The sequence below is a fragment of the Malus domestica genome, chromosome 07 (genome assembly GCF_042453785.1).
Source record: "Malus domestica chromosome 07, GDT2T_hap1".
Classification (NCBI taxonomy): domain Eukaryota; kingdom Viridiplantae; phylum Streptophyta; class Magnoliopsida; order Rosales; family Rosaceae; genus Malus; species Malus domestica.
In genome coordinates, this window is record NC_091667.1 from 32,835,068 (window position 1) to 32,890,956 (window position 55,889).

General features: G+C 37.7%; 4 protein-coding genes across 35 annotated transcripts; all 4 read left to right on the forward strand.

The window, feature by feature from the left end:
* The first annotated feature begins 310 nt into the window (after positions 1 to 310).
* Positions 311 to 3,369, forward strand: LOC103439671 (disease resistance protein RPM1-like). The gene has a single exon (XM_017333274.3). It carries the CDS (start codon positions 311 to 313, stop codon positions 1,973 to 1,975), a length of 1,665 nt encoding a protein of 554 aa, XP_017188763.2. The 3' UTR covers positions 1,976 to 3,369.
* LOC114825911 (disease resistance protein RPM1-like) lies at positions 2,078 to 3,369 on the forward strand. Its single transcript, XM_029104959.2, has one exon. The coding sequence runs from the start codon at positions 2,078 to 2,080 to the stop codon at positions 3,146 to 3,148; it is 1,071 nt and encodes a 356-aa protein (XP_028960792.1). The 3' UTR covers positions 3,149 to 3,369.
* Positions 3,370 to 14,381: 11,012 nt separating this feature from the next.
* LOC103420771 (protein TPX2-like) lies at positions 14,382 to 18,409 on the forward strand. 32 transcript variants are annotated; one of them, XM_070824925.1, is made up of 13 exons: positions 14,382 to 14,468; positions 14,572 to 14,892; positions 15,169 to 15,333; positions 15,499 to 15,661; positions 15,775 to 15,868; positions 16,077 to 16,133; positions 16,219 to 16,321; positions 16,411 to 16,447; positions 16,560 to 16,622; positions 16,846 to 16,899; positions 16,989 to 17,047; positions 17,164 to 17,563; positions 17,703 to 18,409. In XM_070824925.1, exons 2-11 carry the CDS (start codon positions 14,736 to 14,738, stop codon positions 16,990 to 16,992), a joined length of 897 nt encoding a protein of 298 aa, XP_070681026.1. In that variant the 5' UTR covers positions 14,382 to 14,468; positions 14,572 to 14,735; the 3' UTR covers positions 16,993 to 17,047; positions 17,164 to 17,563; positions 17,703 to 18,409. The 32 variants fall into 32 exon arrangements, with proteins under 32 accessions (XP_070681026.1, XP_070681041.1, XP_028961956.1 ...); XM_070824928.1 differs by lacking the exon at positions 14,382 to 14,468 and having other exon boundaries at positions 14,478 to 14,892; positions 17,703 to 17,849; positions 17,982 to 18,409; XM_070824930.1 differs by lacking the exon at positions 14,382 to 14,468 and having other exon boundaries at positions 14,478 to 14,892; positions 17,703 to 17,849; positions 18,101 to 18,409.
* A 20,169-nt stretch (positions 18,410 to 38,578) lies between these two features.
* Positions 38,579 to 41,927, forward strand: LOC103439672 (disease resistance protein RPM1-like). The gene has a single exon (XM_008378248.4). It carries the CDS (start codon positions 38,708 to 38,710, stop codon positions 41,699 to 41,701), a length of 2,994 nt encoding a protein of 997 aa, XP_008376470.3. The 5' UTR covers positions 38,579 to 38,707; the 3' UTR covers positions 41,702 to 41,927.
* The last annotated feature ends 13,962 nt before the right edge of the window (positions 41,928 to 55,889 follow it).

Below are 55,889 nucleotides of genomic sequence, written 5' to 3' on the forward strand. Positions count from 1 at the left end.
GCCGTTTATTCTCACAGCAGCTTTTTTTCAAAGCACAGCAATACCAAACCAGCCCTAAAGGTAGTAAGAAAGGTGTCTGAACATTTCAATCCATCAATTTTCTCGATCTGCTTCTTTGTTTCTGATTTTCTTGATACCAAAGCCATCTGCTTCACAGCATTCAAATTGCTCCTGATTCTTGCTTCTTCTTCTAGTTTTCAGATTTCCTGTCTCTACCTTTGATTCCCAATATATTTTTTCCGAGCAACTGTTTGCTTACCCAAACCAAACAGATAGCATATAGTTTGGGGTTGTTGGATGCTCATATTATATGGCAGAACAAATTGTATGCTTTGTGATCGACAAGTTAATTCAACTACTCATCACCACAGAAGCAAACCTTTCAAGAGACGTACGCAAAGAAGTTGGTTTCATCAAAGACGAGCTAGATAGCATCCGATCATTCCTCAAGGACGCAGATGTTAAGGCTGCAGCAGATGGTGAGAGGACAAATGACAGCGTCAAAACTTGGGTCAACCAAGTAAGAGAAGCAGCTTTTTACATTGAAGATGTCATTGATGAATATTTGCTCCGCATCACACGGCATCATCAAGATCGTGGATTCGTTCGTTTTTACAACAAAATTATTTGGTTGGCTAAGAGAATGAGATCACGTGATGGGATAGTTTTGAAAGTTGACAGTATGAAGGAATTGGTTCGTGAAATCAAGGCAAGAAGTGAAAGATACGAATTCAGTTCCATTGACCAGCAAGGTCAAGATAATGGCGAAAAGACTCTTCCGTGGCATGACCCTCGAGTGGCTTCGCTTTTCATTGAGGAAGCTGAAGTTGTGGGGATTGAATCTGCCAGAGCAAAGCTGACTAATTTGCTGGTCGGAGGAGCACCGAGACGCGAAGTGATATCAGTGGTTGGCATGGGAGGACTTGGGAAGACCACTCTAGCCAAGAAAGTTTATGACAGTCAGACGGTGATGGGCCACTTTGATTGCTACGCTTGGATTCCGGTGTCCCAGACATATAGGGTGGAGGATCTTCTGAGGAAGGTAATCAAAATGTTCTACAATTCAAGTAAGGAGAATTTCCCAGAGGGAATTGACACAATGGATGAGGAGTCCCTAATCAGAAAATCAAGAGAGTATTTGCAGCAAAAGAGGTATGTCGTTGTGTTTGATGATGTGTGGAAAGTAGATTTTTGGGGGGCTATAGAACATGCTTTACCGGATAATAAAGGCGGACGAATAATGATTACTACAAGGATTCAAGATGTTGCCGATTTTTGCAAAAAATCTTGTTTTGTTCATGTTCATCACTTGCAACCTCTGTCTCCAACAAATGCATGGAAATTGTTTTGTAGAAAGGCATTCCAGTTTGAATTGGAGGGAAATTGCCCTCCAGAGTTAGAAGATATGTCACGGGAAATCATTAAAAAGTGCGAGGGACTACCTTTGGCAATTGTTTGCATAGGTGGTCTGCTGTCAACGAAAGTTAAAGGTGTGAATGAATGGCAGAAGTTATACAATAGCTTGAGTTCAGAGTTACAAAGCAATCCCCATCTTACAAGCCTCACAAGAATCCTATCCCTCAGCTATCACCATCTACCATATTACCTCAAATCATGTGTCTTGTACTTCGGCATATTTCCAGAGGACTACTCAATTAATTGCGTAAGATTGATTCGGTTGTGGATTGCTGAAGGGTTTGTAAAATTGAAGAAGGGAAAGACACTAGAAGAGGTTGGAGAGGAATACTTGACTGAGCTAATTCACAGAAGCCTGGTTCAAGTGTCAAAGGTTTACAGGGATGGAAAAGCTAGAGAATGTCGAGTTCATGATCTTTTCTATGAGGTCCTCCTTAAAATGTGTGCGGATTCATGCTTTTGTCATGTGTTATCAAAAGACGAGTCAGCTTTTAAGCCAACAACTCGACGTCTCTCAATGGCCATTAGTCCCTCTGATGCCTTGGGAAGCATTACATAGACTCACATCCGTTCTGTGTTTACTTTCAACCAAAAAGAATGGCCCGAGTCTTTCCTCAATTCATGGAGTGGAAACTGTAAACTTCTGAAAGTATTGGATCTCATGGACGCTCCAATCAATCAACTTCCGAAATATGTGGGGGATTTGTATCTCCTGACGTACTTAAGCCTGAGAAATACAAAGGTGGAGTTGCTTCCAGACTCCATAGGCAATCTGCAAAACTTAGAAACCCTGGATCTAAAACAGTCTTTGGTGTATCAAATACCGGCCAAGATCAATAAGCTTGTTAAGCTGCGGCATCTTTTGGCCTACTACCGCAACTACAACATGGATTTTTGCATGAATAGGGAAAGAGGAGTGAAGATGCATGAAGGTGTTGGATGCTTACAAGATTTGCAAAAATTGTACTATGTGGAGGCGAATCATGGAGGGATCAAGCTAATCAAAGAACTGGGAAAGTTGAGGCAGCTACGAAAGTTAGGACTAAAAAAATTGAAACGTGAAGATGGAAAGGCTCTGTGTGTTTGTATTGAAAAGATGAATCACCTTGAATCGCTAGATTTAAGTGCAATAAGTGAAGATGAAGTCCTTGATCTACAATCCATTTCAACTCCGCCAGAATTTATTCGGTCTGTGTGGTTGAAGGGGCGTTTAGAACAGTTGCCAAGTTGGATTTCAAATCTTCAACAACTCGTCAGATTGGTGATTTATTGGTCAGGGTTGAGAGATTCCCCATTGAAAGCCCTTCAAAATCTACCTAATCTGTTGGAGCTTCGTTTCGGACAAATGGGATATGATGGCAGGCAGCTGCATTTTGAGGAAGGAGGATTTCAGAAACTTAGGATTCTTGTACTCAAGGACATGGAGGGACTAAATTCATTGATCATAGACAAAGGGGTTATGCCTCTTCTCCAAGAGTTTCACATTGGACCTTCCCCACAACTGAAGGAGGTGCCCTCTGGCATCCACCATCTCCAAAATCTGAGACATCTTTTGTTTTATGGCATGCCGAAGGAGTTTGCAAGACAAATGGATCCAAATAATGGCCCACATTATTGGATTGTTAAACATATACGACATGTTCGTTTTGTTTACAACTTTGGCCCGGGAAATGGCAAAGCTGAAAGCCACTCCCTGTATGATTCCGACTTTTCGTTTTGGTGGAATGCCTGATTCCAACTTGATAAAAAAAATGGGAGTGTCTAAAGACTACAGGCTTATGGGCCGTTAAGATTCAATTGTTAGCTCTGCTAGCCTTGGTTCTTGTGTAGATTGACTGGGAGGGGCTCTTTCGTCTCTATGGTTTTTTGTTTTTTTTTTTAAGTGTTGAGTCTTCTCCTTTTGTATATACAGATTAATTCAATGACATATATTCAATATAGTTAATGTTTGTATCCTGATATGGCACATTTGAAATACATAATATGCATTCGTATATATATATCCTCGCATGCAAATGTAGAAAAACAATTCTTTGTGGTTGTAAAATTTTATATACTTAATTATAAATGGAATAAAATTAAAAAAAAAATCAAAATTTACAAAAGAAATACAAACACAAAAACAATTCGGGAGCTCTGCTCTCTCTTCCTACCCTCTACCCCTCTAGCCTCTGTGTTACTTGCCAAGTATGTGGGGGATTTGTATCTCTTAACGTATTTAAGCCTGAAGAATACAAAGGTCAAGTTGCTTCCAGACTCCATAGGCAATCTGCAAAACTTAGAAACCCTGGATCTAAAACAGGCTTTGGTGTATGAAATACCAGCCAAGATCAGTAAGCTTGTTAAGCTACGACATCTTTTGGCCTACTATCGTTACTGCAACATGGAGTTTGGCTTGAATAGGGAAAGAGGAGTGAAGATACACGAAGGTATTGGATACTTACAATCTTTGCAAAAACTGTACCATGTGGAGGCAAATCATGGAGGGATGAAGCTAATCAAAGAACTGGGAAAGTTAAGGCAACTGCGGAAGTTAGGCCTAAAAAACTTGAAACGTGAAGATGGAAGGGCTCTGTGTGCTGCTATTGAAAAGATGAATCACCTTGAATCTCTAGATTTAAGTGCAATAAGTGAAGATGAAGTCCTTGATCTAGAATCCATTTCAACTCCACCAGAATTTATTCGGTCTCTGATCTTGAAAGGGCGTTTAGAGCAGTTGCCAAGTTGGATTTCAAATCTTCAACACGTCGTCAGATTGGGGATTTGTTGGTCAAGGTTGAGAGATTCCCCATTGAAAGCCCTTCAAAATCTACCTAATCTGTTGGAGCTTCATTTAGGAAAAATGGGATATGATGGCGTGCAGCTGCATTTTGAGGAAGGAGGATTTCAGAAACTTAGGGAGCTAAAACTCGGGGAAATGGGAGGACTAAATTCACTGATCATAGACAATGGTGTTATGCCTCTTCTCCAAGAGTTTCACATTGGATCTTGCCCACTGAAGGAGGTGCCATCTGGCATCCACCATCTCCGAAATCTGAGATATCTTGTGTTTTATGACATGCCGAAGGAGTTTGCACAACAAATGGATCCAAATAATGGCCCACATTACTGGATTGTTAAACATATACAACATGACGGTTTTGGTTACAAGTTTGGCCCGAGATATGACCATGAAAGACACTTACTGTATGATTCTGACTTTTCGTTTTGGTCGAATGCCTGATTCTAACTTGATCAAAAAAATGGGAGTGTCGAAAGACTATAGGTTTATGGGCTGTTAAGATTCAATTGTTAGCTCTGCTATCCCAGTTTCTCGTGTAGATTGACTGGAAGGGGCTTTTTTTTTCTCTGTTTTTTTATTTTTTTTTATTTTTGACATGATGTAATGTGGTCTACCTAGCATTTTCCTTGTAATTTTGTTGTTGGTTGCAATAATTTTTTTTTATTAAAAATTAAAATAAAAAGCTATCATCACCCCAAACTCAAAATGCTCAAATGACATGATAAAATTTCATTGAATTTTTTATTAATGAATCAAGTTTTTACAGGAGATAAGTGACAACTATTTACCTTGTATCTTTGCTGTAAAAATAAATAAAAACCCTTCAAATTTTTGTGGATTTTGTCCCTTGATCAACAATTCAATTAACTGAGAAAAGTAATAAGATTGAAGAACTTAATTTAGTAAATTAAATCATATATTTTGGTTCAACTTAACCTAAAGATCCAATTTTTTTTCTATTTACCAATTCTTTACTATTTTATTTTCTTGATATAAATTTGTAAGATTTTGGATTTTAGAAATTTTGTTAACCAAAGGGTAGATTGTGAATTTTAGAAATTTGAAGTGTTAGCCTTCTCCTTTTGCATATACAGATTAATTCAGCCACATATATTTAATATAGTTAAATTTGTCATGATATGATATATTTCCATTGGAATACATAATATGCGTTTGTACATGTATCCTCGCATGCAAATGTAGAAAAAATAGTTCTTTACGGTTGTTAAATTTGATGTACTTGTTTACAAATGGAATTAAAATTAAAAAAAAATCAAAATTGCTTATAGTATCAAAATTCAACCGCCAAAGGTTTAGATGCATCCCCTTAAAACTCCCATTTACTTAGGCACAACGAACGAATATGTAAGGTGAGGACCCACAAAACAAGCGTTTGGGGTAGTGGAACGGAGCCCACCATTTCAAAATTATGGACCGAAGGAACATTTCTCTCAACCTTAGGCGCTAAGAAAAGTCCGCCTCCTCTGTCTTCCTTCCTCGTCTTTCCTTTTGTTGCTGAGTTTGCCCTCTTAAAACTTGCGAGGGGCGTGCCTGTCGATCTGGATGGCTGGCTGGTCAGGCTGAGCCAACGGTGCAACTCGATGATTTGTGGTCTTGGGACTGGAGTTCCTTCGCAGGGCGAAGGCAGTGCCCCCATCCCGCCTGAATTCTTTTTGCATTATGGATGACAAGGCGCTAAAACCAATCCGAAATTATCGCCCAAAACAAATATCCAATCTTCCATTTCTTCTTCTTCACATATCAGAATTTTCAATTAGGGTTTCACATGAACCTTAATCAAAACTTCTACATATATAAATACATATACACATATATATTTATATATAAACTCTCTCCCTCTCTCTCTCTCTCTCTCTCTCCCCCCCCTCTGTTTTGGAATTTTGATTTCCCGGGAAAGTTTCGAACCCAATTTCTTAGAAAGTCCCTAAAGCTTTTCGAGGACGGGAGAATCAGCAATGGAATAAAAACATTCCAGAATATTATGATATAAATTACTTTTAAAATTCGCTGGCGCATTTGCCTGAAAGCTGGTTCAGATGGAGGGGGAGAGAGGGATGGACGAAGAAATGGTGGAGTTCGTTAGGGAGGCTTTCGAGGGGGGAGAAATTGACATGGACTATGAATTCGATGTGCCCAAGTTCTACGATTTCACTCGCCCAGAGACTAGTCGGGAGGCCGAGGAGGCAGAGGAATGGTTCCTGTCAGCAGGAGGTTATCAGTTCTCGCGTAAGCGATTTCAAAAACATTGTATTGAATTTTGTGAATGGTATATACATCATAAGACAATCAGGTACAAGAGATAGCAAATATATATATGCTAGAGGGAATAAAACAAGACTACCTATCCCTCCTTGATTTACGTCTAAAGCTAACAAAAAAAGAACAAATAAGACACATCCCTTGAATTAAGGGAATTGACAACACTATCTATCACCCTAAAATCCTTTGTACGGTGAACATGCAACCTAATCTAACCCTAGTTGCCATTCTTTCTTCCAATACCCCCCTCAAGCTGGATCAAAGGGATTAATTGATCCAAGCTTGAACAAAAGACGCTGAAAATTAGCAGAGGTTAATCCTTTTATGAAAATATCCGCAAGTTTATCATGACTGCGCGTGTAGTGAGTATCGATCACCTTGGACTGAACTTGATTTCTGACGTAGTGACAATCAACTTCAATATGTTTAGTTCGCTCATGGAATACAGGATTCGATGCGATGTGCATCGCGGCCTGATTATCACAATGTAGGGACATGGGTTGTTGATGAGGAAAACCTAAAGCCAACAGAAGGCTTTTGAGCCAAATAAGTTCACAAGCAGTCGACGCCATAGCACGATACTCTGCCTCTGCACTAGAGCGTGCAACAACACTTTGTTTCTTGCTTTTCTAGGTAACTAGGTTGCCTCCCACAAACGTACAAAAACCAGTGGTAGACTTGCGATCGAGAGAATTGCATGCCTAGTCAGCATCGGTATAGCCTGAGATCTAAGTGTGACTATTGTTGCGCATAAGAATTCCTCTGCCAATGGAACCCTTAAGATAACGTAGCACACGATGAACAATCTTCAAATGATCCATGCTTGGAAAGTGCATAAATTGGCTAACAATGCTAACAGCATATGATATATCAGGACGTGTGATAGTCAGATAAATGAGTTTGCCAACCATTCTTTAATAGTAACTTAAATTGGGAATTGGATCACCGTGAGTTTTTAGCTTCAAGTTGCTATCCAAGGGGGTACGAGCAGGCTTGCAATCTGTCATTTTTGCTTCGTGAAGAAGATCCATCACATACTTGCGTTGGTTGAGGAAGAAACTCTTGTGAGAGTGCGCCATCTCGATGCCCAGAAAGTATTTGAAAGTGCCAAGATCCTTGATAGCAAACTTGTTGTTGAGATACTGTTTAAGAGCATTAATCTCTAACATATTATCACCTATCACAATTAGATCATCAACATAAATGAGCACAACTAGTTTACCCACTGAGCTGGAACGAACAAATAGGGAAGAATCCGCAATACTTCAACAAAAACCAACCCTTTCCAGAACATGACTGAGCTTGGCATACCATGCACGTGGATTTTGCTTGAGACCATAAATGGATTTATGGAGTTTGCACACCATTTCTGGATTGTTTGATTGAGGATGGCCTGGGGGTAACTTCATGTAAACCTCATCTTCAAGTTCACCATGCAGGAAAGCATTTTTAACATCCATTTGAAAGAGAGATCATGCATTGTTAATTGCAACCGACAACAATACTCTAACAGTGTTCATTTTTGCCACCGGAGCAAATGTCTCTTTATAATCGACGCCATAGGTTTGTGTAAAACCTCGAGCAACCAAGCGAGCCTTATTCCTTTCGATTGTGCCATCTGAATGAAACTTAGTTTTGTACACCCAACGACTCCCCACTGCCTTCTTTCCTTTTGGAAGTTTCACTATAGTCCATGTGTTATTTTCATAGAGAGCTTGAAGCTCCTCTGCCATAGCATTTCTCCACTCACTGTGAAGATTGGCTTCTTGAAAACTTTGAGGTTCTTAAGCTTCATTAATGGCACTTAGGAATGTAGCAAAAGAAGATAAGACTTTGCTATAATCAATAACATCAGTCACGGGATACCTGGCAGCGTAGGTCACATAATCATACAACTTGGATGGAAGTTTCCTCTCTCGTGCAGGATTGCGACGAACTGTAAGAGATTGAACTACAGGTATTTGAACAACATCATGGTTGGAAGGATCACTGAAGGGTGCAGTGTGAATCTCCGATGAGGAAGAGGTTTCATCTTCAAGATGTTCCACCGAGTGAAGATTAACATCATCCGGCACATGATCACTAGGAGTGCATGTTGCATCTTCTCCGTTTGGATATGGAAAAGGAAATAAGTCCATCAAATGCTCCCCCTGTCTAGAGTAATCCAGTGATTGTGAGAAGTAAGGAACATGTTCTTCAAATTTAACATCCCTTGAAACAACCATTTTTCTAGTTGTTGAATTATAGCACTTGTAACCTTTTTAGGTAGATGAATAACCTAGAAAGACATATTTGGCAGCCCTTGGGTCTAGCTTGTCATGATTTTGAACTTGAATGTGAACAAAACATGTACACCCAAAGACTCTCAAATGGGAAAAGTTGATCTTTCTATTTTTCAAGACCTCATAAGGTGATTTAAAATTCAACACTTTACTAGGCAATCTATTGATGAGATATGCCGCAGTAAGAACTCCTTGAGACCAAAACTTCTTAGGCACATTCATGTGAAACATAAGAGCTCTAGTCTTCTCAAGTAGATCTCTATTCTTCCTCTCGGCCACCCCATTTTGTTGAGGTGTTCCAACACAGCTTGTTTGGTGTAATATACCATGCGTGCTCAAGTAGTGTGACATGTTATGAGACATATATTCTGTGCCGTTATCTGATCGTAAAATATGAATTTTTGAAGCAAATTGGGTGGCCACATGTCTATGAAAATCTTCAAAAACTTCCATCACTTCACTTTTAAATTTCAAAAGATACAACCAAGTAATCCTTGTGAAATCATCCACAAAAGTTACAAAATATTTGTATCCATCAAAAGACTCTAGAATTGGTCCCCAAACATTGGAATGCACGATTTCAAAAGGATTACTAGCCCTAGACAAAGAGGAAGTAAATGGTAATCTAGTAAACTTAGAAAAATGACAAACATCACAAGGACTTGTAACTTTGCACATGTTTGGGAACAAGGTGGATAGAACTTTTTCAGAAGGATGTGCTAGACGTTGGTGCCAAAGTTGTTGTTCTTGAGCTAAGCTTGAAGTGACTTGAAAAACCTTGGGAACTTGAATATGCTTGGAAAGATAGTAGAGACCATTTAAGAAAAATCCTTCACCAATCGTCTTCTTGGTGACTACATCCTAAAAGATCACATTTTTGGGAGAGAAAATGACAAGACAATTTAATGAGTTTGTGATCTTGCCAACAGATAAAAGTTGAAAAGGGAATGAGGGAACATAAAGAGCCTCATACTCGACATCACTTGAGATCAAATGTATTTTTCCTTTTCCCACAACCATAGCATTTTTTCCATTGGCAACTGACACTAGAGATGGAATAGAAAAATTTTCAAATTTATGCAAGTTTGTAGACTTGTTAGTATATGATCAGGGGCTCCAGAATCTATAATCCAATAATCATGCACATTACCAATATTGAGAGCAGTTGAGAATGAGTGTAAGATACCTAGGATGTCCCTTTGTACCACGCCTTCATTTCCAGCCAGGAAGCCAGCAAACTATCCTAGTATTGCAGTTTGATTGTTGTCACACTGATTTAGTGGTCCTTCACTATCTCCAAGACCTTGTTTCTTGTGAAGAAACATAGCAAACTCGTTGATCAATGCAGCTAGATTAATGGTGAACTTCAGTGCTCCCTCAGAAGCAGTTGTGGCAACATGATTTGCCTTGTAAAAAGGGTTGTACGAGCCTTTCGAGACACCTTTATTATCCCAATACATTGAGGGGAAACTTTAAACTTCTGAAAGTATTGGATTTCATGGATGCTCCAATCAATCAACTTCCAAAATATGTGGGGGATTTGTATCTCTTGACGTACTTAAGCCTGAGGAATACAAAGGTGGAGTTGCTTCCAGACTCCATAGGAAATCTGCTAAATTTAGAAACGCTGGATCTAAAACAGTCTTTGGTGTATGATATACCAACCAAGATTAATAAGCTTGTTAAGCTGCGGCATCTTTTGGCCTACTATCGTGACAATAACATGGGTTTTTGCGTGAATATGGAAAAAAGAGTGAAGATTCATGAAGGTATTGGATGCTTACAAGCTTTACAAAAACTAGGCCAAGTGGAGGTGAATCATGGATGAATCAAACTAATCAAAGAACTGGGAATGTTAAGGCAGCTGCAGAAGTTAGGCCTAAACAACTTGAAAGGGGAAGATGGAAGGGCTCTGTGTGCTTCTATTGACAAGATGAATCACCTTAAATGTCTAGATTTAAATGCAATAAGTGAAGATGAAGTCCTTGATCTAGAATCCATTTCAACTCCACCAGAATTTATTCGGTCTCTGTACTTGATGGGGCGTTTAGAGCAGTTGCCAAGTTGGATTTCAAATCTTCAACACCTCGTCAAATTGGGGATTTATCTTTCAAGGTTGAGAGATTCCCCATTGAAAGCCCTTCAAAATCTACCTAATCTGTCGGATCTTCGTTTGGGACAAATGGGATATGATGGCGGGCAACTGCATTTTGAGGGAGGAGGATTTCAGAAACTTAGGAAGCTAAAACTCGGGGAAATGGAGGGACTAAATTCACTGATCATAGACAATGGGGTTATGCCTCTTCTCCAAGAGTTCCACATTGGACCCTGCCCACAACTGAAGGAGGTGCCGTCTGGCATCCACCATCTCCGAAATCTGAGATATCTTTGGATTTATGACATGCCGAAGGAGTTTGCACAACAAATGGATCCAAATAATGGCCCACATTATTGGATTGTTAGACATATACGACATGTTGTTTTTAGTTACAAGTTTGACCCAGGATCTGGCGAATATGAAAGACACTCCCTGTATGATTCCGACTTTTCGTTTTGGTCGAATGCCTGATTCCAACTTGATAAAAAATATGGGGGTGTCTAAATTGTTAGCTCTGCTATCCTTGTGTAGGTGTGGTGTGGTCATTTTAACATTTTCATTGTAATTTTATTGGTGGTTATAATAAATTGTTTTTTTAATTAAAAATTAAAATAAAAAGCTATCATCACCTCAAACTCGAAATGGTCAAATGACATGATAAAATTTTATTGATTTTTTTTTATGAATGAATCAAGTTTTTACAGAAGATAAGTGGCAACTATTTACCTCGTATCTTTGCTGTAAAAATGAATAAAAACCGTTCAAATTTTTGTGGGTCTTGTCCCTTGATCAACATTTCAATTAACTGAGAAAAGTAATAAGATTGAAGAACATGATTTAGTAAATTCAACTTAACCTAAAGATCCATATTTTTTTCTATTTACCAATTCTTTACTATTTTATTTTCTTGATATTAATTTGTAGGATTGTGGATTTTAGAAATTTTGTTAACCAAAGGGTAGATTGTGAATTTTAGAAATGTGAAGTGTAAAGCCTTCTCCTTTTGCATATACAGATTAAGTCAACCACATATATTTATTATAGTTAAATATTCATGATATGATATATTTGGAATGACACACCCCGATCCTAGAATCAAGACGTTTTGGCCGTCACGTGAGCGTGACGTAACCAAGAATGCGATGCGGAAGCATAAAGGATAGACGAAAATACGAATGAATAAAAACCAACTACTAGCACTAATAACCAACTAGCATACTAGAGTGAGTTTAAGTGTGAAACACACATGTTCAGAGCATAAGTACTAGGTACAGTCAAGTAGGAACATTACTAAATTACAACACCCGAAGGTGAGTCCTACATGCAAGTAGTCTGTCAGAACGTCGTGGGAAAATCCTCGTGAGCCACCAACACAGCTAACTAGAACCTGGATGGGCGCAAAACAAGATTGAGTGGGTCAATAAAACAAAGCTTTTCGAAAACATTTCATTTAATAACATTTCTAACCCCTCGCTGTAAAACCTGTATACTTTCCCAGAAAATAACATAATATGCATATAAATCTTCAAATATCTCAATTCACCAATCTTTATCAAAAACCAGAAAGTATGCCATGCTGTAAGTGTCAATAACAGAATAAGGATGCATCAAAATAACAGGTGAAATAAGGAATCAATCGGAGACCCTGCAGCTGTCCTGTACGGTCAATTCTATAGCTCAATATCCAATCCAATCGGAGTCACCACTGTGACCTGTACGGCGCTACTCTGCACATAAATCAGAACTACCTAAAGTAGTCTGTACGATAAGAATGATGTAAGACTACGCTCTAGTGCTTCTCTCATCAACAACTGTATAATAATCTAAGATCATCTATAAGTCGGAACCACCTCTAATGGTCTGTACGACATGTCAGAACCCTCTAATGGTCTGTACGACATGCACCTACTTGGATCCAAGGTGAGCGTGTGGTGCGGGGTGAATAATATAAGCACTAACACCAGGGGTGCATGTTATGAGCTCTCAACACAATTCACATCATCAATAAATCGTATGAACAATATAAACTCACATGATACTCACCTGTGCGTCCACATCACCATTTAACATATATATGCAACAATTACTAATTCATATATTTCATATATATGTATGCATGGCATTTTAAAACATACTTTCATTTAAATTCAATTTCTAGGAAAAATCAATAGTATATAGGTAAATACAGAAAATACTGCCCACTCACTGGTAAGTCGAAGGGTCGTAACCCCCGTGACGCCCTTGAACGCGCTCGTCCTCGAGATAGGTCTCACATATATACGAAACAATTATAAAAACGTTATTTAAATCATATAACCAACAATACGTAATAACTTCTCATACGATACTCAAATTGGGTATATGAATATACCATAGTGACCTACTCAACGTCACGAACGTCGAGGTATTTTTAGAAAAAAATTTCAATGCTGCACGCGCCCCCATGCGCGTCACCTTCTTCCTCCAGTCGCCGGATTGGTTTTGTCGGCGTCAGAAAACTGGAGATTTTTCAAACTCCAATTTCTCCGTCGATTCTCCACCATTTTTTACAAAATTTACATCAAAATGAAACCCTAAGCATGTAAAATCACGATATACTACTTTAAGGCTAAAAAACAAACGAAATGTCACCGGAGAAAATCCAAGAAAACCGGCCAACTTCGAACCCTACGATCCCGACGTCCAAAACCTTCAAACTAAGTACTACAAGCTTCCTTAGGACCTCACTAAGCTCCCTGTAATCTTAGAATTCCCTGAAAATCAACATTTCACATCCACATGAACAGTACTCAAAACTTGGGGTTCGGGTTTCAGGGGTTTTCGAAGGTTCTAAGTTCCAAAAATGGTACCAATGAACTCACAAGCTTTCAAGGATTCTAAAACTCACCTTTTTTACGTCGATCCGTGATGTTTTGAGGGATTTTGGTGCTCGTCCGTACAATTCAAAGGGAGAGAGAGAGAGAGAAACTGAGAGGGAAGAGAGAGAGGGCACGGGGTGAGTGTGTTGTCCCGTGTGTGTGTGTGGTCCACCCAAAACAAACCATAATACAAATTCCTTGAAGTCCCTAACCACACAAATTGTATACAACTTTTAATCCACTTAAAATTTTCCAATAATTTAGGAGAGTATGCAATATTCAAACAACATGTCACACGTACCTTAATAGCCTTTAAGGGCACTTCCGTCATTTCACATCCACGATAAATAAATTTCGGGTCGGGCTGTGACATGGAATGCATAATATGCATTTGTACATGTATCCTCGCATGCAAATGTAGAAAAATAGTTCTTTATGGTTGTTAAATTTGATATACTTATTTACATATGGAATTAAAATTAAAAAAATAAAAATAAAAATTGCTTATTGGCTTATTTGGCTTGAAAATTACAAAACTTGAGATTCTTATGTCATTTAGTCTAAACATTCTAAAATTAACCAGCTCATCATAGTATCAAAATTCAACTGCTAAAGGTAACTTTAGATGCATCCTATAAGTCTATACCCTTAAAACTCCCATTTAGTTAGGCACAACGAACGAACATGTAAGGTGAGGGCCCACAAAACAAGCGTTTTGGGGTAGAGGAATGGAGCCCACCATTTCGATTAAGGTTTCACATCAAGCTTAATCAAAACTTCTCCGTACATATACATACACATATTTATATATAATCTCTCTCTCTCCTCATCTGTTTCGGAATTTTGATTTCCCAGGAAGGTTTCGAACCCGATCGTTTCGTCGGAAGTCCCGAAAGCTTTTTGAGAACGGGAGAATCAGCAATGGAATAAGACATTCCAGAATATTATGATATAAATTACTTTTAAAATTCGCTGGCTCATTTGCCTGAAAGCTGGTTCAGAGGGAGGGGGAGAGAGAGATGGTGGAGTTCGTTAGGGAGGCTTTCGAGGGGGGAGAAATTGACATGGACCATGAATTCGATGCGCCCAAGTTCTTCGATTTCACTCGGCCGGAGACTGGTCTGGAGGCCGAGGAGGCGGAGGAATGGTTCCTGTCAGGAGGTTATCAACCCTCGCGTAAGCGATTTCAAAAACATTGGTTTGCTGTTCTCCTAGTCATGTCCCAAAACAACGAATTTTTTGATCATTTTCTATGCTTACCACATCAATTGATCATCGATTTTGCTAATTCATTTCAATATCTGTATGTTTAGTTCATGCATCTTAACTATATTACATTGTTTACGTGAACAAGTTAGAGATTAAGAGAATTATAATTATTTGTAATTTGATAAATTAACCACTAACTCTGTTTTCTCTTCGGTTAATTGTCCCTTGTTTTAAATCCATTAGCTTTCCTTGAAAAATTGTTGAATTGGCAAAAAGGGATTCATCCGGAACCTGTAAAAAACTCCGCCGAACCAAAAGACGTTGAAGAAGTTGAAGTTATCAGATGTATTGACTCAAATAATTGCATGGAAGCGGAGGTCTCTGCAGTAGTAGACGATAATATTAGAGGTACATTTTCATTTTTTACTACTGTGTACTTCTGCATCATCTTCCCATTTCTTATTAAACTTTCGAATTGATAATATTATTTCTGTTTTCTAAATCGGCTTCGCATGAATTAGTATACGAAGTTGTTTCTTACTGTCATGTTTTATGGTGTTTCGACACGATTAGAACTCCCTATTCACATGGCTCAAGACACTCCAAGCGCTAAACCAAAGTCCCCGGGCAAGTCACCACCTCTATCAAGGAGTTCAACGCTAATGAAACCCACGGCAAGTCAGCTGGCCAAGCAAAAGCACCGCCGAGAAGTTCACTCCAACCGGTTATTAAGGAGGTGCTAATTTTTTTTGTCTCAGATGATATTTCTGTTGTCATCAATGTATTTTTGGCTCTAATTGTTTGGTGTTTCCTCTAACTAGTGCCTTTTTCTGACTCTTGATTACACAGAGTGGCGAAAAAGCTCGGGAAACTTGATGAGAAATCACAGAATTCTCCACCACCTACGAAAAGACAGAAGTTGGAGGCTGGCTATGTACGCAAGGTGCACTTGAACATTTTTTCATTTGATAGTTTTTGCATCTCTGATCTGTTTGATCTTTGCTGAATCGCGTACTTTATTATGATCGATATGAGGTTGTTACACTCAAGTCGAATAGCGTATTTAATCCACCCAGTTGCGATTAACGAAGTTCAATAGTTTATGAACCTTTCATAAGAATTTCTGAAGGGCTCTCTGTGCATCTGTGAAGCAGGTTGCTGAACAGCTCAAGCATCAACCTCTTTGGTTATACAAGGTGCCGAAAAAGGTAACCCACATTTTACGAAAACAAGGTTATGTGCTTTTGATCGTGAAAAGAACATTTTTGTTTCATCGAAATAAGAGAAAAATAGTTTTTCGTGGTGTCATGCAGGTCGGAGCTGATGCTGCCAGACCTAAAGTTACCGTTTCGAAGGAACCAAATTTGGAAACAGCAAATAGAGCACAAAGACGTAGGTACATTCACTTCTTGCATGATTTTGGTAAAATTAATATTTTGTTTGATGTATGAATGTCTACCTAATGAGCTTATAACACTGATTCAGGTATAAGGTTAATGCCAAACCAGGAGAACAATCAAAAGCAAGTTCATACTCCTTTTAACGTTCAAATTGAAATTGTTCATTACGCTTTGAACACGTTTGAGTTTATTCGATTTTCTGCTCTTTTATTTCTTTGATATTTTGGTCTGCAGATTCACAGGGCTCCTCCATGGCCTAGCCCGAAAAAGAGCACAATTCCAGCAACAGAGTTTCAGGTAATCATAGAACATTGTACCGTATTTCATTGTAGTGTCTTTGCGAGGGAGAGAAACCTCAGCAAAAGCTGCCCTAGTTAAGCTGTGTGATTCGGATGAGACCAAAATACATAAATATTTAACGACAAGGCCAGCCGCTCCTACTGAAGTTTTCTCTTAGCAAAATGACTTGACTTGCGGTAACAAACGCATTTCATAACGTTCTTAATTCTATTGCCATCAGGTGTTTTGCCTTCCAACATCAGCGCGAGCTATGTAACAGACATGCCATCATCACGTAACCCTCCAAAACTTGTCCGATTATTTGAATTTGAACTTTATTAATTTTTTGTGAATTCTTACGACGAAATAATATTGTCACTGCAGGTAACAAATGGACCTAATTCTAGTTATTTATCAGAAAATGAGACTACAGAGATCGAAAGGTAACTATCTCTGCCTTTTAGCTTTTCAAATGAATCCCATCTTTTGTAATGTCTGTATAGTTTTACCTTGCACTCATGGAATTTTTCCATCTTCAAATTTGATATTTACTTTTAAGGTTAATAATTTCAATAGTAAAGAAAAAGGCGATCCCAAGCCAACGAGGCTTCCCGCTTTACGAAGGTCGAGGGAACGTCTATCGTACGCGGAGTTATCCATGCTTTGCAAAGAGGTTGTTTCTATAAATCAAACCCGTGACATTTCGCTCACAAATGAGTAATCTTTCCGTTGCGTCAAGGCTCGCCCTCAATAATTCCAATTATAAACCCTTAAATCAAGAATCAAAACACTTTTGATTCTTGTTCTATGTAAGTAAACATGTCACCGGATGAGAATCGTTGCAGCTATCTAAATGTTTTGATATTACTGTTTTGCACAGGTCAAACTCTGTGTATGCCTTAAAGCTGGAGAAAAGTGGAATGGTTTATAAATGCGTAGCTTGCTCTCTTAAAACTAAGGTAATCTAACTCTGCCTCTTTTTTTTTTGTTTTTTAATGTGCATAATCTTAATGCCATGCTTTAAAGCAACAAAATTTTGAAAAACTTAAACTAACTGGTTGAAAAACTTTAACTAACTGGAAGTCTTAATTGTTTCAGTAACTTTCCAGATCCGGTCTATAACTACAGGAACATCTTCTAGAGTCAAAGTAGTAAAACAACATCTGAACATCCTGGTTCTATATATGCAGTGGCAGGCTGAACCAGAACTCACATTGATCTCGGCAATGTTCAACAGCTCATCCCGTAAGTTCCCCTTTCTCACCATAGTAGCGAACCAACCCCCTCATTTCAGCCCAACTATAAACCAGCACTGCTCTTTGCACACTTGATGTCGGTCGCTCTCCTTTTTCGTGCATGCGTTACACGCATTTGCAGCTTATGTCGGTCGCTCTCCTTTTACATGCGTGTGTTACACGCGCTTGACATAAGAAAAAAAAAATTGTAATGGCGTTAGCATGACGTTATGCTGACATCAGCGTGTCCGCTAATGCAAGATCGGGCTTCTTTTTCTTTTGGACGGACTTTGCACGGCGCACCAGTTGCCCTTGCAAAATTGGACAGCTGGAAATGATTAAATGGATTGGAGGGCATGTTTTGGGTTCTTATCCTTGCCTCTACCAACCGATGAACATGCTCCAAAGTCAAGAAATTGTTGTAAAAAGAGGTGGAATAATGCCCTTAACTGGTATTGTAATGTGGTGGAATACTTTGTTTATGTAAATTTTGAAATTATCAGCTGTATGTCAGAATTTTTAATTTGATAATTTGAAAGGCTTCATGAATTATAAAGAGGCAGTTGTTTTGTTGGTGATTTTTAAAATTAAAGTTGGGTAGGTGTTGATGCAAAACCAGAGATAACCCGTTGGCTTTGTTAAAACAAAACATGCAATTTACTAGACAATCCCAGTTGGCGGCAATGGTTCGCTTGGAGTTCAGATCTGCTATGCCCAACCACTCTTTGTCCGCATCCTCTGTTGACAAGTGTTTTCTAACACTGTCAGCGGGAGAACGATGACAAAGGGTGGGCCGAGGAAAATTGGACACAACAAATATGAACTCGTTGATTTTGTTTTAATTGTTGACCTGACCTATTGCAACTACATCTCAACTCCCAGCTCAGCTATACGTACATTGTACATTGTTGACCACCTCTCTAACTCGAATTCTCATTTCTCACCGTAGGGATAAGAGCAATTTAATCTGCTCATATATCAGCTAAATCCAAGGTATAAACCAGCACTGATTAATTACTGAGCAATTTAATCTGCTCATATTTAAGCCAAATCCAAGATATAAACCATCACTGATTAATTACTGAGCAATTTTATCCACCAGTTTTTGTGTTGGGAGAAGACAAGGGGGGGGGGGCGGGTTTTGTGTTGGGAGGAGAGAGGGGGAGATAATAAATCGTCTTTATTTTTTACTTTAAACAGTAATTTTTTTTGTTTTAAGTTCTTTTGTTTAGGAAGAAGAAGAACCAGGGTGATTATTATTTACAATTTTTTTTTTAATATTTGGTATGTGTGTTGAACTTTGTACCATTTTACCTTGTCACTCATTTTTTTTGCAACAAAAGGATTTGTGAAGTGGAAGAAAAATATAGGAGATTGTAGAAAAAATAAAGGAAGGTGCTATTCATACACACATCTGTACCTCCCACACACTCTTATTAGTCTTTTTTTATTGATCTTCTTCAATTTATTCGATCCGATAGCTAAAAATTGAGAGATGTGTGTGAGAAGCAAAAATAGGTGCGTGAATAGCACTATCTAAAATAAATATTGAGTTGTGGTGTGGTGAATGAAGAAGGTGGTTAGGTATTTTTATTTTTGGTATTTTTTTGGATTTGTTATCTTGGATTAATCCTGACCATTGATTTTCAAAATTATTGTCGTTGGATGCCAGAGATTTCTCCATGTGGCAGCAGAAGAAAAAATTCAAAATGTTGTACTGTTTGAAATCCAACGGTTCACAGCAAGCCACGTCAGCGAGCTGTTGGGGCTCTGCTGTTGGTTTGTTGCTGCGTGGCCTACTATCCCTGCAGCTGATATTTTTCACCCTCCTTTCGGCACACGTGTTACACGTACCTAACAGGAAAAGAAAAAATATCGTGACTGGCGTGAGCATGATGTTATGCTGATGTCAGCTTGCCCACTGACGCAAGGTCAGACTTCTTTTGCTTGGGCAATTAGACGAGCCATGTACAACCCACCAATTGCGCATCCTCGTATCCATAAAAGAAAAATCGATAATATCGGTGAAATATTGTCGATATTATCGTTTTTTTAGAGATCAGATATTTTTTTAACTTTCCAAATAATTTTTATCAAAATATCAAGATATTATCGATAATATCGCGATATTTTTGAAATTATCAACAATATCACCACATAATACTAAAAAATACTTAAATATGTTGAGAAAACTCAACACATACTTCACTTGACCATAGCCCAAAAGACGAACAAGATATGGTTTACTGAGTAGGGGAATGTGGGTTTTATAGGACAAATTGCGAGGGCAGCAAGCATGGGCAATGTGGGACTCTCCCAATAGGAGAAAATCAGAATTTCGGCCGAAAATTTACACCTACTTTAAACGGCCATAACTTTGTCAAAACTCAACGAAATCAAGCAAGAAAAAAACGAAAGTTGTAGCCCTCGAAGAGAAGAAGAGAATGGTACCTCACACGACGTCTGAATCATCGTGGTTTGGCCGGCAAATGCCTCGAAAGTCACTGAGATCGCCGGAAACTGGGTAAGATTCAAATGAGTATAACTTTTTTAATACTCAACGAAATTGAGTGAAACAAAAAGGAAAGTTGTACTACTCGACGAGACGAAGAGATTGATGCCTTGCACGCCGGCCAACTCGCCGTGGTTTGGCTGGAAATTGCCTCGAAATCCACTGAGGTCGCCGGAAATTGGGTAAGATTCAAATGAGTATAACTTTTTCAATACGCAACGAAATTGAGTGAAACAAAAAGGAAAGTTGTAGCCCTCGAAGAGACGAAGAGAATGGTACCTCATACGACGTCTGACTCGTTGTGGTTTGGCCGGAAATTTCCTCGAAAGCCACTGAGGTCGCCGGAAACTGGGTACGATTCAAATGAGTATAACTTTTTCAATACTCAACGAAATTGAGTGAAACAAAAAGGAAAGTTGTACTACTCGACGAGACGAAGAGATTGATACCTTGCACGCCGGCCAAAATTCAATTGACACACTCCTGGCTTCCAAAATTCAATTCTTTTACTTTATATAAACTTGAAAAAACATAATCGGCATCCAAATTAAAGTTTAGTCTTGTTCTTATGTGTAAGAAATTTAAAGTGTCAAATTCGGCACATTATTTTTCATCATTTTATTCACTTCCCTTTTTTTTTTAATATCCTAAATAAAACCTCCAAATATTGTACTAATTAATTATATATAAATGATTATGGTGTGTTTAAATTTCTTTCATTAATTACTACATATTTTCTACACTCACAATGTTTGCCAGCTCGCTATATAATCAACTTAAATCAGTTAAATCCATCATGCAATGCATTTCCTTCCAATTTTTTGTGATAAACTAATAGATAATTGACTAAATAAACATCCTACAAAGTTTCATTAAAAATTTCCAAGTTTTTCTTACAATTTCCGTGGTTTCCATGTAATTTTTATCGATATCGATATTATCCCGATATTTCCATCGATATTTCCGTGTTTTCGGACTACCGATATTTCCGATATTACCGATATTTTCTTCCTTGCTCGTATCATAACGATTTTGACTTTGAGATGGTTGATTTTGACTTCTTGCGATGTTGTCTTGATGACGAAGACGACGATAATGAAATGATTATTTTTCTTTTTTTTTTTCTATTATTTTTAGTAAGAATTAATTTCAAACTCTTTTTCTTTAAGAATAGGATTATCTCCCTTTCTATTTTCATCTATTTCCCTCCCCTCCTCTCATATATTGTTTTTTTGTTTTATTGTCTTTATAAAAAAAAAAGTAAAAAAAAATCAATATAAGATGTTGACGTGGTTAAACTGTAACCATTCAAATAGGAGGGGAGGGAAGATGAGAGATAAGGGAGAGAATCCTCCTCCTGAAAGAATAAGAGAGAAGAGGATACTAATAGGCAGTGTTTTAAAAATCTGCCTGGCAACGCCTAGGTGTTACACGACGGCTAGCCAATGCGATTAACCCTAGTCGGGAGAAAAATCGGCAGAGGAATTAGGCGAGCACCCGATACGGCCTAGGTAGTGCTTAGGCGGCATAGATGGGCAACTCGATGGCCTAGGCGACCTGGGTGTTTCAGATATTTTTTTTTTTTTGGCAGAAGCTGTGTTCTTGTTCTAGGTTCTGTTATGAGGAATGGGATTCTCTTTGGATTTCTTCCACCAAATCCACTAAGGCCCGTAATCCGGCTCTTGGAATTTGATCCAACGGTTAAAGTTATTATAATTTTTTGAAATTTATTTTTGTTTGTAGCCGTTAGATCAAATTTCAAAAATCCGAATTGATTGATATGGTGAATTTAGTGGAAGGAATCCAGAGAAGATTCCTTTTCCTATTATGGTTCTACGTTTTTTCAAACTGTGTTTCATTTAAGAAGACGAGAGGAAGAAGAAAAAAGAGAAATAAAGTTTCTCTCTCTTCCCATTCCACCCACGTGACAGACATGACAATCCACCTTTTTTTTTTAAATTACTTCCAGTCGATTCGAATTGGGAGTTGGAACAGAGTAAGGCCATCTCCAACCGAAGGGTCCAGAAGGTCAAAATAGCCCGAAACAAGTCTCCAACCGAGGGCTAGGCCAGAGGGTTCGTGGGCCCCACAAAATCTAAATGAGCCAGAGGGCTGGCCAGCCCACTTTGATTTTTTTTTTCTTTTCACTTGCTCAGCCCGGTTCCCTTTTTGTGTTTTTGTTATTTCAGCCCACTTTAGGGCCTTCAATTTTTGGGGTCAGCCCACTTTTTAGTTTTTTTCTTAACAACCCACTTTTTTTTTTGTCGTTTTTTTTAATTTCTAATTTTTTCCTACACCATTTCTCACATATTTTTTCACCATTCCATACTGTCTTACCTCATTTTATTTCAATTCTTCACATTTCATACTATAGTCTTTTGGCCCTCAGTTGGAGATGATTTTTTGTGATAGGGCTAAAACGAGCCATTTGGCCCTTGATTGGAGATGGAGGCAAATATGGCCTTATATTGTTTATTAAAATCTTAATATCTTGGAGAACCAGACGGTTAAAACGAGTCATCTGACCAGCATTCGGTTGGAGATGGCCTAACATATATTGAATTTGGTATGGTGTGCCCCACCTGCCTTTTTGGTGTGGTGCGCCCCATCTCCGTTTTGATAGAGATAATGTACAAATAGGATTGTGACACTTGTAATCAGATTAAGAGAGTTAGTTATAGTTGTTAAGAATATGCAACTGTAAGAAGGTTCAAGGATAAATACTCTCCTAGTGTAATATCTTAGATATTAAGCAAAGAAATAAGAAATATATCTCTCTCTATACATTTCTCTCTCGACTTCTCTCTCTAAGATCTTTGTCTATGATCTACTTCTTCTTGGTTTACATGGTATCAATCGCCATTGTTGCTCCCGCTGTTTTCTTCGATTCTTCGGTTGCTTCCGCTCATCTTCTCAACCTGTGATTCTTTCTATTCCTCGACGTCAACTCATTGCTGTGTGCTTGGATGGATTCTGGTATTCTTTTCTTCTTCTATGATTTCTTCTGTGATTTATCGGGTTTCTGGATTTCTTGATCTTCTTGCATCTGTGTTCCAAGAGTGTGCACACCAGGTGTTTGTGATATTTCCTCTCTCGAATTTCTATCTTCATTCTGCAAATATGGTGACTGCATCTCAATTACAAATTCTCCAATCGCCTATTACTGCTCTTATTTCTACACTTTCCACATCTGTCAATGTTAAGCTTGATGATTCAAACTATCTCAATTGGCACTTTCAAATGCAATTATTGCTGGAAATTAATGGAATTATGGGGTTTGTTGACGGCTCAACACCCTGTCCTGCTCGATTTGCACCTAATTCTGGTGACTCTGGAGTTAATTCTGCTAACTCATCATCTGCTACAGAAACAGGTGAATATATTGTTTGGAAATTACATGATCGTGCATTTATGCAGCTTGTCACTGCCACATTGTCCCTAGTAGCTATGTCATGTGCAATTGGTAGTTCTAGTTCTCGAGATTTGTGGACTAGGCTTAAGGAACAACTTTCTACTGTTTCCAAGACTAGTATTTTTTTAGATGAAGTCAAATCTTCAAACAATTAAGAAGGGGTCAGACTCTGTAACTCGATATTTACAGAAGATCAAAGAAGCGAGGGATTATTTTTCTGCTGCTGGTGTATTTCTTGATGATGGAGATATTATTATTCTGGCTCTCAATGGTTTGCCTCCGGAGTATAATACATTCAGAACGGTTGTTAGAGGCCGAGAAAGTGTTATGACCATTAAAGAATTCTGGTCTCAACTACTTGCTGAAGAAGCAATTGTTGACAGTCATCCTAATGTCCCTTTTCTTTCTGCGATGGTTGTCAATACCTCATCTCCATGAACAAAGGATCTCCTATGTCTCATCAGTCATTTAACTCTGATGGTGGCCATTCATATAATCATACTGGGGGTCAGCCATATCTTGTATCTGGAGGATTCAAGCCGTATACCAACAAGAACAAAGGTAATGACAAGTTCAATGGAGGACAGAGATACTACACTCCTCGGCCAGTGTATCATACACAAACCCATGTCTTGCCTACACCTACTCCTGGTGTCCTTGGTTCATCTCCTAGTTAATTTGGGAATCCCTCAGCACCTTCATTGCAGACTTGTCAATTGTGTAATGTTGAAGGTCACACTGCACCTTATTGTTACAATAAGTCTTCTGACCGCCAACAATGTCAAATATGTGGCAAGTTTAATCATACAACTTGGTATTGTTTTTACAATGAAAAAGTGCCTTTTTATATGGGACCTCAGTTTTTTCAACGGGCAGGTGCTCCAATGCAGGGATACTCTTACAATGTTCCTCATGTGTTGAATGGTTCCTAACCTTTTTCACTGTAAGCAATGAATACTGTCTTTTCTCCCGCATCTCAACATTCACATATGGGGTCTATAACATCTACCTCTCAGTCACCACAAGTATGGTTGACAGATTCATGAGCTACTACTCATATGACAGCTGATCTTAACAATTTGTCCATAGCTTCTCCATATCCCAGCAATGAAGTTGTTCAAACTGCCAATGGTGAAGGTTTGAGAGTTTCTCACATTGGCAGTTCCATTCTTACAACTTCTAAAAATCCTATCAAATTAAATTCCATTCTTTATGTTCCTAAATTGACACATAATTTATTGTCAGTTCATAAGTTCTGTTTGGATAACAATTGCTGGCTAATCTTTGATGCATTTTACTTCTGGATGTAGGACAAGGTCACAGGGAGAATCATGTACAAGGGCCCTTACAGTAATGGACTCTATCATATCCACTCACTCTCTACTAGCTTCCAACCTTCCAAATCTTCCAATGTTGCTTATCTTGGACATCTTGTTGGTTCCAGCTTATGGCATACTAGGTTAAGACATCCATCCAATAATGTAGTTTCCTTACTCCTTAAACAAGCAAATATTCCATGTAATAAGGATGTTGTTTCCACTGTGTGTCAAAGCTGTCTCGAGGGAAAATTTACAAAGTTACCATTTCCTTCCACTCATGTCAAGTATGTCATACCATTTCAAATTGTTCACAATGACCTTTGGGGTCCTGCACCATGTATTTCCATTGATGGTTATAAATACTATGTTACTCTCACTGATGAGCGCACTCGGTTTTGTTGGTTGTTTCCCTTATAGAATAAATCTGATTTCATTGATGTGTTTGTTACATTCTGTGCATTTGTCTCCACTTAGTTCTCTACTTCTGTGAAAATACTACAAACTGATTGGGGGGTGAGTACATTAGTAATAAGTTACAAACCTTTCTGCAATCTAAAGGTATTGTACATCATAAATCTTGTCCCTATACACCTGAACATAATGGGTTAGCTGAGAGGAAACATAGACATATCATTGAAACTACTGTCACATTGTTACAATATGCCAACCTTCCTTCTCAATTCTGGACCTTTGCTTGTCAAACAACGATTTACCTAATCAATAGGATGCCAACACCAGTCTTACAAAATCAATCTCCTTTTCAAGCATTGTATGGACATAATCCTGTCATTACTCATCCAAGAGTATTTGGTTGTTCTTGTTATCCTTTACTTAGACCTTACAACACATCCAAACTTTAAGCTAAGACAACCAAGTGTGTTTTTCTGGGGTATACTTCCAAATATAAGGGTTATATCTGTTATGAAGTGTCAAAAGAAATTTTTTTTGTCTCCAGACATGTTCTCTTTAATGAGATTGAGTTTCCTTATCTTAGTCTCCTCCAATTGTCCAAACAAACAAGTACTTCACATATCTCTTTTCAACCTTCATCTCTTACACCAGTTTCTAATAATCAGAATATTTTGGTAGTGCCTATTCCTCAGGCTCCTTCCCCAATCTCTCCACTTGTTATTCCAATCCCTGACTTTAGTGTCTTTGTCTCTAGTCCAGTTGTTCATTCTCCAAACCTGGTTGCATCACCCTCATTTTCCTCATCACCTACTTCTCCATCATTACTGCTATAACAAGTGATACTATTCCACTCCTTGTGGATCCTGAGTTTAGTCCAGATAGTTTGCAAGTGGTGTTACCTATTGCACCATTGAATATGCATCCTATGCAAACTAGGGGTAAGAATGGTATAGTCAAACACAAGGCTTTCTTGAGTGCTTTAGAGACATCTGGAGAAGTTGATATGTCTCTCATTGAACCGATTACATATAAGTCTGCTATGAAATCATCTATGTGGTTAACTGCTATGAAGGAAGAGATTGATGCCCTTCATTCTCAAGGTACTTGGTCTCTTGTATCTCTTCCATCTCAGAAAAACCTAGTAGGATGTAAATGGATCTTTAAAATCAAGAAGAATTCTGATGGTTCTATTGCACGACACAAAGCTCGATTAGTTGCAAAGGGATTCAGTCAAGATGAAGGATTGGACTATAGAGAGACATTCAGTCTAGTGGTTAAGCCTACCACAATGAGACTAGTCTTAGCCTTAGCTACTCAGTTTCATTGGTCTTTAAGGCAGCTTGATGTGAAAAATGCATTTTTGCATGGCATCCTGCAGGAAGAAGTTTACATGGCACAACCACCTCGATATGCAATCCCTGTGCATCCTCATTTTGTTTGCAAGTTACATAAATCTTTATATGGCTTGAAGCAAGCCCCAAGGGCCTGGAATGAGAGATTCACAACATTCATTCCTTCCCTCGGGTTCAACACAACATATTCAGATTCATCTCTATTTGTGAAGCATGTTGGTTCTGAGATAGTGATCTTACTTCTTTATGTTGATGACATAATCTTAACTGGGAATGCTACAGCTGCTATACAACAAGTAATTCATTCTCTTACTACTGAGTTTGATATCAAGGATTTGGGTACACTTCATTATTTTTTGGGCATTCAAATATCTCGCACAGCCACTGGGTTGTTCTTATCACAGACCAAGTACATTCAAGACTTGTTGCACATGACAGAAATGAGTGATTGCAAACCTTGTGACACTCCATGTTTGCCTTATAATCGATTGCTGAAGGATGATGGGGTTCCATTTTCAGACCCTGGTACATACAGAAGTATAATTGGTGTTATGTAGTACCTAACTTTCACTCGCCCAGATATTGCATTCTCAATACATCAAGTGTCCCAATTTATGCAACAACCTATGGTCTCTCACTACACTGCTGTCAAACGCATTCTGCGTTATTTGAAAGGAACATTGTCTTCTGGTATTACTTATGCTGCTGGTGAAATTGGTTTAAAAGCTTTTAGTGATGCCGACTGGGCCGATGATCCTAATGACAGACGATCTACAACCGGGTTAGTTGTTTTCTTGGGATCAAATCCAATCTCATGGTCTTCTAAGAAACAACAAACGGTCTCTCGATCGTCCACCGAAGCAGAATATCGAGCCATGTCCTTTACTGCTGCTGAACTTGATTGGATTCAACAACTTCTTACATTCCTGAACATTCAAATGTCTTGTGCTTCTGTGCTTTTCTGTGATAACTTGTCTGCAATTGCTCTTTCATTTAATCTGGTTCAACATCAAAAGACCAAGCATATTGAAGTAGATGTTCATTTTGTTCGTGAAAGGGTTGCTAAAAAGTAGTTACTTGTGCAGTTTGTATCTTCTCGAGAGCAGTTTGTAGACATCCTTACCAAATGTCTCAGTGCACCACTCTTTCGAACTCACTGTAGCAACCTCATGCTTGGTTCTTCTCCCATCCATGAGTTTGAGGGGGGATGATAGAGATAATGTACAAATAGGATTGTGACACTTGTAATCAGATTAAGAAAGTTAGTTATAGTTGTTAAGAATATGCAACTGTAAGAAGGTTCAAGGATAAATACTCTCCTAGTGTAATATCTTAGATATTAAGCAAAGAAATAAGAAATATATCTCTCTCTCTATACATTTCTCTCTCGACTTCTCTCTCTAAGAACTCTGTCTATGATCAACTTCTTCTTGGTTTACACGTTTCTATAGACTAAGTCTACCACATATTTGACACCTTTAGTTTTCTTTTAAATTCACCATATATTCATAGTCTTAGAAAAATATTTAATAGGCAATACAATCTTATAATTATTTGAATTTTCATCTCATACTATTAAATTCATTAAAATATTAAATATATGTAATACATTTATTTAAATTTATCTAAATTCGACCAAACGATGGACTCCAACTTACCGTTTAATTAGCGCCTAATATTTTTTAAAACTTTAGTAATAGAAAAGGGGAGAATTTTACTCTCAACAGTTTTAGTTCAGATTCCATCATGAATTAACTACGGAAAATGAAACAAACTTTGCATTGTGCATGGTATTCAAGATCGATCGATGGCAGATTTGAATCAAAGAGGAAATCACATGGTTTAGATTTCATTGTGTTACGTCTGCAACCCTATCAAGACGAATACAAAAATAACCAAGCACGGATTGTTGAAAAGCAAATTGTCCACTGGTTTCCTTGATTCAGGTTGCTATGATTTACTTAAGTGGATTGGACAAATGTAGGGCCTAGATTTAATCTATCTATATAAGGCTTATATGCCTTTATATTATAGACAAGTGTCTTTGTATTGTTTAAAAGAGGATATTTTCTTTTGTAAGTGTTGACCTTAAAAACTACCAAGCCTACGTGGCGCACTGACCGAGTAATTAATGAGCTAACTACGTCCTTTGGTTGATGCGGGGCGTGCCAACTCGTCGGCCGAGCTCGGCCGAGGAGTAAAATGTGTTGATGTTGCGTTGAGCGCGCGGCTGACTTCTCGATCTTGCGACTGCGGTCGAGAAAGGAACACGTCACGACCTTTGGGTTCTAGAGCCTGAAGACAAGGCTGCTAATTTTGCGAAGTTCACAAATCGTCGGCACCGGATTCGATCACAGTGATTATATTTGTAAGGGTATAAGCATGTTGAATCGACACAAGAGTATAGGGGCACATATACTCAAAACAAATATATGTCTTGATGGTAAATGTGGTTCGGCTGTCAGAATGCCGAACTCTAAAGCTTACTTGTGAGTATCCAATCATAAATCAACTCGGCGTTCAATGTGCCGAGCCCTAATAAACTGTAACACCTCACCTCGCCGAAAAAGCTAATGAGATGACCTCTGCCAATAAAGACCCGAAAGTCTTTCTCGACCAAGACTTGGATAGATAACCAGTTGGCCTCGACGCAGTGCTGTTTATCCAAACTAAAAGTGTTCCGCGGTCGGTTGGTTCTACGGCGATAGTGCTGTTTATCCAAACTGAAGGTATCACCGGTTGCCTTCACAATGCTGTTTATCCAAACTGAAGATGTGTTGGCGGAAAAAGAAAATAAAAAATCTCAAGGTTGTTGAGAGAGTTTGCGTAGGGCAATTTGTGTGTTGAATTGGATTGGGCTTTGAATGATGTACCCCTCCCTCTATTTATAGTAACAAACCTTCTTTTGATCGAATTAAACCTTTACTCGGATTAGGACTCTTTACGCCGATCCAATCTCATCTCGGCCAGTCCTACTCCTATTAGGACTTTGAACTCAACCCCTTATCAGGCCATATTCATTCCCAAGTTTCAGCATCCTCATCCTGCAAAGACTCCTTATTGTATCAGGATTCAACTACCCCATCCTGATAGGACACGGCCAGCCCCTGAACAACGCTTCCGGGCCGAGAACGATTCTAAACTAGGCCCAAACCAGTATTTTGGGCCCAAACAGTAATGAATGGAGGAGGAGGATTCTCTCATTTCCTAATCTCTCTCCCCTTCCTTTCCCTTCTACTTGAATGGTTACGGTTAAATCACGTCAATATTTTATATTGTTTTTTTTATAAAGACAATAAGGCAAAAAGTAAAGTGTGAGAGGAAGGGAAGGAAAATGATGAGAATAGGAGATGAGAGAATCTTACTTCGTCTGGGCACTGCTATGATCCATGCAGCAGTAGTAGCCTTTCAATTCAACTAGGGGCGGAGCCAAAGGTCATTATGTGTTGATGAGGTGGGAGATGGATTGTCTACCCTCTCCATCCCATACCCTTCACATCCTCTCCTATTTCTGTGGTCACGGTTAAGCCACGTCAACATTTTATATTGATTTTTTTATAGAAATAATAAGACAAAAAGCAATGGGAATATAAAATGTTGATGTGGCTTAACCGTGACCACAGAAAATAGGAGGGGATGGGAAGGGTGTGAAATGGGGAGGGCAGACAATTCATCTCCGATGAGGTGTGGGGTTCCTTGGCTTCATCCTCCATGGCATTCTTTTGTGGACTATGTGGCGGCCCACTGACGGGGGAAATTTATTTTGTGATGGTTAAAAAGCTCTCTTGCGGTTACATCCTATTGTATATGGTGTGAACGGAATAAACGCATGTTTAACAATCATAAGAAAATTTTTGCTGCTCTTCTTCAATCGATCACTAATATAATTCGGTGTCGGCTGTGTACTTTGCATGTTAAGCCCTCAACCATTTACATGACGATCTTCCAAAGTTGGAATGCTGCTGCTCCTTAGGCTCTAGGCTTTCTTGTCGTCTTCCCTTGCGTGGGTTAGGCTTTGTTTTGGGATTGTTTCCCCTTTGTTTTGTTGGTGCTTTGAGAGTTTCTCTCTGCTTGTTCCATATTCTCATTGGGCTTTGCCCTGTTAATATTACTCTTTAACAAAAAAAAAAACTTCATATATATTTGTTAGTGTATTGCATTTGAACCTAATAAACAGTTAAGATAAACTAAATTACAACATTCTTCTTCTACTTCTTCTAATTTTCCTATCATTTGTCTTCCTTTTCTCTCTTTTTGTTTGTGACTCTATTTTGCGCATCATGTTCTCAATGAAATACTTTAGTTGAAAAGCTTGGCAGGGCTTCAACATTACTTCATAGTATCATGCATCTACTATCGACAAGCCTCTACAAATAATAGCAATTGTCAACATATGTGACATAAATTTTCGACATATGTTGATAGAAATTGGCACATGCTTACTAGATGCTTGATCCAATGAAGGTTTTTTTTGTTTGTTGATATTATAATCACATTATTCTAAAATCTTGACTACGCCACTAAATTCAACTCCAAAAGTTTCCATCTCTTTCACCTTTTACACCTTTTCTTCTTCTTGACTTTTCCTCTTTGATTTAGAAAAACGAAATAACACAGATAGTGTTGAAACCTGATTCCATAACAAAAGCAATAGAGGTAATTGGTTGTACGAGGGAAGAAAAAAATGATAGAAGCAATCGTATAAATTAACATCACTAGTCATCACCACAGAAGCAAAACTTTCAACAACTCTTACATTTATTACCATGCCGAAACAATTCCAACGGGATGAGGATCCGAAAAATGGCCGATATTATTGGGTTGTTGAGCTTATACAATAACAAATAATAAAATCTTATTCCACTAAGTTGAATTGGTTATATGAATTCTAGAACATCATTGTGCTCGATTTTATGTCATGTCTTCTATTAGATTCAAATAGTCAAAATCTTTTCTTAGGATTGTTGAGCTTATACGAGATGTACCTCAAAATTGTTGAGCTTATACGAGATGTTATTTTCATTTACAAGCTTAAGAGTTATTAGGACAACATGCAGCATATACAAGATTCACGACCGGTGTGATTCCGGCTTGTGAAGGCGAGCCTATGCACATGTGAGTCGTACTTAACACTAGAATGCCCTGCACCCAAGGTATTAAATATCGATGATATCGGAAATATCGGTAGTCCAAAAACACGGAAATATCGATGGAAATATCGGGATATTATCGATATCGATAAAAATTATATGGAAACCATGGAAATTGTAAGAAAAACTTGGAAATTTTTATTGAAACTTTGCAGGATGTTTATTTAGTCAATTATCTATTAGTTTATCACAAAAAATTGGAAGGAAATATATTGCATGATGGATTTAACTTATTTAAGTTGATTATATAGCGAGCTGGCAAACATTGTGAGTGTAGAAAATATGTAGTAATTAATGAAAGAAGTTTAAACACACCATAATCATTTATATAGAATGAATTAGTACAATATTTTACACTTTATACATTGCATGGTAAGATACATGAGTGACTTAGTACCACATAGAGTTCCTATGAGGTTCAAATTTTTCACTATCTTCATGGTAAAATGGATGACTTAATACCACATAGAGTTCGACTTAGCAAAATGGGAGGGGTTCGAATCCCCTTGGTGTTTTTTTAAATATAGAAATTTATCCTAGATAATAAATATTAGCTTTCAAGCCTTGCAGACATCTTAACGACCATATAAATATTACAGGCTGAATATGTAATCACAAACCAAGGTTCTAAAAAAATTTTAGGCGCTAGTCGGGCGGCGGGTAAAGGCCTAGCGCCTAGGCGGCCTAGGCGGATTTATATAAATTTATTATATATCTTCTAAATAAATGCTTATTTACACTAAAAAAATATACTTGTATAGATAATAAAAGAATTATAAAATACAAAACTAATACACAAAGTACATCTCCAACCCTTGGGGATAAAACTTAAAAATTTAAGCCATAAAATTTTAAGTCATACCTCAGAAGTTGTTTTTCTCCTCCAACCCTTATGACTTAAAATTTTAGTCTGAAATTATTAAATAATGATTTTAGCCTAATTTTTTCTTTTTGGTAACATTTTTGAAAATAAAATAAATATAGATTATTTTAATTTATTTTTATGAACATTTTATTATAAAAATATATAAATTCCAATAAGTAATTAAAAATCATACAAATGCGTAGGTATTTATAAAGTTTTAAGTTAAATTTGATTTAAATTATTTTCTTAAATGATTTTAGACGTTAGATTTAATTTTGGGCCGTCAAATCTTTTTTTACTATTAGATTTGATCTCATTTGATCATAGCGGTTAGATTATAAGTAACAAACAAAACAAAGTTTGAAATATGACAGTTTAGTGGATTCAGAATAATTTAAGCCAGGCATGAGAAAATTTAGCCCAGGGATATATTTGCTTCCTAGGGCTTATTTTAGCCCAATAGTTGGATATGGTTTGGGGAGATTTTAAGCTTTATGCCATAAGTTGGAGATGGTCTTAGTGAATAAGAAGCTAGTTTGAAATTGTTGGAATGAGTATCCTCTCCGAATTCTTTTTGTGAGGATCCTGGAGATCCTCAAATCGTGTCTGTTCATCATACATCGTGCATCTAGAAATCATTTTAAATACTTTTATTTTATATTAAATATGAATAGTACCTGACTAAAACTGACCATACAATATACGATCAACAGACATGATTTGAGGATCCTCCTGGAAATTGTTGTGCATTTTAAAAAACTGTTTTTGTTGTGCTGTGTGTCACAGCCCGTCCCGAGATATCTAATTTCGACGGCGTGAGATTACTTATTTACCCTGGATGTGTTGTGTGGTGGTGTGGTAGGTTAGAATTTGGACCAATTAGTGCTACGTCCTATTATTTTGGAACCAATTAGGACTTAGACTCTCTCTCTCTCCTCCTTCACAGATTTTTCTGAAAATCCGTACAATTGTACGCACGAACTTGGAACCAACCCTTTCACGCACGAATCAACGTCAAGAAGGTAAGATTCAAACTCCTTGCAAGTCTCTGAGTTCATATATGCCATTTTTAGATCTTGAAACCCTCAAAATCCCGAGAAACCATAACCCCATATTTCATGCACTGTTCATGCACTAATTAATGTGAGGTTTTTAGGAGTTTTTAAAGACATAAGGAGCTTTGAATCATCCTTACGAAGCTCAGAGAAGAAAAACCAAGCGATTTGGATGTCGCGAAATCGAGTTTGACAAGTTTTAAGTTTTCGCCGGATTATCGAGCTCTCTTCGGTGAGTTTTCGTGGATTTCAAGCCTTGAAATTGGTAAGGATGTGTTCTTCTAGTTATAAGCTTTAAATTGAGACCAATTTCATGAGTTTTGGTTAAGAAATGACTGAGATATCAAGGTTTTTCAAATTCCCAGTTTTCCGACGACGGCGACGGTCACCGGAGTCGAAGGAAGAAAACGAGCGAATATTCCGTCAACTTTAACGGAATATTCTAAAGGCGTCAGGTTAGTTTTAACGGTATATGCTATTATTTAACGGAATATTCCCTAACGCCGTTAGGGTTACCGTCAGTGTGCCTGGCACGTGCCCGCGCGTGGGCGGCGCGTTTGGCAGTGCCTTGGCTAGCACGTGACGGCGCGTGGGTGGTCGAAATTTTTTTCGAAAAATATGGGGATGTTCGTGAGGTTGTGTAGATCACGTTGGTATATTCAAACATCCCATTTGAGCATTGTATGAGAAGTTATTAGCTAGTATTGGTTATGTGCTTTAAATAACGTTTTTATAGTTGTTTCACATATAGGGGAGACTTATCCCGAGGACGAGCGCAGTCAAGGACGACTTGGGGGCTACGACCCTTCGACATACCAATGAGTGGGCTTTTGGTTTTCAGTATATATTTATATACTCGATATTTTTCCAGAAAATGCGTTTAAATGAAAGTATGCTTTGAAATGTCATGCATATAAATTTATATTCTGAATATGAAATAGTATATGATGCATATGTATGATTGTGGTGTTGTGGACGCTCAGGTAAGCCCAGGTGAGTTTATGAATTGTGAATGTGAATAATGGTTGTAATTAATTGAGAAACATTGAACTCATAAACCTGCACCCTGGTATTAGTGATTAGCCAAAGATATGGCACATGCATGTATATAATGTCACCTCTCACACCATATGCTCACATTGGATCCAATTTAGGTGCACAGTCTTGTCGTACAGACCATCATAGGTGGTTCCGACTCGTAGGTGACTAGCGTTTTATCACATAGCTATCATGAATGCGTAGCATTGAGCATAACTATATTACACCCAGTCTTGTCGTACAGACCTTTTCAGTGGTTCCGACTCGTGTGCAGTGTAGTGCCGTATAGGTCATTTGCAGTGACTCCGGCTAGATTGACTAATGAGCTATGAATTCAACCGTACAGACTTCTGCAGGGGTTCCGGCTAATATGTTATTTTCCATGAATTTATTTTCACCTAAGTTACTTATTCTGTTTTATTTTTGGCATGGCATACTTATGATTATGGATATGTGAAGCATGATTTGAATATATATATTTATATATTTATATTCTATTTATGGGAAAATTATACGTGTTTTACGGCAAGGGGTTAGAGCATTGTTAACGAAATGATTTTGAAAAGCTTTGTTTTTGCCCACTCACACTTTCTGTTTTGCTCCTCTCCAGGATTTAGGTAGACTTGTTGTTGGTGGCATTTGAGGATCTCGGTGGTTCTGACAAAATATAATATTAGTAGGACATCTTATGGTACTATATAACTAGTACTTGTCCTACTGGACTGCACCTAGACTTTCTATGCTCTGATTAGGTGTATTTACACTTGTATCTCATTCCTAGCACTTTCTGCTTATTAGTGCACATTAGTAGCTTTCGGTTTTTAATTATTCGTATATTTCTTATCCTTATCACTTCCGCACTATGCACATAACTACGTCACCCTCACGTGATGGCCAGCACGCCTTGATTTTGGTCGGGGTGTGTCATGTGACAATAAATAGCTGTAAAATAAAGTTGTTGAGTCTTTGGTAAATTTTTTTTTTTTTTTGTAAAAGTACTTTTATTTAAAAAAAAATAGTGTCTAAGTGTTTGGTAAATTTTTATATAAATTACTTTGAATATGTTAAATGACTAAAAATGATATGGTATTTAATTTGATATAATAATTTTCAAAGACAATAATGTAAAGACAAAGATTGTAATTTTGTAAAACATGTTGGGGTATTTTTGTCATTTGAAAATTTCATTAAATGAGCATTGATTACTATGCTTTGAAAAAAAACAATTTTTTTTAAAATCATGATAGACCTTGATTCTTCTTTTCTACTATCATTAACAGCACTTAAAAAATATTTTTTATTTTATGAAACACATTTTATATTTCAAATTTTGTAATAAGCTTTTTTTTATTATTTATAAACTCTACAATCCCAAAGTAACTCTTATAAAAAAAATTAAAAAAAATAAGTTCACCAATGTGGCGTTTCTATTGTAATAATTAGCAGATGAGCACATACTCTTTGTGTGTGAACAATTTCATTTTAGTTTTTGTTATTGATTAATGAGTGTGATTAGTTTTTAAAATTTTAAAAAGAGTATGGAATAATGATGATGAGATAATTTCTCTTGATAAATGCATATTTTTTCTTTATAATTACTGTTTCGTCCTCCTTAATAGGAAAAAAGGGCAAAAGGTTCAAAAGATATAAAATTACTATTTTACCTTCCTTATGTAAACTTTGTGTATCAAAAGTAAGAGCAAAATAAAATTAAAAAGTTGCAAAATATTAAAAAGAAGGGTAAAAGACTGTTTACTACCCTAATGTTTCGTGGTTTTCAACATTTAGTACATCAAGTTGGGTGGCTAGCCACCAAATGAAGTTGAATAATAGTGCCAAATTGGGTGGCTAGCCAACGCCAAGCACATTGTGCAAAGTCACAACTAGAAAATAAGTGGTCAATAGATTCAGAATTCTTGTGACAAAGTTGGCACTATTATTCAACCTACGGGCTCCCTCTCTGATCTATGGCTTGATTTTCTGTCAAAGCGGTTTTCTCCACATCTTCGCAATGTCTGGCTAGCTTCAGGGTTTTTCTTACTCATGGCTATTTGGAAGATGCGTAATAAAGTGAAGTTTGAAGGCAAACCTCCCTCCTTCTCACGTCTCTGCCGCTCCACCTTGGCCTGGATTAGGCAGGTTGGAGCTCTCACCCCTGGACATGTACGAGGCATTTTGGACCGGCAACTTTTAGTCTCTCTTGGAATATCGCCTAACCCCTGTAAAGCCCCTTCTATTGTCCCTGTTCTTTGGCACCCCCCTCCTTCTTCTTGGATCAAAGTGAATACTGATGGCCTTGCTAAAGGTAATCCGGGTCCTGCGGCTTGTGGCGGGGTTTTTCGAGATTCTATGGGTTACTTTCTTGGTGGTTTCTCCCTAAGCTTGGGCCATCGTACTTCTTTCTATGCGGAGCTCCATGCTGTCATCCTTGTTGTCGAATTGGCCCACGCGCAAGGCTGGAAAAATTTATGGCTTGAAAGCGACTCTTCGAGTGTAATATCATGTTTTGCTTCTGGATCTTTCTCTCCCCCTTGGTCGCTCCAGACACGCTGGAACAATTGTACTCTCCTTTTGCAGAACATGGTTTTTCGTTGCTCTCATATTTTTCGAGAAGGGAATGTTGTTGCTGACAAATTAGCCAATTTAGGGCTTCTATCATCTTCACTTGTCTGGCATTCCACTCCCCCAATTGAGATCCTCCCTCCTCTGCACTCAAATTTCTTGGGCATGCCAACCTACAGGTTTGTCTCCTCTTCTTGATGTGTCTTCTCCTTTCTTTTCCTAACCTTTTTGGATTCCCTTTTGTTTTGCAGTTTGTTTTGCAGGTTATTACCTTTTAAGGTTTATAGAAGGGTTTGGGCTTATGTCCGCCTAGTCTTTTCCTTGTATTTTCTTTTCCAAGAGGGGTACGGTCTATGTCCCCCCCTCTTTTTCTGGCATTTCCTTTCTCAAAAGGGGTAAGGTGCATGTCCCCCCCTTTTCTTTTGTATTTCTTTTCTCTTGTTGTATGAGGGGTTAGGTTTATGTCCCCCCCTGTCTAGGTGTAACTTCTTTTTTCTTATCAATAAAATTCCCTCGTACCGCCGAGGTTCTCCAAAAAAAAAAAAAAAAAAAAAAAAAAAGGAAAGGAAGGAGGAAGGAAGGAAGAAGCAAAAAAAAAAAAAAAAAAAAAAAAAAAGCAGAAAGTTGCAGTCGGAGGAAGAAGAAGAAGAAAGAAGAAGAAAAAAGAAAAAAAAAAAACGTGGATGACACGTGGCGCCCACTCAGTGCGCCACGTCACAGTTAACGAAAAACTTAACAGTTTGACTAACGGATGTATGAGACTGTCCCAAAATTTACACTTTAGGTATGACTCTGAGACGAAAAAAACATGATGTACTAAATGTTGAAAATCACGAAACATGAAGGTAGTAAACAGTCTTTTAACTAAAAAGAATGATTCTCTTAATAATAGTATAGATATAATATTCAGTTCTCTCTCCGTACCATCACATTACTTGAGAAGGACTGCACGACGACTGTAAACTTTGCATAAAATTTGCGCGTGACGTTGACTATCCTAACCCAACTTTTTCAAGACAAGTCTCGATCAAAGATAGGTGCATCCACATTACTAGACTCTCATCATAAACAAAATAAAAACAAGGCCAAAGGAAGGCGTCTAATAAATTGCTGGCTGTAAAAAACTTACTCGTGTCTGAACGTTCCAATTCATCAATGCTCTCAATTTCCTTCATCGTTTCTGATTTTCTTGATGCTAAAGCCATATGCTTCACATCATCTTCTTGATATCAGATTTCGTTTCTCTACCCTTGATTCCCAATTTTTTGTGTTTTTCTCCGAGCAACTGTTTGCTCACACAAACCAAACAGCTAGAGTTCAGTGTGGGGTTGTTGGATGCTCATACTATATGGCAGAACAAATTGTATGCTTTGTGATCGAAAAGTTAATTAAACTACTCATCACCACAGAAGCAAACCTTTCAAGAGACGTATGCAAAGAAGTTGGTTTCATCAAAGATGAGCTAGAGAGCATCCGATTATTCCTCAAGGACGCAGATGCTAAGGCGGCAGAAGATGGAGAGACGACAAATGACAGTGTCAAAACTTGGGTCAACCAAGTAAGAGAAGCAGCTTTTTACATTGAAGATGTCATTGATGAATATTTGCTTCGTGTCACAAGGCACCTTCAAGATCGTGGATTTATTCCGCTTTTCCACAAAATTATCCGGTTGGTAAAAAAAATGAGATCACAGGATGGGATAGTTTCGAAAGTTGACCGTATGAAAGAATTGGTTCGTGGTATTCAGGAAAGAAGACAAAGATACGAACTCAGTTCCATTGACCGGCAAGGTCGAGATAATGGCGAAAAGACTCTTCTGTGGTATGACCCTCGAGTGGCTTCCCTTTTCATTGAGGAGGCTGAAGTGGTGGGGATTGAATCTGCCAGAAAAGAGCTAACTGATTTGTTGGTCGGAGGAGCGCCGAGACGCGAAGTGATATCTGTGGTTGGCATGGGAGGACTTGGGAAGACAACTCTTGCCAGGAAAGTTTATGATAGTCTGACGGTGATGGACCACTTTAAATGCTACGCTTGGATTACGGTGTCCCAGTCGTATAGGGTGGAGGATCTTCTGAGGACGGTAGTCAAAATGTTCTACAATTCAAGAAAGGAGAACTTCCCAGAGGACATTGACACAACGGACGAGGAGTCCCTGATCAGAAAATCAAGAGAGTATTTGCAGCAAAAGAGGTACGTTGTTGTGTTTGATGATGTGTGGAAAGTAAAGTTTTGGGAGGCTATAGAACATGCATTACCGGATAATAAAGGCGGCCGAATAATGATTACTACAAGGATTCAAGAAGTTGCGGATTTTTGCAAAAAATCTTGTTTCGTTCATGTCCATCACTTGCAACCTCTGCCTCCGAAGAATGCATGGAAATTGTTTTGTAGAAAGGCATTCCAGTTTGAATTGGAGGGAAATTGCCCTCTAGAGTTAGAAGATATGTCACGGGAAATCGTTAAGAAGTGCGAGGGGCTACCTTTGGCAATTGTTTGCATAGGTGGTCTGCTGTCAACGAAAGTTAAAGTGGTGTCTGAATGGCAGAAGTTATACAATAGCTTAAGTTCAGAGTTGAAAAGCAATCCTCATCTTACAGGCCTCACAAGAATCCTATCCCTCAGCTATGAGCATCTACCATATTACCTCAAATCGTGTGTCTTATACTTTGGCATCTTTCCAGAGGACTACTCAATTAATTGCGTAAGATTGATACGGTTGTGGATTGCTGAAGGGTTTGTAAAATTGAAGAAGGGCAAGACACTGGAAGAGGTTGGAGAGGAATATTTGACTGAGGTAATTCACAGAAGCCTGGTTCAAGTGTCAGAAGTTTACATTGATGGAAAAGCTCGAAGTTGTAGAGTTCATGATATTTTGCGCGAAGTGCTCCTTAAAAAGGGTGTGGATTCAAGCTTCTGTCATATTTTATCAGAATTTGAGTTGACTTATAAACCAACAATTCGACGTCTCTCAATCGACAACAGCCCCTCTGATGCCTCGGGAATCATTACACAGTCTCAAATTCGTTCTGTATTTGCTTTCAACCAAGAAGAATGGCCCGAGTCTTATCTCAATACATTGAGGGGAAACTTTAAACTTCTGAAAGTATTGGATTTCATGGATGCTCCAATCAATCAACTTCCAAAATATGTGGGGGATTTGTATCTCTTGACGTACTTAAGCCTGAGGAATACAAAGGTGGAGTTGCTTCCAGACTCCATAGGCAATCTGCAAAACTTAGAAACCCTGGATCTAAAACAATCTTTGGTGTCTGAAATACCAGCCAAGATCAATAAGCTTGTTAAGCTGCGGCATCTTTTGGCCTACTATCGTGACTACAGCTTGGCGTTTTGGTCGAATATGGAAAGAGGAGTGAAGATACATGAAGGTATTGGATGCTTACAAGCTTTGCAAAAACTGTACTTTGTGGAGGCGAATCATGGAGGGATCAAACTAATCAAAGAACTGGGACAGTTAAGGCAGTTGCGGAAGTTAGGCCTAACAAAGTTAAAACGTGAAGATGGAAAGGCTCTTTGTGCTTGTATTGAAAAGATAAATCACCTTGAAACTCTAGAATTAACTGCAATAAGTGAAGATGAAGTCCTTGATTTAGAATCCATTTCAACTCCACCACAATTTATTCGGAAACTGATCTTGTACGGGCGTTTAGAGCAGTTGCCAAGCTGGATTTCAAATCTTCAACATCTCGTCGCATTGGTGATTTATTGGTCAAGGTTGAGAGATTTCCCATTGAAAGCCCTTCAAAATCTACCTAATCTGTTGGATCTTGGTTTGGGACAAATGGGACATGAAGGCATGCGGCTGCATTTTGAGGAAGGAGGATTTCAGAAACTTAGGAAGCTCCGACTCAGGGAAGTGGAGGGACTAAATTCATTGATCATAGACAATGGGGTTATGCCTATTCTCCAAGAGTTTCACATTGGACCTAGCCCACAACTGAAGGATGTGCCATCCGGCATCTGCCGCCTTCGAAATCTGAGAGATCTTAGGTTTTATGACATGACGAAGGAGTTTGCACGACAAATGGATCCAAATAATGGCCCACATTATTGGATTGTTAAACATATACGACATGTTGATTTTATTTACAACTATGTCCCGAGATATGGCGAATATGAAACCCACTCCCTGTATGATTCCGACTTTTCATTTTGGTCGAATGTTTAAAGACTACAGGTTTATGGGCTTTTAAGATTCAATTGTTAGCTCTGCTCTCCTAGTTTCTCGTGTAGATTGACTGGGAGGGCTCTTTCTACTTTATTTTTATTTTTTGTTTTTTGTTTTGGGGTCATGGTGTGATGTGGTCTTCTTAGCATTTTACTTGTAATTTTATTGGTGGTTGCAATATTTTTTTTAATTAAAAATTCAAATAAAAAGATATCATCACCTCAAACTCAGAATGCTCAAATAACATGATAAAATTTCATTAATTTTTTTATAAATGAATTAAGTTTTTATAGGATATAACTGACAACTATTTACCTTGTATCTATGCTTTAAAAATGAATAAAACCCCTTCATATTTTTGTGAGTTTTGTCCCTTGATCATCAATTCAATGAGAAAAATTTATAAGATTGAAGAATATGATTTAGTAAATTAAATCATATATGTGAGTTTTTTTTCCATCTCTACTCAAACAAAAGTATAGGGGTGTCCTATATTTTGGTTCAACTTAACCTAAAGATCTATTTTTTCTTCTATTTTTTATTTTACCCATTCTTTACTATCTTATATTCTTGATATTAATTTGTAGGATTGTGGATTTTAGAAATTTTGTTAACCAAAGTGTAGATTGTGAATTTTAGAAATTTTAAGTGTTGAGCCTTCTCCTTTTGTATATACAGATTAATTCAGTCACATATATTCAATATAGTTAATGTTTGTACCATGATATGACACATTTGAAATACATAATATGCATTTGTACATGTATCCTCGCATGCAAATGTAGAAAAACAATTCTTTATGGTTGTAAAATTTTATATACTTATTTACAAATGGAATTAAATTAAAAAAATTATCAAAATTTATAAAATGTTGTAGGCATAATTTATTGAACAATCATGGAGGCCAATAAATAGTAGAGAGAAGAGAGAGATGTGTAATTGTGAGGTGTGTTCTATTCCACCCTATTATGCCTTTATTTATAGTAGTATGATAGGAAAAATCCTTCTCTTTTCGGATTACAACTCTTAATAGGTAATCAACTCATAATAGGAATATAAGAGATATTATTAGATTCACTAGGATTTACACAATCACATTCCTAATCTAATAAGACTGCAACACTCCCCCTTGAGTGTGTAAATACTCAAGTAAATGGCGCATCAGGTATTCAGTGATGAAGTAAGTACAGTTGATGAAGTCGTCAGCACAATGAGCAAATGCGAGTCTCAGATCAACGGAAGAATACATAAAAAGGAAAACTCACAAAACCTCACTATGGTAAAACCCAAGGTGGGAGAACAACTCATAGACTAAGGAGAAAAGTGAGAAGTTGCATTAAGTCAAAACTATACATCTTTTGGACACAAGTAGAAGAGCTCACAAGGGTATAACCAGCACAAGATGGGTGTCTCGTTAAAACCTAGTTAGGTAGCAAAAACCTAATGGGAAAAATGCTCCTAATCTTAGGGAAAAAGAGTACATTAAGATCAAGTGAGTATATGATAGGAGCATATTTATGCGCCTTAGTTAGCTAGTTCTTATGCATTTTCATTATGTTTTCTTAGTTTTAAGTAATCTTTTAAGCTAGTTTCATGTGTTTTCAGGTTTTAAGGGCATATTACATAAAATGATGCAATTTGGAGCTTTTAGGAGCAAAAGTAAGCTTGGATTGAATAGCACATGCTTGGAACAAAAGGTTGGGACGAAATTGAAGTTTTGAGGATTCCTAGTCCAAGAAGGATTCCTAGACCAAGGAGGAGTCCTAATTGAAGAAGGATTCCTAATCAACGAGGGATTCCTAGTTAAGGATGGATTCCTAGAAGAATGAAGATTCCTACTCAAACAAGGTTTCCTACTTGAAGTAGGAAAGTTAAGCCTAAAAGTTTCTACTTTGGGTTGATCTTTCCTAAACCTAGATGGCCTTGAGTTTCAGCAGCATTTGAAGGTTCCTAAGTGTTGGAAGACACAAAGAAAGGTTTTAGAACATTTTCTCATCTTTGCCGTGCGTTAGGCCTTATTTTCTCTTGGTTTTGGGCTTTCTAGAAGCCCTATCCTTATTCCTTAATCCATGCCGCACCTATACCTGATCTAGAACCTTTTGCCTTGCCTTGCAAGGTATTCTAGAAGGCCAATCATTTTCCCATTAAACCTGCCGCACCTTTTTAACCTTTTTCCCTATTGGATTTTGATTTTCTAAGCCTTTTTCCTTGTGGACTTGGGTTATTCAAGTCCATATCTGATTTCCCTAGGGTTTTAAGTGCCTATATATATTCATAAACCCCCTTTGGCCGAATTACCACCTCTGACAATCATTCTACACGACAGAAAGTCATTCACCCTCTCTGCCGCAGCCCTCTACCACCATCTTCCATATTTTCTGACCCAAAATCATCCTTGCCGCACCATTCATCCACCCTAAACACTACCATACCATCTCCTACCCATTCATCCATACAAATAACCCCTAGAACCTGACTTTAGACCAAGTGCCGCATCAAGGAGGAAGGAAGACTCGTGGATGCACCTGCTGTCCAAGTTGGATCATCTAGGTGTTTTCTTTCTTTGGATTTTAATGTCTAAATTTATGTATCTTTGCTTTGCGAGTGTGAGGAACTAAACCCCCCTTGGCTAAGGGGGGATTCGAAACCATGTTTATGCTTGCTATATGATTTGATTACTTCTAATTGCGTTTCATAAGTTGTGAATTCAATTTACTTATCTACATGAATTAAAATTGATTTGTATATGTTGGTTGAGAGTGCACGCTTAATTTTCATACACAAGTTTGATGCTAGGATATAAGGGAGTTTCACCTAATCGTTATGAACTTATATTCACAAGTAGTAAAGGTTGTTGATCACAATCGTGTTAAGTAAATTCTTGGCATAAGTTTCATGCAATTCATAGTAACAAGTGTCTTGCCAATGCTTATGATTTTCATAGAACTTAATGATTCTTGCTTGTATCTCTATTATGCAATTCATGTAGGGAACTTGTGGGGAATGCTTTGGGTTGTCATATGCAATTCATCCAATTCAATAACTTAAGGGAAATCTGAGGGTTAATTAGTGCAATTCACGGTTAATCTGGGGTGTTGGGAATTCATGGTTTATCGAAAAGCAATTGGAAATCGTTTTGTATGCAAGTGTGATATGTGTGGAGGAGAACCCCTTAGCTAGCTTCCATCCATTCATTTAAATCAAATTCGTTTTAAAATATGTTTTAGTTTACAAAGTTTTTGTTTTGTTTTCAATTTCGTCAAAATTAAATTCCCTTTTATTTTGAAGTGTTAGATTAGTTAGAAATCAATTTAGTTTGTGTTTTTAAGTGTCTTGAGTCAAATTATAACCTATTTTCGTCCAATTTTGTGAGTGGTCTTCAAAACTGCCCAGATTGTGTTTTTAAGGCAGTTTTGAGTGTTTATGTGCTGTTTTAAGTCTTTTGGTTTGTTTTAGTGTTTTAAAGTTTAGTTTTGCATTCTTTGAGTCTAGTTTAGTGTTTTAAACTTTATTTTTACGTTTTAAGTCAGTTTTCCAGTGATTTGGCAATCCCTCCTAATCCCTGGTCTAGAATGATCCCTACTTACATACTTTGCTACAATTGATAAAAAGAGGGTTTAATTTGTGTGCTTATATATTTCGCATCAGTATACTTCTGGATACTCCCCCTGAGTTTGACATAACTTCCAAATGAGAACTACAAGCATTGAATATGAATAGTTAGGCATACCAATTCCTCGAACAAGCTTCTGGAAGATTGACTTCGGCAGTGACGTCGTGTAGAGGTCGACAAGGTTGTCTGGGATCGGCTTGCATGACTTCAATCTCATGATACTTTGCTGATGTAGATGTAGACGCAATATGTCTTGGCATTGACTTCGTTGATGTATCGTGTCTTGGTCGAGTGGATACATGCATAATAGTCTTCATGGATCATCGTTGGGACTCAACGATGGATGAAAACAACAAGTACTTTGAATATGCTCAACAAAAACTCATAACCATGTCTCATTTGTAGCGCAGTGAAGTGAGGTGAGTCATGGAACGATTCGAAGATTTCACAACTAAGGTCATATCGTGGACCTCCAAGATATTGTAATATCCCTAACAGTAAAGATATAACCATTTGAGGATTTTGCCTTATGCGGGTTTGATAAGTACCCTGCATCAGTATAACAAACAAGGCAAGAATCATTCTGAGGATCAGGGGGGTCAGATCCGCTCAAGATGCATTGGGATTTTCCCTTGTAAAACCTTCAGGGTACGTCTTTAGCACCAATTCAGTGGTTGGGTGTATGCGAGGTGCTGCATCTCAACAACGAAGGAGATGTCCTGTCAAATACAATGAGCTAAATACAACGAAGTGCAAAGTTGAATTTAGATATGGAATTTCAAATTACATAACCTCTTCAAGGGTCTCATTTGCATATAACGTATGGATGATCATAAGTATACTTGAAGGTAACACATTCGGGGTGTAGTTCGACTGGAAGACCAAGGTACCGCCAGAACAACGATTGAACTTCAGGTCAAGGCATAAACGAGTTTTCCTAATATCCTTCATCTCAAATTCCATCTTCAGTTGCGATGCAGTTTTCTCAAGCTCTTCTAAAGTCTAAGTGAGATTCGTGTCAACGACATAAACTATAACTCTATCAATTCGGAATTAGACTTCATAGTTTAACACGCAAGGGCATAATTCATATCCTTGACTGATCAAATAATCACTTAGGCAAGTATACCATATCCGTCGGATTGTAAGCGAACGCCTCAAACAAGTTAAGAACGTGTTCAGTGGTTTGTAACTATTTGAACCAGTATATGTAATTCTTCGGGAACTTACATATAAATCTACGTATCAATATCCCCATGGAGAAAACACTAACCACATTTCATAATATTGCTATCAATCACAGGACGTTTGAGAGAAACCTTAAGCCATAAGGCGTGCATCATATCGCACTATTTCGTTCATCTCATAACGCTTCATTTCCCACTAGTAACATGACAGGGTTACCTTGGGCAATCTAGGAATGATGGGTCCAAAACACACTTGGTAAAGAATTTGACCTGGATTGTAATTTCGATTGTCCAATCAGTTCTACGTTGTCACTTAATCAACAGAACACGGTTCGATATCGTCGCTTTTCATTTATGTCGGTAACTACCATATAAGTGAAAAATCATCGATGGTAATCTCATTTCAATTCCATTTTGCTCATCCAAACTAGTATACTAAACCAAGAACTTCAAGTATCAGGAGTAATCTGGATTAATCTCATGAGATGGAAATGATTTAAGACATCGATCAAGTATAGATTCATTGTTGTGTCATTTCTTCCTCTTCTGGCCATATTTATACGAAGTGATACAAAGAAATTTAGAATCATTATCTTCAGTGGTTTCAATATGATATTGATTATCTCGAATATCTCTAAAATTCAGCAACGTTCTTCCGGAACATGGAGAATAGAGTGTCTCCTTAATGGTTAAGATAATACCATTGGACAACATGATACGGGCATTTCCGTATCCTTCAATCAGGTTGGATGGGCTTGAGAGAGTTGTCAAATGAGCTTTATTGGGTATTAAGTTAGTAAAATAGTGTCGTTCACACAAGATGGTGTGCGTGGTTGCACTATCTGCCAGACAACTAACTTCCTCACTAGACATACCTAGAAATAAATTGATTGAATTGGTCACATGCATAAATATAATTCCATTCATTCAATTAAGCAATTCAAGAAATAATATCTATCACATAACAATCCATAATTCAAAACAAACTAAATCCAAACAAATTATTCCAAATACTTAGAAAAATTATTCAAAATTAAACCATAAACCTCAAAAATATGGGGGAAGGGTCGGCCACTCCCAGTGGGTTCAGCCACTAGGGGTAAACACCCTAAAAACATGTCTAATTTATTCGTCCATAGGAGCTTACGCCTCTTGAAAATTCGATATCTTCATTGATGTAGTAGCATCTTCCAGATGTTCCACATGTGCAAAGTTAGACTCACGACGGGAATGATACTTAACAATATCCGCAGGGGAAGCTCGGCATATGCGTGACCAATGATCCTTTGATCCACATTGGTAGAAGCAGGCTAAACAGAAGCTTTGCCTTTGTTCTTGAAGTTTGGGGCCTTATAGGCGAGTGGTGGACGATGTTGGGTCACACTTCCTCCCTTAGGTGCGGCACTTTGTTGACCTTGGGCCCGTGGTTAAGCTTGCCGTCCATTGCCAAGGCCACGATGGTTGTTTCGTTGTTTATGGCTGCTAGAATTGGTTGCATGCACTTCAGGCGCGGCGTTTGAGCCAGTGGGTCGAGCTTGATGATTCTTCATTAAAAGCTGGTTCTGCTTTTCAGTGATAAGTACAACAGAGATCAAATCTAAAAACTTGGTGAATTTATGTGTTCTATATTGTTGCTGCAAGACAATATTGATGGCATGGAAGGTCGAATAAGTATTCTCCAGGATATCTGATTCAATTAGTTCCACTTTACAAAATTTCAGCAGTGAACGGATTCTACAAACTTCAAAGTTCCATTCATTTACGGACTTAAAGTCCTGGAAGCGAATATGCTGCCAATCGTGTCTTGCTTCAGGCAAGTATACGTCTTTCTGGTGATCGAAACGGTCGGCCAAAGCAAGCCAGAGAGTGTGTGGGTCCTCTTCAGCGAGGTACTCGGTTTGCAGTGCATCATAGATGTATCTTCAAATAAAGATCATTGCATTAGCCTTCTGAGCTTCGTCGACAGGTTTTTCGTCGGCGGATGCCTCGATTGTGGCTCTAATACCCTTTGCAGTCAGATTAAGCTTCACATCTTGAACCCACTTCAGATAGTTTCTTCTGAAAACTTCTAGAGTGGTAAAATCGAGCTTGTTCAAGTTTGACATGTCCCTAAAACGGAGGATACAAAAAAAAAAAAACGTGATTAGTCATATGGTTATCCATAGACATATATCGTAGAACATACAGGTTCTATAGACATTTATTGGCTTAATTTATGCATGAAAACTACAGGTTTCATGTAGGGCTGGGCAAACGGGTACAGGAACCACGGGTCGGGGTGGGTAATGACGGTTCGAGGAGGGTACAGGCCGGTTCTTACTTTTAAAAAAGAGAAACGGGGTGGGCTGGGGCGGGCCTTTGTGATTTTTGGTTCGGGCCGGTTCCTGAAGTATAGGAACCATGGGTACCCAGATCGGCCCGTTTGTAATTAAAATGAATGGACTAGATTGATGAATAAGCTACATATCTAATCTGAACCGTTGTTTTAGTGTTACCCTAAGTTCTCTATCTCTCATCCCGATTCCCGACTCTCACTCTCACTCTCTCAAACTCTCAGACCTCAGTCCCTCGACAGTTCCCTTCCCTCAACTCCAATCCCCTCACCAACCGTTGATTCTCCTCGGCGAATACAACGGCACCACCCATCATCCTCCACGAAAACATATATCAGAGTCCATCTCTCTGACTCTCTATGACCTGTCTCTCCGACTCTCTCAAACCTCGCACAGTCGCACTCAATCCCCGAATCTCCTATCATCTCTTGTTTCAGGCCTCAATAAGGCGTCATCTCCATCCATCCCCCCACTTTCTCTTTCTCCCTCCCACCCCTACTGGACTTGACTCCTTGAGACTGTGTCGACATCAATCGGGGAAGAACACCACAACCACACCATCGCGAGTTCTGGCCACCACCACACCATCCTCGCCATTAAGAACACCATCTTCATCATGCAAATCCCTGGGTAATTTATGAATTAGGGTTTCTGATTTAGGAATTTAGGGTTTTTGCATAAGTTTTTCAATTGATTTAGGAATTATGTGGGTTTCTGATTTGGGAATTTAGGTTTTTTGGGGCTGTGAATGCATAAGTTTTTCGATTCATTATATGGACTGCTGTGATTTGATTACTTGCTGAAACGTTTCGATTGGTTTTGAATTTTATGGATCTGCTGTTAGATTGTAGATTTTAAGTTGTTGGTATTTAAATTTGTTACAATTTTTTGAAGATATTTATTTTTGAACTAAAATTGGTAATTGAGTTGCAATCTTGATGTTTGTAAGTCAAAGATAAGTTTGTAGATTGAATTTGTATATGATATTCTTCAGAGATGAATTTACATTCAAAGCTTTATATAAGATGTATCTTCAACCATCCTTGGAAGAGAAAAGGCTGTTGTGGTTAATCTAGAGTAGATTCGATGTATTATTACGGCCGATGGGGTTCTGCTATTGTGGTTAATCTGTCGCATTTTGTTTAGCTCAAGTACCACAGATGCTTGAAATGGCATTAAGACATGGTGCAAAATTGGCTATAGAACTTCATTCATTTACTGGTACATTTAATTTTGCCTTTCTTTTACGATTATATTTATGTTTGGTTAATGAAATCTAGTGTTGTCCGTTGAATGCAAAAATGTCATTTGTTTTAGTGGGAGACTAGGCTATGTCGAATCATACTTCTTCTAGCCTTTTATTTTACAATGATAGGATTAAGAGTCTGTGTACCCTCTTGTCAAGGTGCTATTGTAATACCAAATATTGTTATGATGCCAAACAATAGTATGGTTGTACTCTTTCACTAGTTGAAGAGATGAAGTTGCCGAGGATTTAGAAATTCAGTGAATTTGTACAGTCCATTACATAAGGATTTATATAGTTTTGAGTTCAGTGCCTTATTGGTGACCGATAATGATACTTGCCGAGTTCCCACATTCGGTTTATTAATATGTGTGTGTGTGTATAAGAATATATAAGAATTAATGTGCAGCGCATCCTCAATTTTAAAAAACAGTTCATGTGTGTAGAAGCTTGTGAAACAGATCTTGTAATTTTCTAAAACATGTCTCTGTTGCTGTGCAGTATATAAATTACAAAAAAAAAAAAAAAGAGTTGGACCCGTGGACCCGTCCCGAATCAGCCCGTTTCAAATGGGTCGGGTTAGGTCCGGTTCATAAACTCAAAATTCCTCTACCCGGCCCGTCCTGCCCCGTTACTGTTTAAAACGGGTAAGGTCCGGTTCCTCCAAAATTGGGCCCGGCCCGTGCCCACCCCTAGTTTCATGTGGTATGTTTTGAATGAAAACTTCAGGTTTCAAATGCACTAAATTTGAAACTACAGGTTCAATTTAGCTTTATGAACGATTAGTTCATAATGAGATGTTCCTGCAAGAAACACAAAATGCAATATACTAATTTAAGTGTAGTGGATTTAAGATTCTTCTGGAACTCAAGTGTGATAGCTTCGTTATTACGAAAGTATGTCAATGGTTCAAAGTATAAAAATAAATTATTGAATCATTAATGTCCAAAAGTGGTCTTCAGGTCAATAATTTTGAATTCATTATCAGATTAGCGGATTGCATGTCACTTTTAATTAATTCAATAGATCGGGATCAAATAAGGTCGATCGTAGAAGCAAAAATAATAATAACATTCGGGTTAAAAATATTTAAAATGTTAAATAATAGCATTAGGTCGAAAAAATATATCCCCAAAAAAATCTTGGGCTCGGGTGGCTGCAATAACAACCCATGGGCCGAATGGGTTTTGGGGGGGGGGGGTCCAACAACTAAGGCTGTTGGTTTTTGGCCTAGGTGGTGCACGTGGACAAGCCCAGCCGAAGCTGGCTTGTGGGCTAGCACACAGAAGGCCAAGCCAGAGCTTGGGCCTTGTCTTTGGGTCGGGGAAGAGAGCCAGCCAACTGGGCTGGTTGAATGGCTGCGAGCCGGGGCAACAACAAGGGCCATAACAGCTTGGTAGGTGCGAGGCTTCAGGCCCTGTCGAGATTAACCCCAGGCCGAGGCCTAGTTGCTGCGATGGTCAACTGGACTTTAGGCCAGTGACTTTGCCAACGGTGGTGGTGCCGCACCATGTCCAATTTTCTTTTTTTTCTTTGAAAATATATGAATATACTTTGACTCACATATTCCACATAGCAAATATAATTGCGTAATGCATGAAACAAATATATATATATATTGACAAATATATAAACATATACAATATATATATATATGTATATATATATATATATATATATATCGTAAGGAAAATATAAACATATAGGGGTTCATGCATCATGGGAAATGTTTTCATGCTTCGTGGACGTTTCAGACATCTTATTTTATTTTAAGTGTACCTGATTAGCAGAAAATAAATATAAGCCTTTGAATTTTGTAAAAGATAGCCTCTTCCTACGATCTGTCAATTCCTCAGCTTCTGGCAAGAGCGTGCTAATAATGTGTTGTAGGTCTATTTGATTGAACGATCTAATGGTTTAGAGAGAGGCGGCCCGCGACAATTAGAGAGAGGAAAGAGTGATTTAATTGCGAGGTGTGTTTGTATCATCTCATTGTGCTTTTATTTATACTAGTAAGATAGGCAAAAACCTTACATTTTTAGGATTACAACTATTAATAGGTAATCAACTCCTAATAGGAATATAAGATACATTCTCATATCTACTAGGATTTACATAATCACATTCCTATTCTAAATGACTGTAACATATATAAGTGATATATATATAAGTGATATATATATATATATATATATATTGTACAGTGTAGTACTGTTAAATTTCATAAAAAAAATGCAATACTGTTAAGTTTCATAAACAGTGTAGAACCGTTAAGTTTCATAAATAGTATAATAAGTTTTATAAACAGTATAGTATCGTTAAGTTTCATAAACAGCGTAGTACCGTTAAGTTTCATAAACGGTGTAATACCGTTAAGATTCATAAACAGTGTAGTAAGTTTCATAAATAGTATAGTACTGTTAAGTTTCATAAACAGTGTAGTACTGTTAAGTTTTATAAACAGTGTAGTAAGTTTTATAAACAATATGGGTGAGGAAGCACAGGTCTCGAACGTTAGTTTTTTTTTTTTTTTAATATTAAAATTATGACTTTTTTTTTTAAAAAAAAATAATTAATTTTTTCATTTTTACTAAAGTTTAAGAGTTTTTCATTATATAAAGTTATAGCATGGTTTTTAAAATAAATTTAGTCCAAACATTTTTCTTAAAAGAGGACAAAAAGCCAAAAATTGAAGGAAAGAAAAGGCCTTGCCAGCTGTATGTAAGACTTTTTCGTGTCGAAAGGATTTACGGAAGGCCTATGACGATATCATTTTAGTCCATTTTTAGGATAATGCGTAGAAAACTAAATTTATGGACAAAATTTCAACACTTGAGAGAGGACAAAAAGCCAAAAACTGAAGGAAAGAAAAGGTTTTGCCAGCTGTCTGTAAGACTTTTCCCTGTCGAAAGGATTTATGGAAGGCCTACCACGATATCATCTTAGTCCCCTTTTCGGGCAATGCTTAGAAAACTAAATTTGTAAATAAAATTTACAAATTAAATGATGTGTCATCAATAAAAATGAGCACGTTTATTAACGTTTAAATCATAATTCAATCATTAACTCTACGTCATTTTTTTTATCAAACAATAGATTTTGTTAGATTAAATGTAAGATTAGTCACTGACGGGGTTTAAACCCACACCATCATGCAATGGCTCAACACCTTTTACTACTGTGGTAAATGGCAACTTGCCAACTTCTATGTATTTTAGTTTACAAAATTTTGCACACAAATTTAGTCTTCTTAGCATTACCCCTTTTTAAAGTGTAGTAAGATTCTCTTCCCTTTTAATCTCCCTCTCATTTCATCTCCTTCTATTTAAACGGTTACAATTAAGTCACGTGAATATCTTATTTTGAACTTTTTATATAACGAAAATTAATGAAAATAGCTTGAAAATTTTGAGTTTTAACAATAACGACAAAATAAAGGGTAAAGTAAATAGTACTATAATTGACTTTTTAGTGTAAAAATGTGATTTTTCGTTAAAATGAACAGTATCGAGAGCTTTTAGTTAAAGTCTCTTTTTATATAAAGAAAAGGATAAAAAAAAAAGAGTGAAAAGGGGAGGGAAGAGGATAGTATTAAGAGAGGAAAATCTTACCCCCAACAGTTTTAGTTCAGGTTCCACCATGAATTAACTACGGAAAATGAAACAAACTCTACACTGTGCATGGTATTCGTCATCGATCGATGGAAGATTTGAATCAAAGAGCAAAACAAAAGGTCTAGATTTCTCGTCTGCAACCCTATCAGAAATAAAACAAAAATATCCAAGCACGGATTGTTGAAGTGTATGTTAGAGTTTTGAGACTCTTCCTATAGGGAAAACAAGATTCCCAATGACCTTTATATATGTTTTGTCTTCTACAATATTAGTTAGATGTTGGACCATTTGGAATGAGGATTGAGGCTTAGGCCACTAGTTGTGTGGATTAGGCTTGATGATTATACCATAATATTAATATTAATTAATATTAATTAATCAAGACAATGACCTTGGGCCACTTGGGGCCTAAGAATTAAAATTAATCTGATCAATTAGTTTTAATTTTTTAATTAAGTTTTTAATTAAAATTAATTAAAAACGTTTTGATTAATAGATACAACTCTTTCAGATACATCCAAAAGGTATTTGAAGAGGTATGAAAAAGCCTATATAACTGGAGTCCTCAGTTCCATTAGTGAAAGAGCCTATAAAATTAATTAAAAACGTTTTGATCACTTTCTATGATTACCACATCAATTGATGATCGATTCTGCTAATTCATTTCAATATCTATATGTTTAATTCATGCATCTGAACTATATTACATTGTTTACGTGAACAAGTTAGAGATTAAGAGAATTATAGTTATTTGTAATTTGATAAATTAACCACTAACTCTGTTTTTTCTTCGGTTAATTGTCCCTTGTTTTAAATCCCTTAGCTTTCCTTGAAAAATTGTTGAATTGGCAAAAAGGGATTCATCCGGAACCTGTAAAAAACTTCGTCGAACCAAAAGATGTTGAAGAAGTTGAAGTTATCAGATGTATTGACTCAAATAGTTGCATGGAAGCGGAGGTCGCTGCAGTAGTAAACGATAATATTAGAGGTACATTTTCATTTTTTACTACTGTGTACTTCTGCATCATCTTCTCATTTCTTATTAAACTTTCGACGCGGTAATATTATTATTTTTCTAAATCAGCTTCGCATGAATTAGTATATGAAGTTGTTTCTTACTGTGAAATCCTGTCCTCGGATTTCACTGTTTAAAATTACGTATTTCGTATTCGTATTCTTAGTTTCAACGTTTTTATATTTACGGCGTATTTGATTCCTACGTATTTTCCCATTGATCTTTATATATTTGGATAATACTCGTCGATACGAACGCGTTGGCGCAAATGGAAGGTGATTCAGAATTATAACGTAGATTTTATGCACTTTTGAACGTCGAGGGTATTTTGGTAAATTGACAATTGAACACGTGTGAAATTTGTTGAGTGCCACGTGGGGCCACCCCCACTTTTATGGAACTCTCTCTCCTTCCTATTTTTTCTTTTCCTGTAGCTTCTCTCTCTCTCTCAAAAACTCTCTCTAACTCCCCACCTCTCTCTCTCGGCTCTCCGTCTCCTCGTGAAACAAAATCACCACCATCTCCAAAACTTGAATAACAAACATTGTAATCATACTCATCTCGACCCCATGAACCCAGCTATGAGTTTTATTTTGTAAAAATCTTGACAAATATCGAGTTCCAAAAGCACAGTTTTGATCTGTGACTCTTCAGTTTCAGACAATTTTCAGCCATCTTTTGAACTCAATACAGGTATAAATTGATTCCTCTTGATGTGTAGATGAATTTTCATGTTTGGATCGTGTGATTTGGTTGAGAAATGAGAGAAGTTATAACGATTTAAAATTTGCCCAGTTTCCAGGGAACCCGTGAACTTCCAGACCATTTTCCGGACAAACCACGACTATTTAGCCGTTGGAAAGGTACCAGTCTGTTCGTCTAGTTCCAAGCTATGATTTTTGTTTTTAAATCACTCGATTTGGTTGAGTATTGACAAAGATATGGACGTTTAAGTTTTGCCCAGTAATTCCGCGAGTTACTAGTTTTCCCGCGGACGGTCGTATTTCAGGCCATTTTCAGGCCACCTCCGGCCACTATTTGGACTCCAAACAAATATAATATTGTTCTACACTTCTCTAGCTTCATTTTGGTATATTATGGGTAGAATTTGGGTGAGAAACGAATGAGATATGGAGTTCTAAAGATTGCCCAGAAAATCTGCAAATCTGCAGAATCCAGC

Coding starts and splice junctions, on each gene's coding strand:
- LOC103439671 (XM_017333274.3), top strand. CDS start 311: ATGGCAGAACAAATTGTATGCTTTGTGATCGACAAGTTAATTCAACTA.
- LOC114825911 (XM_029104959.2), top strand. CDS start 2,078: ATGGACGCTCCAATCAATCAACTTCCGAAATATGTGGGGGATTTGTAT.
- LOC103420771 (XM_070824925.1), top strand. CDS start 14,736: ATGGTGGAGTTCGTTAGGGAGGCTTTCGAGGGGGGAGAAATTGACATG. Junction 15,334..15,498: donor AGTAGACGATAATATTAGAG/GTACATTTTCAT, acceptor CGACACGATTAG/AACTCCCTATTCACATGGCT. Junction 16,134..16,218: donor TATACAAGGTGCCGAAAAAG/GTAACCCACATT, acceptor AGAGAAAAATAG/TTTTTCGTGGTGTCATGCAG.
- LOC103439672 (XM_008378248.4), top strand. CDS start 38,708: ATGCTAAAGCCATATGCTTCACATCATCTTCTTGATATCAGATTTCGT.